General features: G+C 38.0%; 5 protein-coding genes across 6 annotated transcripts in view; 4 read left to right on the top strand and 1 right to left on the bottom strand.

Moving 5' to 3' along the window:
• Window positions 1-6,389, top strand: part of capn15 (calpain 15) — a 30,153-nt gene extending 23,764 nt beyond the window's left edge. For both annotated transcript variants that reach the window (XM_056263680.1, XM_056263679.1), the window contains exons 7-12: window positions 306-458; window positions 1,416-1,577; window positions 1,670-1,896; window positions 3,798-3,961; window positions 4,865-5,043; window positions 6,156-6,389. In XM_056263680.1, the coding sequence (XP_056119655.1) occupies window positions 306-458; window positions 1,416-1,577; window positions 1,670-1,896; window positions 3,798-3,961; window positions 4,865-5,043; window positions 6,156-6,333 (1,063 nt within the window). In that variant the 3' untranslated portion in view covers window positions 6,334-6,389. The remainder of the gene's footprint in view (window positions 1-305; window positions 459-1,415; window positions 1,578-1,669; window positions 1,897-3,797; window positions 3,962-4,864; window positions 5,044-6,155) is intronic.
• Window positions 6,390-27,645: 21,256 nt separating this feature from the next.
• LOC130096987 (putative protein MSS51 homolog, mitochondrial) lies at window positions 27,646-39,602 on the top strand. The gene is made up of 6 exons (XM_056263684.1): window positions 27,646-27,815; window positions 28,556-28,702; window positions 31,555-31,679; window positions 31,765-32,328; window positions 37,554-37,647; window positions 38,690-39,602. Exons 1-6 carry the CDS (start codon window positions 27,658-27,660, stop codon window positions 38,880-38,882), a joined length of 1,281 nt encoding a protein of 426 aa, XP_056119659.1. The 5' UTR covers window positions 27,646-27,657; the 3' UTR covers window positions 38,883-39,602.
• A 246-nt stretch (window positions 39,603-39,848) lies between these two features.
• mss51 (MSS51 mitochondrial translational activator) lies at window positions 39,849-44,230 on the top strand. Its single transcript, XM_056263685.1, has 6 exons — window positions 39,849-39,960; window positions 41,292-41,435; window positions 41,525-41,649; window positions 41,716-42,279; window positions 42,753-42,843; window positions 43,805-44,230. Exons 1-6 carry the CDS (start codon window positions 39,944-39,946, stop codon window positions 44,001-44,003), a joined length of 1,140 nt encoding a protein of 379 aa, XP_056119660.1. The 5' UTR covers window positions 39,849-39,943; the 3' UTR covers window positions 44,004-44,230.
• A 3,423-nt stretch (window positions 44,231-47,653) lies between these two features.
• Window positions 47,654-48,982, bottom strand: LOC130096990 (myeloid-associated differentiation marker-like protein 2). Its single transcript, XM_056263686.1, has one exon. It carries the CDS (start codon window positions 48,904-48,906, stop codon window positions 48,040-48,042), a length of 867 nt encoding a protein of 288 aa, XP_056119661.1. The 5' UTR covers window positions 48,907-48,982; the 3' UTR covers window positions 47,654-48,039.
• A 2,372-nt stretch (window positions 48,983-51,354) lies between these two features.
• tbc1d24 (TBC1 domain family, member 24) lies at window positions 51,355-66,024 on the top strand. The gene is made up of 7 exons (XM_056263683.1): window positions 51,355-51,481; window positions 54,401-55,453; window positions 57,123-57,281; window positions 58,448-58,511; window positions 58,904-58,999; window positions 61,054-61,294; window positions 65,849-66,024. Exons 2-7 carry the CDS (start codon window positions 54,477-54,479, stop codon window positions 66,001-66,003), a joined length of 1,692 nt encoding a protein of 563 aa, XP_056119658.1. The 5' UTR covers window positions 51,355-51,481; window positions 54,401-54,476; the 3' UTR covers window positions 66,004-66,024.
• Window positions 66,025-72,089: the final 6,065 nt, after the last annotated feature.

Here is a 72,089-nt window from a genome sequence, read left to right as displayed (position 1 = left end):
TGAGGAACAAAAGAAACACGCATCAAGGTAAGAGAACATGCATAATATATGAGATATCAAAATATGAATAAAATCACAAACTGTTTCTTTGCATTTATTTGAGATATATTGTCAGTATTGGTTTGCAGATCATATTGGGCACTTTTTATTGCGGGTGTGTCAGCCTCCACCAAAGAGCATTTTTGACCCTGGAAAAACCCTGTATTGTGATGGAATAATAAAGCCATCGCTCGTCGTCGTGTTAGCAAAGCTGTTGTGAATCCAGTGAGTGGTTGTGATAAAGGCCTGCGGGTGTCGTGTTTCAGACTGCTGCGTTTGAGGAACCCCTGGGGCCGGTTCTCCTGGAACGGCTCCTGGTCGGACGAGTGGGCCGACTGGCCTCAGCATCTGCGTCACGAGCTCATGGCTCACGGCAGCAGTGAAGGCGTGTTCTGGATGGAGTACGGAGACTTCATTAAGTGAGTCATTAGCGGCTTCATCTGTGCTAAATTGACCTTTAATCTGAGATGATCTTCATCAGAGCTTTCCATAAATAAAGAGGATCTCATTAGTGGTCAGAAGAGATAGAAATGTCCTGGAGGCTCATGGCCTGTAGATTATGTGTATGTTAGATTATATATTAATGAGATCTACATGCATTTTTTTAAAAATGATCGTATCAAAGCAATGTTTTCTGAAAATCCTAATTAAAGAATTATATTAAACTTTTAATTAATTTTATATTATGTACCGGTACATATTATTTAATGATGACTAATGGAATCTACTTTATTTTACATAATTATTTTAAAAAGTATTGTATGATGATCTACATACATTTGAAAGCAAAAATAAAATACTTCATTACACCATTTTTATTGAAAATATTTCAAATTTAATTTTATATTTAATACATTGTTAATGATCACAAATGAGATCTGCATAAATTTGAAAAAAAACTTGTTTTAAACTATATTAATTAGAAATATTATATTAAAATATAACAGATTATATATATATATATATATTACACCAAATAATTATTGTTTTAATAAAATTATTAAATTTAAAATGATTAATTTAGTATTTTATACATGTTGTTTAATAATAAAATAAGGAAAAAAATAAGTTATTTAAAAATAATAATAATAATAGTATTACTTTAAAATTCACTCAAATTTGAACCATCAATCAACAAATCCAGATTTTGGAACTGATTCCAAGACATTTCTGTTTATCAGGTTTAATTATCAACTGATGCTCAAAATGGCCAAAATATAATATTTTCAAGTTTCAAGTTTGTATTTATTTATATAGCACATTTAAAAACAGCAAACAGGGCTGACCAAAGTGCTGAACAATTTTCCGCCCATGTATCAGTCTATCAGTAGATGTAGTTAAATAACCAGAACATGGTTGGTGAATGTTGTGTGTAGGTACTTTGACTCGGTGGATATCTGCAAGATTCATGCTGACTGGCAGGAGGTGCGTCTGCAGGGCTGCTTCCCGTGCCGGGCGAGTAAACCGGTGACCGTGACCGCGCTCACGGTCCTGGAGAGAACCGCGCTGGAGTTCGCCCTCTTCCAGGAGGGCAGCAGGTAAATCACATCAAAATGAATAAAGACATAAAATATTAATCATACAAACAACAACAACAACAACAAAAATAAAACCGCTCTCAATCCACCAGGCGCTCAGACACGGCTGACAGTCACCTGTTGGATCTGTGCATTATGGTCTTCCGGGCCTCGTTCGGTAACGGGAATAAGCTGGTACTGGGGCGTCTGTTAGCACACAGCAAGCGCGCGGTGAAGAAGTTTGTAGGATGTGATGTGATGCTGGAGCCGGGAGAGTATGCGGTGGTTTGCTGTGCCTTCAACCACTGGCAGATGGACCTGACCGGGACGTCAACACCAGGTACACAGACGGAGAGACGGCGCTGGAGTACAAACCAGAAACACTGGACAAGATTAAACAGGCCATGTTATGCCCATTTACAAAGTCTTGATTTGGTTTTTGGGCTCTAATAGAACAGGTTTTCATATGTTCAAACATTATTTTTCCCATATTTGCAGCTCCTCTCTTCCCAGTCTGTCAGTAACGCTCTGTTTAGTTCGAGTCATATCCGGTTCGCGAACGAATCGGTTCTTTTTAGTGAACTGGCTGAATCAGTTCACCAAATCGGACTGAACCGTCTGAAACCGTTCGATGCTCAAGTCAGCACAGATCTACAAGTTACTCAATCTAACTCACTTTCAGACGTGTCTGACAGTCACTCCATCTCCAAATGAGCCAATATCCTGGAGTATTTGATCCTATGATGTGGGTTATTTCGCTAACTCGTTCAGCGCTCCGGTTAGTCCAACAGTACACTGAACTGAGAACAGTCTTTCCGGCATGTCTGACATGTGTGCCGAGGGTTTCGTAATGGGGCAAAATGTGTGTTTCTGAGTCTGTTAATGGTCACAACAGTTCCGACTCGGACATGTCCGCAAAAAAACGAGCAGCTGACTTGAATGAGGGGTGAAATTAAAGGTTATTTTTAAATGGTTTCTCATGGTTTATTGTAAAAAGGTGAGTTGATTAAGACTAGTTTATTCACTATATGCTTTAGACATGCAAAACATCTGCATTTCACATCATTATTGGGTGCTTTTATAGTACAATTGCGTAAATGCGACATCGTTGTTTATGTAAACGAACTGGTGAATCGTTTTTTTGAACCGGTTCATTGAAACGAACTGTCCGAAATAACCAGTTCGCAGAAAAGAATTGGACTGTGTCTTAAATCGCCCCCTATATCCTTGAATAGAGCACAATTTAAAGGGAAAGCCACCAACCATAGATATCCATAATAAAGGCTAGATGTCTTACGGCGGAGTCTCTATCGTCATCACCGGCGGCCATCTTGTCACAGGCAAGCTTTCTGGCGGGCTCTGTGGTGCCTGATGTAAGATGAGTGATCAGCACGAACACAAATACTCTTATCTCGTTGAAATCTCGACGGATTTACAAACGGTTTGGTTTCTTACAAACGTTACTAACGTGGCTATAATTCTGGATGATTATTTATTGATGCACTTATTATTCATAAGTATGCAGTGTCATAACTACATCTCTGACGTTTATAACAAACCAAACCGTTTGAAAATCGGTAAAAAATTGAGCAAGTTATCGTTATTTAAAAAGTACATGCACCATTAAAACACAATGTTACGAGTGAGCGAGCTGCCTGTGACAAGATGGCCGCCAGGTGCCGACGTTGACCTTCATTGGCCAGCAGCGCGGACGAGACATCTAGCCTTTATTATGGATATCTATGCGCGCAACGGCTATAAAATACCCATAATGCATGATGAGAGTCGTGTGCTGAATGAATTCCCGCGTCTGACCAGAAGATGGCGCCGCAGCTGAATCATCCATCCATCCATTTTCCAAACCGCTGGTCTAATGTGGCTACAGCCAGAATATCATACAGTATAAATTCCTTTTAATTGATTATTACATTGTTTAATTAAGGTTTATACATAGTTTTCATGCCCCACCCCCTTACCATATCCGCCAGCTTCAACACACTACTAACTAACTCATCCAGGCCCCGCCCCTTTATTCTGCGTATGAATTATTTAAATGAGGAATATTGTGAAGTGTTGGTTCCTGGAAGAACAAAAACTGAAGACTACACTGGAGGCGTTTCAGGGAGTTCAGAAACACTGGCACTGATACAGAGAAACAGCAACATTACACACTAAAGAAAGATGAATATTGGGAAAAGGGCATAATAGGTCCTCTTCATCATGTTGTGCGTGTTTTGACAGTGTCCAGTCCCACTAACGCCCGGAGACCCAGTCAGGATTACCCAGGGTACATCTTGGCCATCTACAGCTCCAGACAGGTGATGGTGGAGCAGGTGGAGGCCCCGTCCACAACACTCGCTGATGCCATCATCCTGATGACGGAGAACAAGGGGGAGAGACATGAGGTACAGGAACACACACACACACACACACTGTGTGGAGAACTTGCTATACCATCGTATATCAAATGTGATGACTTTTATCATATTTTAAACCTAAGAGGAGCACAGACAAATATATAAATATGTATGTGTGTATATATATATATATATATTCAATTTATTTGTTAACACTGTGACTCCAGTCAGTTCCATCAGCTCTGAATGTTATGATCAGTTTTTAGAAATCATACTGAGCATATATGAGTTATAATAGGAAAAAAATGGTTAACTTAAAATATGTATATTATTTCATGTAATTTAATGTCATTGCAAACTTTAATTATTAATAGGATTTTAATAATTTACATTATATATAGTATTATTTCTTTATTTGATATATGTTTGTTACATAATTTATACATTATATAATATTTATTATATGTATTTTATCATATATATATATATATATATATATATGTGGTATTATTTATTATTATATACTTTATTGATTTATATACATTATATAAAATGTATATATATTTAGTGATTATATACATTATATAAAAATATTTATTTATTTTATTATATATATATACATTTTATTATATATAAAGTAAATAAATGTTATTGTATGTTTTTAATTAATATAATCATAAATTATAGTATTAATCATAATTATGAATATATATATATAATATAAAATATACAATAATAAAAAATACATATAATAAATAATTTTAATATTTTAATAAATAATAATTTATTATTTTTTTATATTATTAGATGTTTATAATAAATGTATAGTATGTGTGTGTATTATATACTGCGTGTGTATATATGTATATATCATTATTTTATTAATTATACTTTATAGCAAACGACAAGGATGACAGTTTTATGATGTGATTTCTTGATCTCATGTCTAAGGGTCGTGAAGGGATGACATGTTACTACCTGACTCACGGGTGGGCGGGGCTTATCGTCGTCGTGGAGAACCGTCACCCAAAGTACTACCTCCATGTGTCATGTGACTGTACTGACAGCTTCAATGTGGTGTCGACCCGAGGCAGCCTGAAGACCATCGACAGCGTGCCGCCCTTGCACAGGTACACACACACATTGTGCACTGAAAGTGATTCACTTCTCCTTTCTGAAGTTTGCGGAAACATCAATTCTTTTTTTATTCGTTTAGTTAACAGGGGCATTGCACATTAATAAAACATTTCTGTAAATGCACCAGAATTAGCCAAAGGCTATTTTTCATCTGCGGTCCCTGGACAGGATCTTGCTCGAGGCTTCCTTTTATTTGACAGCAACAGGAACAGGAACGAGAACGGGCCGTTGTTCCTCCAGCTCCAGATGAAAACATTGTGAATGTTAGTCCTGTTAGTTCCTGAAGTGTTTTTATTTAAGGTTTGTTCACAGCGAGAGCCACATGACAGAGTGGATTTTCACCTCTGAAGTATTCATAGCCGAATCTCCCTCCGGTCATTCACATGCTTTAAATACAGCCCTCGTCGTTCTGCCGTTTCAGTCAACACACACATATTCATTTCACTTAAATAAAGTCATGAGTAAAGATCAGTCATAATAATACTTTTGAGCTTCAGTTTAGCAGAGTGAAAAAAACAACAATTAAAGATGTGTAAGTTACATTAATATAAAAATGATAATATAACCTAATAATATAAATAACTTGTTTTAATGATTATAAATATCTTATGTATATGCTTCTACCTTAAATTAAAAAAAGGAAAATTAATTCTGTTTTTAGGACCACTATTTTATTATTATCATCACACTTAGATTAGATTATTTTCATTACAATTAAGTACATTTTCCCTTAGACTCACAATTCAGTTGACTTCGGTGTTAGCAGATTATTATCATCTGTATTTACTCTATAGCCTACTCGTCTGCATTGAGTGAAAGTGGAATATATTAATAATGTGAATTTCTCTCAAGTCATCCACCATGTCGGATTCATCCAGTGACCGCATTGCAATGCATCTTCTCTGTGAAGTAAACATGTGATGCTGCCTTAAAACTAGGCAAAGAAAGTATCTTTATATGCATTATAATGTTGCTGCTTACCTTTTAGAAAAGCCCTCATGCTTGTGATGCCTAAAAGTGCTTTCTGTGCATGTGTTTTTACTAACCGAGCAGCAGTGTCGTGTTTTCTCAGACTAACCCGTGTGTTTTCTGCCGTGTGTTTCAGGCAGGTACTGGTGGTCCTGTCCCAGTTGGAGGGGAACGCTGGATTCTCCATCACACACAGATTGGCCCATAGGAAAGCAGCGCAGGCGTCTCTGGGCGACTGGACGTCGAGTAAAGCCACACACTCGCCCCAACTTACCCCGGACACTGACGGACTGCACAGACCGCGGCCGCTTTGACACACGCTTAAACACACACACACACACACAGACAGACATGAAACTACATAGACCAATGCAGACCCGTGCTGATGAACGCACACGCAGGCACTGAGACGGTCTGGGTGGAACTACTGAGCCAATCACATGTCTGCTCGCTGAGCCAAGACCCGCCCACTGCACACACACACACACACACACGTGTCATGATGAACTGTCATTCAGATCCGCTCCTGGAGTCTCGCCTGCGTCTCCTGTCAGCTGACTTCACTTTTTAGTTTCTTTTATGTGCGCTCAGTCAGAGAGTGAATCTCACGAAAATATTTCATGTGGCTCATTTCACCCGAAAGAAAATCAATTCATCAAAAAGAAAAATATGATATTTTAAAAAAAGCTAAATGGGAGCCTGTTTCTGGGATCATTATATATATATTAATATATATTAATATATTAGGAGAAAAAAACAGCACATTTTCTCCTAAAATTCACATTACTTTAAGACTTCTTAATTTTTATTATTATTAGAGTTTCAATTATATTTAGATTATTTTCATGACAATTAACCACAGTTTCCCAGAAATTCACACTTTTGGACAATTAATTTTTATTATTTAGAATTATTTTAACTAGATTCTTATTACTTGAATGCAGTATTTTTGCTGGATTGTAAATCATAAAGTATGATTTTTTTTTTTTGCTGGATTGTAAATCATAAAAGTTAAAAATAATTTTAAAACCACATTAAAGGCAGAACAACAAATATCTATAATAATATATCAGGGTTTTTTTCCACATTTCAGTAATGAGAATTTTTTTTTGGCATTATTTTCACCTGAATTTGGGGCAAAATGCCACAAATTGCCATGAAAACATTGTCGTCACAATGCAGGATATCTTAACAGCCCAAAATAAAGGTTTAATTCCCTTAAATAAAATAAATCTTTATTCTTCCTTCAATCTTAGGGTGAAGTGTGCCAATCTCATGACATATTTTGTGAGATTTAGGTTTCTCGCCGTTCTGACAGCCAATCAGCAAACTGTTCTGGGGTCACATGATCTGCATAATGGTGATACTTGATTTTAGGGGTTTATGTGGGCGCGTTACATGCGTAAACCATCTTTTAATTTATGCGTTTTAGTAAAGCGGAACCTTTCTGAGAGAAGCACAAGTTAAGCTGCGAGCTGATCTGTCATCAGTTTGGTCCCGTGAGCATGATGATGTCATAGCTGTACGACCTGTGCTGGATCTGATTGGTCGAGGGCCGGCGGGTTTGACTTTCTCTGTGCACTGATCTTTAGTCCAGCGTCTCTGCATCTTGAGTACTGTGTGTATTTTTCCTCTGGATGTGTGTTGCTCATTGTCTCCCTCTGTTGGTGGCTCTGGTGTGACATCACACACATTCTCTGTCTGTCTTTTGTGACGTCACACTCATTCTCTGTCTTTCTTTTTGTAAATTGTACAGCGCTGTTCCCCTCTGCACAATCCAATCTAAAGTACTCGCTGTAATTATACAGATCTCTGTCGGGCGGGAGTATAATATGTAGAATATTTTATTGATTCTTGGACAAAAAAATGTATAAAAGTCTAAAAATCTGTACGGTTCATTTGCAATCTCAGGTTCTGTTGGACCAAATGACAAATAAAGTTGTTTTTTGTTTCTTTATTTTTTAATCAAGAAACATGTGAGTTACTGATTTTTTTTATTTTGTTTCCTGACGTTTGTTCGGATGTGTCGGGTTTTTTCCATTGTGAATATAGAGACAGCTGGAAGATGTTCATTAGATCATGTTGTTGCTGATTTCATGTTGTTATTTATTGACCTACAGTATGTTTATTATGATCATCATCTCAAATAGGTTTATACAGGCCGATGATGGAGTCCATGAATCAGACGTTTATATGGGTCACTCTCAGGAAACGGTGCATTTCACAAATTTTTTTTTTCTTACAATTTTAATTAATTTCTGCATTTTCTCTGAACTAGATGAAAGTGTTTTAATCTCAATTACTGCAAAATTTAGGTTACTTTTTTATCCTATATAATTCTTTCAAATATAGTAGTGACATAGGATGTGTAAATTGAATTATATTCTATTAAAAAAACAATTACATTTCAATTTTATTTATTCTACAAGTTGTTTTGCTTTACACTGACTGAACACAGTAGCCTATCCTTCACGGTTAATTATATAAATGTCAATTATTTCAAATTTATTTGTTTTTATATGTAAAAGTTATTTGTATAACAGCCTTTATAACAATTTTACCAGTGTGCTTTACAACAATAACAACTATTAAAATATAGCTGCGAGCAGCGATTACGGGCCCAAGCCGGTGGCACCGCAACCCCGGTGCCTTTAGTTACCTAAAGGCACCGGAGTGGCGGTGCCGCCGGCTTTGGCCCTTCATCGCTGCTCGCAGCTATATTTATATATATATATATATATATATATATATATATATATATATATAAACAAGCCGGTGGCACCGCCACCCCGGTGCCTTTAGGGTTACTGTGCATGACGGGCAATATCGTAACTCCGCTTTGACCTTTGAGAAGATGTGTGCTGTAGAGCTTGCATTGGTGTGGGCTCTGCAAAAGTGTGCATTGAGGGCACATATCAACCACAAAGTATGCGTGAGCAACCTTCTGAAACCTAAAATGAAAAATGAGACACCCTACGGTCTCATGGACTTAATGCACACATGAAATAAGTACACAAGTTTGAAAGTTATATGAAGTGTGCCAAGACAGAATATTACTTGCCTGATCTGATTAGAAAAATAGTTGGTGTGTGTGTGTGTGTGTGTGTGTGTGTGTGTGTGTGTGTGTGTGTGTGTGTGTGTGTGTGTGTGAGGCGTGATTGAACAATGTAGACATAAAAACATACCCCGTCCTTTTGTTCATACAGGACATTATTCAAACTGCAAAGTGTTTACTTATATTTGTGTACAATCACAATAAAACACAACATTGTGCTTTTGTCAAACTGTAAACTACAACTGTCACCCAACCGAAATCTCTTACACACACACACACACACACACACACACACACACACACACACACACACATAGTTTAAAAGCAAAAAAAATCTTTTGGACATTCATCATATTGCATTGGTTTTCATTTATTGTCCTCGATCAGAGCCCTAATCTGTTTATTTTTTCAGTTACACATTCTACATTGATTAAAAAAGAAAAATCAAATGTGTTTTTATTTTATACATAAATAAATAATCTATCATTCAGATGAGAATAAAGTTAGTGTTAGTTCAAATTTTAAGGAAAACAAATATATGATCTGAAATATAGCACATTCATTTATAATTCATTCAGGTTCAATTACCAAACATACAATCTTAATGTAATTTAAAGCAAACAATACATTTAAAATACATGGGTTGTATGCTATTTTTTTTTATATAAAAAGATATATATCCAAAAAGACAAGGCCTAAACTTTAACAAGGGTTAAACAATCACTGTAACAGACACAATCTCACACACACACACACACACACACACACACACACACACACACACACACACACACACACACACACACACACACACGTCAAATCACTTACATTTTAGATGCAATATTGACTTTTTTTTCTGTTTCAGCAGCGAAAATAGTTAAACAAAGATCACAGCAGAACCATCGAGCATCTCACAGCAACGCGTTCTCATTACTGATTCAGCATTTTGAACGAATCGGTTGACTCAAAGATTCAACGACCAATCCATAATCTGTCTCATTCATGAATGACTCAGCCGTTCGAACGAATCGTTTGAACGAATGAATCAATGACTCGCTCATTAAGACGGTCGCCTAGCGACACCTAATGACGGTTTAGTGATATTAAAAGTATCATTCTTTCCAACGATTGTTAATTAACTCATATTTGAAACATAAGCTATATATATATATATATATATATATATATATATATATATATACACACATATATATACACAAAAATAAAATAAAAACACATTTGAAGCGTGTTTGCTTACTAAATTGTGAGCGGAACGAAAGTTGCAGCAAATATCAGCAACAGGAGTCAAATTTCATTAATCACGAGAGTGAAGAGCTGACTGAAAAGATGATGACGGAATAGGCTATTTTATGTAAAAGCCCCTATTTAAGCGAATCTATCATTGTACTCTTTTGTTGTTGTGTTTTCCGTGAAAAATAATTGACTATTGAACTCACAATTCAAGCAATCGGCCCCGTTATTGCACTAATTTTAAAGTGACACTAAAAAGTATGCGGCTGCACTGGCATTCATAATGGTGCGCGTCCATGGCGACGAGCGAGCAGAACAGAGCGAACGTTTTTTAGTTCATTCCTACTTCCATAGGAATTCCCTCAAGCGCTCTGCAAGCGCAACCCTTATCAATGTCCGTGTGGACGTCCGTATTTAAAAGCTCTCGGTCCTCAGTCACATGCTTGCCAAATATATGTATAAATATCATTTTGGACACAAGAGGGCAGTATGGCCCTATGTATAATTTTGTACAATAACTATCAATCGAAGAGCCCCTCCCCACACAGACACACACACACACACAGTTCGCCCGCGCCTCTCTCTCACACGCACACACACACACACACACACTCCAGCATTGCAATCTTGAGATCGCAGCTTGTTCATTATGCTGCGTTCACACCAAACTTTTATACTCTTTTGTTGTTGTGGTTTCCATGAAGAATAATAGGCTATTGAACTCACAATTCAAGCAATCGGCCCCAGAAAAGGCGCTAATTTTAAAATGAAACTAACGGCTGCACGGGCATTCATAACGGTGCGCGTCCACGGCGATGAGCGAGCAGAACTTCCATAGGAATTCCCTCGAGCGCTCTGCACGTGGCCATTATCAATGTCCCGTATTTAAAAGCTCTCGGCCCTCAGTCACATACCAAATATATGTATAATGTATATATAAATATAATTTTGGACACAAGAGGGCAGTATGGCCCTATGTATAATTTTGTGTTTAAACTAAAAGAGCCCCTCCCCCCCCTCCCCACACAGACACACACGAATGGCAGGGTGCATTCTCTCTGTCAGAGGGAGAGGGAGAGAAAATTCTCAGAAACATCCACATTCAAACCAAAATATCTGACTTCCTCTTGGTCTGAGCTAATGACAGTTAATTAGAAAGTTGTCCGGCTTGATCTGAACCATATGCATACCTGTGTCTGTCGAGTTTCATGCAATTTCAAGCATGCTAAGAGTCTCAAAAGCATCAAACAAGAATATTAAAGTTTGATGTGTTGCCACGGCAACAGTATCTAAGATATCAATATGGCGCTGCACGGCTGCGACCCGGGCTCTGGCTACATGTGTCTATGTTTTAATGTTTTGTTTGATTGCTTTCTTTTATCTATTTTAGTTATTTATTATCTTATCAGTTAGAGCGCGCTAACGAGTTACTCAATGGCAACAATCGCACACATTCTAGTCTGGATATTTATTACGTGGGAGCTCTTATCACTATGGCTTTTAACAACCACTATGTGTGGAGAGACTCGAACTCTTATATCATATACAAGAGAAGCTCTGTTTTTGCTCTCACCTCGATTAGTGGATTTAAATACGTTGGTGGACATACCGGAGGAGCTGAAACGGAATCCAGATCAACGCTGGAGATCTCGCAAAAGGGGCAGACGAGGTGGAGTTTTACAGCGTCTTAGACGGAGGTCAAACAGGCCGCCTCTCCCTTCCATTATTCTCGGGAATGTACGATCACTCAGAACCAAGATGGAGGAACTCCGTATCAACGCCAGATCGTGCTTCGAATACCGGGACTCAAGTGTAATGGCGTTCACAGAAACTTGGCTTCATAAGGACATCCCCAGCTCGCTTGTGGAGATTGAAGGCTTCTCTTTAATTCGAGCGGATAGAGGGGAGTCCTCGGGAAAAGTCAGAGGTGGAGGAGTTTGTGTGTACGTGAGTAATGAATGGTGCACACAATATACTGTGAAGGAAACCGGCTGCACTACTGACGCCGAATACCTCTGTCTCAGTCTAAGACCTTTTTATCTCCCGAGGGAATTTGGCAATGTAATACTGTGTGTAGTGTATATTCCTCCTAGTGGTAACGCATCCAGAGCTGCCTTAAGTATATCTGACTGTATTCAAAAACAGCTACAGCGAACCCCTGGAGCTCCAGTCGTTGTCTTAGGCGATTTTAATCATTGCAAACTTGAGCCATATCTACCAGGATTTTTCCAATATGTTAAATCTGCGACCAGGAAGAATAATGTTCTGGATAAATGTTATGGCAACATCAAGGATGCCTATAAGGCAAAAACTAAACCTCCTTTATCCACGTCTGACCACAACATAGTTCATTTAATACCGACATATAGAACTGTTTTAAAAAGAAACAAACCTTTGGTCAAGACAGTAACTATGTGGGATGAAGGAGATGTAGAGACACTAAAAGGGTGTTTTTTAAGTACGGACTGGTCAGTATTTCATGATATCGATTTGAATACAGCTACTGAGACGACTACGGACTATATTCGCTTCTGTGTGGATACAATAATCCCAAAAAAGGAGATAATGGTGTTTCCTAATAATAAGCCTCACATAACTAAAGAAGTGAAAGCTTGTATCAATAGGAAAAAAGCAGCTTTTCGGAATAAGGACCGGATGGAGATAAAAGTCGTCCAAAAGGAACTGAATAAATTATTATGGGAAGCTAGGAAGCGTAAAAAGGACTACATTGAACAAAACTTCTCATCTATGAACAATAAAAAACTGTGGAACTCACTAAGAACTATTTCGAACATGGATTCCAAAAAACAACGTTTCATTACTACTGATGATTTTAAGAAAGCAAATGAGTTGAATTACTTTTTTGCAAGGTTTGATAATAATGATCCTGTTAAGGAATGTGAAGAGTTTTTGCTAAATGTTGATTGTGCAATGGGTTTAAGAATAATTGTGGATCCTCAAGAAGTTACTGCTCTGTTTCGTAAAACTTGCACTAAGAAATCAACTGGGCCAGACGGTATCTCAGCTTATCTCTTGCGGGAATGTGCAGAAGAACTAACCCCAGCTTGGTGTCCAATTTTCCAGCAATCGCTAGACAATCATACGGTTCCGTCGTTATGGAAAAAGACTATCATTACGCCAGTTCCTAAAAAAACAGGTGCTGTTGATAATAATGATTTTAGACCAATTGCTATAACTTCTGTAATTATGAAATGTTTGGAGAAGTTTGTGATATCAAAACTGAGATGTAGTGTAAATTCATTATTAGATCCATTTCAATTTGCCTATACAGTGGGAAGAGGGACTATCGATGCTGTTAATACTATCACTCATTTGACTCTTCAACATCTAGAAACCTCCAATGCCTATGCACGATTGCTCTTTGTAGATTTTAGCTCCGCTTTTAATACGCTTCAGCCGCAGTTACTTCTGAGTAAGCTTGGAAAGAGTGATGTTAACCCTTTTATTATTAAGTGGCTCTTCTCTTTCTTAACCAAACGTACTCAAATTGTAAAAGTAAATAATACACTCTCTGATCTCATACCTATTAGTATTGGTGCGCCTCAAGGTTGCGTATGTTCTCCTTTTCTGTTTACTTTATATACAAATGACTGTCTTAGTATAAATAAGAATAATTATATAATCAAATATTCTGATGACACAGTAATATTGAGTCTTTTGGCGAAAGATCATGATATATCAGTGTATCAGTCTGAAATTGAGAATTTTGTGCGGTGGTGTAATGTAAATCATCTCATCATAAATGCAACAAAAACTAAAGAAATTATAATAGATCCAAAAAAACTAGGTGATTACAGCCCAGTCATCATCTATGATAATTTTATTGAGCAGGTGGATACCTATAAGTATCTAGGTGTGGTTATTGATTGTTCATTTACTTGGAAAGCCCACATTGATTACATTGCCTCAAAATTCCAACAACGCTTGTATTTTTTAAGAAAACTTCGGCTGTTTGGTGAAAATCAGAGAATTATGCAATTATTTTATTATGCCGTTTTAGGTAGCCTTTTAAATTATGGCATGCAAACTTGGTATGGCAATCTTTCGGTTCAATTAAAATCACAGCTTGCACGTCTTGTGAGAATTGCAATGAAAGTTATGGGTATAAGAGAGTACTCATCACTACAATCAATTTATGAATCGTTGGTTTTAAAGAATGCACAGACAATAGTAGGTGATACCAGCCATGTTTTATTTCCAATGTATGAGTTGCTGCCATCAGGGAGACGGTATAGAGTCCCATTGTGTAAGAGTAACCGTTATAAAAAATCCTTTATTCCTCTATCAATTAATATGTTAAATAGCAAGATGTAGTAATGTAGGTCTATAGTTTGTGTGTGTATTTGTTGGATGTATGTTATGTATTAATGCAGCCTTGAGTCCAAGACAAATTTCCTGGAAAAGGACAATAAAGTATACAAACAAACAAACAAACAAACAATAATCCTTTCACAGGTCTACATCTGCCGTGTGTTTACATTATACACATAAAGTTTGAAGCAAATCGGGTAAAAATAAGAGGGTGATTTCAAAGCATTTAGGAAGTGACACACTTCCTGCTGCCAGTTGGTGGCGCTATAACTTTGACTCACAATAGTCACATCCATGTGATCGGGCTCTTACAACGAACACACTGCTGAAGTTTCATCAAGATTAGTTAATGTATGCAGTAGTTATAACACACTTCCTGTTTCACGTTTCTCGCCATAATTTTGTTTCCTCGCCACGGCCAAACCGTTCGAGATATCAAAAATCCCCTCGCAAACTTTCATCCTCAATGTCTTGACTTCATGCTGACCGAGTTTCGTGCCGTTTGTTTGAATTCTCTAGGAGGAGTATTTCACATTCCATTGCGTGTGTTTTACCAACAACCCTAAATAGCCGACTTCCTGTTGGGCTGGGGTAAAAAGTAAGAGTGTGAAGTATATATGAAACGAGGAGATCTACATGTGTACCGAGTTTCATATTATTACATGCAAGCGTGTTTGATTTATGGACCATGTTTTCGGACCCCGTTCCAGGGGGCGCTGTTGAGCCCCCCTGCCACGCCCGGGTACCATCTTCAGCCCGGCCCTGATGGCCGCGGGTTCTGACATGTGTGCAAAGTTTCAGGAGTTTTTGAGCATGTTAAGGCCTCCAAAAGTGTCCAAAAGGTAGCAGAAAAATAATAAGAAGAATAAATATAGCTGCGAGCAGCGATTACGGGCCCAAGCCGGTGGCACCGCAACCCTGGTGCCTTTAGTTACCTAAAGGCACCGGGGTGGCGGTGCCGCCGGCTTTGGCCCTTCATCGCTGCTCGCAGCTATATATATATATATATATATATATATATATATATATAAAAAAGCCGGTGGCACCGCCACCCTGGTGCCTTTAGGGTTATTGTGCACGACGTGACACAAAATATCTGCTCGCTATCTGCCGAACGGCTCTGGTAGTTCCGCTTCAGCACTGATGATGTTGTAGAAATAGTGCGCTCTGGTTGGTCTGGATTATTCGGGATTTTGTATTTTATACAGAAATAAGTTATTTATAATTCAGATGAGAATAAAGTTAGTGTTGATTAAAATGAAGGAAAACAAATATATTTATCTGAAATATAGCACATTAGTTTTAAATTTATTTAGGTTCAATTACCAAACATACAATCTTAATTTAATTTAAAGCAAACTATATATTAAAAATATATGGCTTGTATGCACTTTTTTTTTATAAAAAAAAAAGATATATATCCAAAAAGACAAGGTCTTAAAGGGTTAAACTCTTGTCACTGTAACAGACACAATCTCTCTCTCTCACACACACACACACACACACACACACACACACACACACGTCAAGTCACTTACATTTTAGATGCAATATTGAATAAGCAGAAAAATCGGATTTTCTGCTCTGAAAATATAAATAAGCTTAAAAATTGAATAAGCACTTTGAATATTCTAAACAGAATGAGCACTAGTCGCTAATGTATAAGTACTAGTACTTAAAGGACAACTCCGGCGCAAAATGAACCTCGGGTGTAATAACACATTGGTACAGAAAATCGTTCCCTGAGATTTGTTTTCATGATAATCGAATATAAAGAGTTTTATCTCTAAAAACAATTTAGCTTATAACGCTAGTATATTGGGCATCGAGTAAGCAAAAAGAGATCGCTAGTTAATACCATTAACAAGGCTCAAATTAGCCCCACACTAACACGGCAGCATAATGAGTGTCCTTGCATGCAAACCGAAGCATTGAGAACTTTGTAAGTGTATAGACAGTTTAATAAGAAGATACTTTACACAGACAGTACAGTTAGCGCATACAGACAGCAGCCATCTTGGAAAACAGTCTCGATCAATCGAACCACGAAGGTGAGCGAACAGTACGTGTAGATATTGAAGATAAGATGAATTATATTTATTTTTTTATTTTCTCTGTTGCGTTCAGTGCTTCTCTTATGCGCTCAGTGCTTTCTTCCGGAAACAACGGACCATATGAGATTCCAAGTCACAGTTCAGCTCACGTATCACCGTGTTCGTGGTTTGACTGATCGAGGCTGTTTTCCAAGATGGGTCCTGTCTGTATGCGCTAGCTGTACTGTCTGTGTAAAGTATCTTCTTATTAAACTGTCTATACACTTACAAAGTTCTCAATGCTTCGATTTGAATGTAAGGACACTCATTATGCTGCCGTGTTAGTGTGGGGCTAATTTGAGCCTTGTTGATGGTATTAACTAGCGATCTCTTTTTGCTTACTCGATGCCCAATATACTAGCGTTATAAGCTAAACTGTTTTTAGAGATAAAACTCTTTACATTCGATTATCATGAAAACAAATCTCAGGGAACGATTTAGTCTGTACCAATGTGTTATTACACCCGAGGTTCATTTTGCACCGGAGTTGTCCTTTAATGGAATAGATACTAGTATCTAAAAAATAAGTACTAGTAGCATGAAAATAGAGACTAGTAGGTTAAAATGATTAAATGTTAAAACGGCTTGCCATATTGGCTCAGAGAGAGAGAGAGAGAGAGAGAGAGAGAGAGAGAGAGAGAGAAAATTACCTTTTAGATACTAGTACCTATTAATAGATACTAGTATTTAGGCTCTAGATCCACTCCGAAAGTCACTTCGTGATCATTTAACCGCTTCATTTGAGAAAAACTATCATTATGACATAAACAAACAAACTCAAAAGGTCTTCACGGCAACCCGTCAAAATAAAAGTTCAGTTTAACTTGACAGAAACATATTACCGTTGTACAGTAGAATTTAGATATGTCCCAATGTAATAATACTAACACTAATCCAAATAAATTATCATCAAAACTGAATTTAAGGAATAATCCATGTTTTAATTTTAACAGTAAAGCTCATTGTGCAGCACGTTATTTGACAAAAAGTTTATTTAATTTCATATGATTAAAATTGATGATAAATGATAAAATTTGTGTTTTATGTCTTCATTTTATTACCAGAAAAAACACAACACAGAATTAGTGTGACATTTTTTTTCATATTTTTTTTAAATGTTGTATACGTTTAATGATTCATAATACACTATTTCAATTAATTAGACATGCTTTTTGATTGCTAAAAAATTTACACCACGTATTCGTAATACACCCGCTCCGCAACACTAGCAGTTCCCCCAATCCCCCACCCCCCCCCCCCCGAAAAAAAATCCTAGGGGAAACACTGGGCATTCATAACGGTGCGCGTCCATGGCGACGAGCGAGCAGAGCTGAGTGAACGTTTAGTTAATTTATTCATTCGAGCGCTCTGCAAGCGCCACCATTATCAATGTGGACGTCCGTATTTAAAAGCTCTCGATCCTCAGTCACATACCAAATATGTATATAATTTTGAACACAAGAGGGCAGTATGGCCCTATGTATGAGTTGGTGTTTAAACTAACCTATCACTCAAAGAGCCCCCCCCCCCCCCCCCCCCCCTCCCCCTCCCCACACAGACACACACACACACACACACACAAACAGAATGGCAGGGGGACAAGAAATCCATTCAAACTACAATATCTGACTTTCTGTTGCTCTGAGCTAATGACTTTAAATTAGAAAGTCGATTGGCTTGATGAGAACAATATGCGTGGCAAGTTTTGTAACTGTAGGTAAAACGAGCAAAGTTATAACACACTTTATGTGTCCTTTTTTAGTCATAAAATTAATTTCCTCGCCACGGCCAAACCGTTCGAGATATCAAAAATCCCTCCGGAATTTAGCATCATCAATGTCTTGACGTCACGCTAACCGAGTTTGCTTGAAATCCGATCAATTCCCAAGGAGAATTAAATAGAATTTCAGGGGTATGCGTTTCCAAACAAACCATGATAGCCGGCTTCCTGTTGGGATGTCGTAAAACTTAGAGCACGAAAGTTGTTCAACCCAATGAGATCTATAAGTGTACCGAGTTTCATATTATTACATGCAAGTGTCTTTGATTTATGGACAAGTGTTCGAATCCCAGTCCAGGGGGCGCTGTCGGTCCGCCCTGCCACGCCCGGGTACCAGCTTCAGTCCGGCCCTGATGGCCACGGGTTCTGACCCGTGTGCAAAGTTTCAAGAGTTTTAGAGGATGTTAAGGGCCCCAAAAGCCCCCAAAACCTTGATCAACAATAATTAAAAGCTTTGTCACTCAAACAGACACATCCCCCTCCCCCCACAGACACAGAGGTATGCAGAGAGAGGGAGAGAGGGACAGAGATTACTCCAAAACATCCCATTCAAACCAAAATATCTGACTTCCTGTTGTTCGGAACCAAAATCTGTAAATTAGAAAGTTGTCCGGCTTGATCTGAACAATATGCCTACCGAGTTTTAAGATTGCAGGTAAAACTATGAAACTAACCCTCTCACTTTTGTCAAAAGGTGGCGCTACTGAGTCCCTGCACCACGCCCGTTCCTGAAACTTTGCACATGTCTACTGGCTAATATATGTGACATGTCTGTCGAGTTTCATGCAATTTCAAGCATGCTAAGAGTCTCAAAAGCATCAAAAAAGAATTTTAAAGTTTGATGTGTTGCCACGGCAACAGTATCAAAGATATCAAGAATCCATTCACAGGTCTACATCTGGCGTATGTTTACATTATACAGATGAAGTTTGAAGCAAATCAGGTAAAAATAAGAGGGTGATTTCAAAGCATTTTGAAAGTGACACACTTCCTGCTGCCAGTTGGTGGCGCTATAACTTTGACTCACAATAGTCACATCCATGTGATCGGTCTCTTACAGCGAACACACTGCTGAAGTTTCATCAAGATCAGTTAATGTATGCAGAAGTTATAACACACTTCCTGTTTCACGTTTCTCGCCATAATTTCGTTTCCTCGCCACGGCCAAACCGTTCGAGATATCAAAAATCCCCTCGCAATTTTTCATCCTCAATGTCTTGACTTCATGCTGACCGAGTTTCGTGGCATTTCTTTGAATTCTCTAGGAGAAGTACTTTAAATTCCATTGCATGCGTTTTACAAACAACCCTAAATAGCCGACTTCCTGTTGGGCTGGGGTAAAAAGTAAGAGCATGAAGTATATATGAACCGATGAGATCTATATGTGTACCGAGTTTCATATTCTTACATACAAGCGTGTTTGATTTATGGACCAAGTTTTCGGACCCCGTTCCAGGGGGCGCTGTCGAGCCCCCCTGCCACGCCCGGGTACCATCTTCACCCCGACCCTGATGGCCGCGGGTTCTGACCCGCGTGCAAAGTTTCAAGAGTTTTCGTGCACGTTAAGAGCCCCAAAAGTGCCCGAATAGTCGTAAGAAAAATAAAAGAGGAGAAAAAAAAAAAAAAAAAAATATAGCTGCGAGCAGCGATTACGGGCCCAAGCCGGTGGCACCGCAACCCCGGTGCCTTTAGTTACCTAAAGGCACCGGGGTGGCGGTACCACCGGCTTTGGCCCTTCATCGCTGCTCGCAGCTATATTTATTTATATATATATATATATATATATATATAAAGCCGGTGGCACCGCCACCCTGGTGCCTTTAGGGTTATTGTGCACGACGTGCAAAAACGTAACCCTGCTTTGACTGTCGAAAAGAAGTGTGCTGTAGAGCTTGTATCAGTGTGGGCTCTGCAAAAGTGTGCATTGAGGGCACATGTCAACCACAAAGTATGCGAGAGCAACCTTCTGAAAGGTCAGGTCTACATCCAGGTCTACATCTGCCGTGTGTTTACATCATAGTAGTGAAGTTTGAAGCAATCAGGTGATTTCAAAGCTTTTTGAAAGTGACAGACTTCCTGCTGCCAGTTGGTGGCGCTATAACCGGGGTGGCGGTGCCGCCGGCTTTGGCCCTTTCATCGCTGCTCGCAGCTATATTTATATATATATATACACACACACACATATATATATATATATATATACATAAATATATATATATTGTTTTTTTAAGAGACAAGACAGAATATTACTTGCCTGATCTGATTAGAAAAATAGTGTTTGTGTGTGTGTGTGTGTGTGTGTGTGTGTGGCGTAATTGAACAATGTAGACATAAAGACATACTCCGTCCTTTTGTTCATACAGGACATTATTCAAACTGCAAAGTGTTTACTTATATTTGTGTACACTCGCAATAAAACACAACATTGTGCTTTTGTCAAACTATAAACTCTTGTCAAACTGTAAACTACAACTGTCACCCAACCAAAATCTCTTACACACACACACACACACACACACACACACACACACACACACACACACACACACACACACACACACACACACACACACACACACACACACAGTTTAAAAGCAAAAAATATCAAACAATCCTATTTAAAAACAGTCTGTGGGAGCCATCTTTTGGACATTCATCATATCGCATTGGTTTTCATTTCTTGTCATCAAACATAGCCCTAATCTGTTTATTTTTTCAGTTACACATTCTACATTGATTAAAAAAGAAAAATCAAAGGTGTTTTTATTTTATACAGAAATAAATAATCTATCATTCAGATGAGAATAAAGTTAGTGTTAGTTCAAATTTTAAGGAAAACAAATATATGATCTGAAATATAGCACATTCATGTAAAATTCATTTAGGTTCGATTACCAAACATACAATCTTAATGTAATTTAAAGCAAACAATACATTTAAAATATATGGGTTGTATGACTATTTTTTAATATAAAAAGATATATATCCAAAAAGACAAGGTCTAAAGTTTAACAAGGGTTAAACTCTTGTCACTGTAACAGACACAATCTCTCTCACACACACGTCAAATCACTTACATTTTATATGCAATATTGACTTTTTTCTGTTTCAGCAGTGAAACTAGTTAAACAAAGATCACAGCAGAACCATTGCGCATCTCACAGCAACGTGTTTTCTCATTACTGAATGATTCAGCATTTTGAACGAATCGGTTGACTGAAAGATTCAATGACCAATCCATAATCTGTCTCATTCATGAATGACTCAGCCGTTCGAACGAATCGTTCGAACAAATTAATCAATGACTCGCTCATTAAGACGGTCGCCTGGCGACACCTAATGACGGTTTAGTGATATGTTTAAAAGTATCATTCTTTCAAACGATTGTTAATTAACTCATATTTGAAACATAAGCTATATATATATATATATATATATATATATATATATAGGGCCTATATATATATATATTATACACACACATATATATACGCAAAAATAAAATAAAAACACATTTGAAACGTGTTTGCTTACTAAATTGTGAGCTGAACGAAAGTTGCAGCAAATATCAGCAACAGGAGTCAAATTTCATTAATCACGAGAGTGAAGAGCTGACTGAAAAGATGATGACGGAATAGGCTATTTTATGTAAAAGCGCCTATTTAAGCGAATCTGTCATTGTACTCTTTTGTTGTTGTGTTTTCCGTGAAAAATAATAGACTATTGAACTCACAATTCAAGCAATCGGCCTCCAATATTGCACTAATTTTAAAGTGACACTAAAAAGTATGCGGCTGCACTGGCATTCATAACGGTGCACGTCCATGGCGACGAGCGAGCAGAGCTGAGCGAACGTTTAGTTAATTTATTCATTCGACCGCTCTGCAAGCGCCACCATTATCAATGTGGACGTCCGTATTTAAAAGCTCTCGATCCTCAGTCACATACTAAATATGTATATAATTTTGAACACAAGAGGGCAGTATAGCCCTATGTATGAGTTGGTGTTTAAACTAAACTATCACTCAAAGAGCCCCCCCCCCCCCCCCCCCCCCCTCCCCCCTCCCCACACAGACACACACAAACAGAATGGCAGGGGGACAAGAAATCTATTCAAACTACAATATCTGACTTTCTGTTGCTCTGAGCTAATGACTTTAAATTAGAAAGTCGATTGGCTTGATGAGAACAATATGCGTGGCAAGTTTTGTAACTGTAGGTAAAACGAGCAAAGTTATAACACACTTTATGTGTCCTTTTTTAGTCATAAAATTAATTTCCTCACCACGGCCAAACCGTTCGAGATATCAAAAATCCCTCCGGAATTTAGCATCATCAATGTCTTGACGTCATGCTGACCGAGTTTGCTTGAAATCCGATCAATTCCCAAGGAGAATTAAATAGAATTTCAGGGGTATGCGTTTCCAAACAAACCATGATAGCCGGCTTCCTGTTGGGATGTCGTAAAACTTAGAGCACGAAAGTTGTTCAACCCAATGAGATCTATAAGTGTACTGAGTTTCATATTATTACATGCAAGTGTCTTTGATTTATGGACAAGTGTTCGAATCCCAGTCCAGGGGGCGCTGTCGGTCCGCCCTGCCACGCCCGGGTACCAGCTTCAGTCCGGCCCTGATGGCCACGGGTTCTGACCCGTGTGCAAAGTTTCAAGAGTTTTAGAGGATGTTAAGGGCCCCAAAAGCCCCCGAAACCTTGATCAACAATAATTAAAAGCTTTGTCACTCAAACAGACACATCCCCCTCCCCCACAGACACAGAGGTATGCAGAGAGAGGGAGAGAGGGACAGAGATTACTCCAAAACATCCCATTCAAACCAAAATATCTGACTTCCTGTTGTTCGGAACCAAAATCTGTAAATTAGAAAGTTGTCCGGCTTGATCTGAACAATATGCCTACCGAGTTTTAAGATTGCAGGTAAAACTATGAAACTAACCCTCTCACTTTTGTCAAAAGGTGGCGCTACTGAGTCCCTGCACCACGCCCGTTTCTGAAACTTTGCACATGTCTACTGGCTAATATATGTGACATGTCTGTCGAGTTTCATGCAATTTCAAGCATGCTAAGAGTCTCAAAAGCATCAAAAAAGAATTTTAAAGTTTGATGTGTTGCCACGGCAACAGAATCAAAGATATCAAGAATCCATTCACAGGTCTACATCTGGCGTATGTTTACATTATACAGATGAAGTTTGAAGCAAATTGGGTTAAAATAAGAGGGTGATTTCGAAGCATTTTGAAAGTGACACACTTCCTGCTGCCAGTTGGTGGCGCTATAACTTTGACTCACAATAGTCACATCCATGTGATCGGCCTCTTACAGCGAACACACTGTTGAAGTTTCATCAAGATCAGTTAATGTATGCTGAAGTTATAACACACTTCCTGTTTCACGTTTCTCGCCATAATTTCGTTTCCTCGCCACGGCCGAACCGTTCGAGATATCAAAAATCCCCTCGCAATTTTTCATCCTCAATGTCTTGACTTCATGCTGACCGAGTTTCGTGGCATTTCTTTGAATTCTCTAGGAGAAGTACTTTAAATTCCATTGCATGCGTTTTACAAACAACCCTAAATAGCCGACTTCCTGTTGGGCTGGGGTAAAAAGTAAGAGCATGAAGTATATATGAACCGATGAGATCTATATGTGTACCGAGTTTCATATTCTTACATACAAGCGTGTTTGATTTATGGACCAAGTTTTCGGACCCCGTTCCAGGGGGCGCTGTCGAGCCCCCCTGCCACGCCCGGGTACCATCTTCACCCCGACCCTGATGGCCGCGGGTTCTGACCCGCGTGCAAAGTTTCAAGAGTTTTCGTGCACGTTAAGAGCCCCAAAAGTGCCCGAATAGTCGTAAGAAAAATAAAAGAGGAGAAAAAAAAAAAAAATAATCCTAAGGAAAACAATAGGGCCTTCGCCTTTTCAAGGCTTGGGCCCTAAAAAAATAATCCTAAGGAAAACAATAGGGCCTTCGCCTTTTCAAGGCTTGGGCCCTAATAAATAATCCTAAGGAAAACAATAGGGCCTTCGCCCTTTGGGCTTGGGCCCTAATAAAAAGGAAAAATAAATAATTAAATTTAAAAATCATATATAATTGACAAATATAAATTTTTATAATATATATAGCCTATATGAATATGATTATATCTGATATAATAATACATGTGATTTATGTAATAATATATGATGAATCATAAATAATGGGGAAAAAGTATTTAGTCATAATAATTGAATATGTAAATGTATAAAAATGATTTTATTTATTTTATATATATGTAGCCTATATCATTTTATTTATTTTTCATTATTTCATCATATGATTAAACAAAGAAATAATTAAATAAATAAAATATAATTATATGATGAAATAGTGAAAATAAATAAAACAATTAAATAGTCATAATTATGACAAAGTATTAGTTTTCCTTAGGCCTATATATATATATATAATTATATATTATATAAAAATGTATAATTAAATAATTACAAAAAAATCATATAGAATTATATCGGTTACTGTTTCCTGAGAATGACCCAGAACTTTCATATAGCCTATACTTTGATCATAAAAATGCATTTAACGTTTAAAGGGACACTATGCAGCTTTTTTAGCTTAACTGAACAGCTTCAGAGTTATTGAAATGGTTATATAACTTCTTTCGGGTTGAATGGTGGGCGTCTCGACCCCCCCTGGTGCCTGTGAGCGCAAAAATCTCACTTGCAACTTCGGTGCGGCGGGCCGCGTCAGGAAGTATCGCGTGATATCAGCTCTCGCGATGTAACAAATTCCTTTACGGCAACTCACACATACACACAGGAACAAGGTATAGATGGATGGAGTTTGTCACACTATCGTCATGGCTGAGCCGGCATATAAGATGCAGAAAGCTAGGAAAGCATTGTCGGAGGAACAGAGAAAGAGGAAACGGCAGACTGACCGAGCGAGGAGTCGGACACGAGCATAGGCATAATTTGCGGGTGTGTTATGTCCCCATTGAAACTTCTCGCGGCACGGATGTACCATTACAAACAAATAAAACATCTCCAGGTAACTCTAGTAGAGCATTCATTCATTTCGTTCGTTTGTTAAATAAGAGGCGATCTGAAATGTGTTATTTTTGAAATCAAGTGACCAAAGTGCTCGTTGCCTCTGCGATCAGTGGTGCAGATAAGTTACAGTGTTCTGTTGTGACGCGCGCCTGAATCCGTTGCGGGGACTGAGAGACTCTCTATATTTTGTTATGGTGAAATCACAAAATCTAATGCACAAAAAACATATCCCTGCTTGAAATACAACCACTAATAAACAATCGGTTTTGATGAGGAAAATAAACTATACTACTAGTACCGATTAGAACCCAGAACCTCTGACACACTTGGCAAAAGTTCTGCCTCTGGACCATTAAAATTGTCGGATCTATGTATTTAATCACGTGAAAATTCTCACCACTAACAACATATATTATATCTCATTAAACGACAAATTAAACACAATGTACTATTGTATACTGTGAGTGGTATTTACGACAGTAACGTTAAATTCAAGTACTCCACAGTAACTCTAGGGGTCGCTGTTTGACAAAAACGGGATTTCTGCATAATGCCCCTTTAATTGCAAATTCCGGCAGACATCTATTGACTTTAAAATCCCACCAGTTCCTTCCCGAGGATCAGGGCGTGATGTCGGGCATGAAGACAGGGCGAGTGAACGGGGACTGGGGCGATAACAGCTCGGGGGACAGGAGCTCTTCGGGAAACTCTAGAGCCTCGAGTCTGGGGAAGGGGATTCTGGGTAATTTGAACACGTTCCCTCAACCTGGACGAGCGTCCGTCTCTCCCCTCATCCCAAAAAAGGAGAGAGGGATGAGTGTGTGAAAGAGAGGTGCAGTTACTGTGAAGAACAAGCAGACATCGCCAGTCTTCTCATCAACTGCAGGACTCGTGCTAGTCTCAGATCAGCGTCTCTGACGTGAGTATTGATTTTATCATATTTCTAGTTATTTTTCTGCAGTGGTAGTTTCTCTTATAGGTTATATTATGCAGGTATAAACTAATTTCACGTGATAAAACTTCTCTTTCACTCTCCGTCTGTCTCTTGCGTGGTTTGAAAGATTGATGGCTTTGTTTGTGAGTTTCTGATGTGAAATATTGGCGTTTATCATTATCATGTTTGTTCATGTGTCTCTATAAGCGTTCGCTTTGATCCTTTAACGTCAAGGAAATTGTTTAATGCATTAATCAGATGTGAAAGTTATGATAATGTTGTGAGCAATTCACAAAGAAATGTCTCCTAAAAACAAACATGAATGGAAAAAGTTAATCATTTTATTCAGAAAGGACTAAATTGATCAAACGTGACAGTAAAGACATTCACATTGTTACCAAAAAAAAAAAAATGTTTCAAATAAATGCTGTTCTTTCAACATACAAAATAAATAAATAAATGTTTATCACAGTTTCCAGTAAAATATGAAGCAGCACAACTGTTTTAAACATTGATAATCATCAGAAATGAGCAGCAAATCAGAATGATTTCTGAAGGATCATGTGACACTGAAGACTGGAGTAATGATGCTGAAAATACAGCTTTGATCACAGGAATAAATTACATTTCAAAATATATTACAATAGAAAACAGTTTTTCTAAATAGTAATAATATTTCACATTTTTACTGTGTTTTAAATCAGATAAAAGCAGTGAGCAGAAGAGACTTATTTTAAAACCATTAAAAAATCTTACAATCCCAAACTTTATAGGCTCAACAACAAATAATTAACAAATAATAAATTAATTAAATTAACAACATATATCATTTTATAGATCAATTATTTAATATTTACTTATTTGTATTACTGTAATAAGATTTTTACAGTTGACTCCTGATATTTTTAAATGTCATAAAAAAAATCATGTAGAGGGTATTTTCATTTCAAATTATTTTCTTTTCATTTTGAATTGAAATATGACAGAATGAGTGAATGAGTGTATAGCCACAGTCTGCAGTATTACTCATTAATAATGTCTGAGATGTGAATATTTCAGAATAAGCCTGTGAATGAGAAGACTGAACAGAAAGCTCTTGTGTGCAGGTGAAGACCTCGTCCACGATGGCCGGTCCGGATCCAGCGCTCCCAGACTCTTTCACTCCGAGTTCAAGCAGCGTTTACTCGGATCAGTTCGGCTTTTACTCTCTGGACTGTAACGTCCCTGGACTTTCTAAGGTCATCTTAGACAAACTCAACATGAAAGACTACAAAGATTACAGGTGAGAAACACACATAGTGTGAAATGAGTTTGTAGCCTTCAGATGCTCTCTCTCTCTCTCTCTCTCTCTCTCTCTCTCTCTCTCTCTCTCTCTCTCTCTCTCTCTCTCTCTCTCTCTCTCTCTCTCTCTCTCTCTCTCTCTCTCTCTCTCTCTCTCTCTCTCTCTCTCTCTCACTCTCTGGTCTGGATTGGAAACTTTGTTTTCTTCTGTCAATGAAAGGTATACAATGTCGGTGTTTATTTTTGGTTTTGAATATTGTAAAAAAAAGAAGAGGAAAGGACGGTTGCTAAACTTCATTTTAGGACAAGCAAAAATGGCTACATACGTTAGTAGAAGATATAAGATTCTTTATGATTCAAATTGTGTAGTTGAATTGTGTTTCAAAAGGCTTATAAAAGCAAGAGTAAGGCATGATTTTATGTTTTATTTATCTATGAAGACTGTGGAAAAGTTTGAGGACATTTGGAGTGTAGAAAAATTGCTGTTTTGGTTTGATAATGATGTGTTGTCTTTTGCCGAGATTATGGGATAATTTAATGAAGGGTTTTGTTATGTTTTTTTTTAGAATTTTGTATTTAATAAAGGTGTTATAAAATTCAACCAAAAAAATTCTCTCACTCTCTCTCAATCTCTCTCTCAATCTCTCTCTCTCTCTCTCTCTCTCTCTCTCTCTCTCTCTCTCTCTCTCTCTCTCTCTCTCTCTCTCTCACTCTCTCTCTCTCTCACTCTCTCTCTTTCAGGGCAGCATTGGAGGGAAAAGGAAAGGTGGGCTTTCGCTCTTACAAAGAAATGTTTCAAAATCTAGAAGACACGTTTAAATTCTGTGCCTGCTGCTCCAAACTACCGTCCAACCTTCCAGATCCTCGAGCGCTCAAACGCTGCATCAAGTGAGTGTACAGCAGATGACAAGAAGGGGAACAGGTTTATGAGATGGAAACCAGGGACTAGTTCACTTTATTAACACGATTGCTCTGGTAACTAAGCCCAAATTCACCTGACCAAATTTAGACTGAATGATTTTCGGTGTATGAATGAGTGTGTGAATGGGTGAATGTGAGGCAAATATGTAAAGCGCTTTGGTGGCCATTGGGTCTGTGAAAGCGCTATATAAATGCAGTCCATTTACCATTTACCATTTACATGAGAAAAAACGGTAACGCTTCCTTTTACAGTACAGTACTTACGTGTACTTACAATGTACTTACCTAGAAAGTACTGGCTAATATAAAGTAACATGGGTTAGGGGTAGGTTCAGGGTTAGTACCTAGTTATTACCCAGTAATTTTAATTACTATAATAAGTACATAGTATGTACATGGGTAAGAGGACTGTAAAAGGAAGCGTTACCGAAAAAAACATCAAGCTTTTGTAAATCATTATTATGACATAACAAGTTGAAATTATGACAAGTCAAAATTATGACATAAAAAGCTAATCATTACAAAAATAATGATTAGCTTTTTACAACTAATTAGCTAATTACAACATTGAAAAGTTAATATTATGACAAAAAGTTAAAATATTCTGGCTTGAAAAGTCATGACAAGAAGAGGAAATTATGACTTTAAAAATCATAATAATTACTTTAAAAAGTCAAAATCATTACACAAAAAGTCATGATTTTGACATAAGAAGTTGAAAAGACAAAATTATGACTTTTAAAATCATAATTATTACTTTAAAAAGTCAAAATTATGACAAAAGTCAACATTCAAAGTTTCGAAATTTTGAAATAAAAAGTCAAAATCACAGTCATAATTATGGCAAAAAGTCGAAATTGACCAAAACCATCATAATTATGACAGAAAAAGGCTAAATTGACATATAAAGACAAAATTATGCCATGAAAAAAATGATTATGCCATAAAAAAGTGAAATTATGTTGATCTCATATTTATAATTTTTATTTCATAATTAATATTTACTAAAGCATGATTTTTTTCTTATGTGGTGCGTGGAACTGGGCTTCCACAGGTAACCAGCAGGTCACGTTGGTCAGGCTTTTGCAGTGTTTTTGTGGAGTGTTTTGAACATGCGGTAAAGCAGGGACATAAAACAGGGACAAAACAGCAAAAACAGGGACGTCTGGTCACTCTAGTCTCAGTCTGTCAATAATCCCTCTATCCCACACAGCTGTTGCTGTCTCTGCTGTAGCGGATCACTTTCCTCCTGCAAGACATTATCACCCGCTTATTAACATACATAAAAATCTAATGCCAGATGTTAACACCTCTATATAAACACCAGAGATAATGCTATGTGCTAACACGCTAACCCAACCCTCATGCTAACACCTCAGCACTACTAATGATGAACTATTAAACAATTCATCAAGTGGTACAACCTGTTCAAAACCAGTAATCATAGTTTAACTATGGTATTTGTAGTAAAACCATAATCACAGTATAATCACAAAAAATAACTATGGTTTTACTACAGGAACCATAATTTAACTATGATACTTGTAGTAAAACCATAGTGACTGCAGCACTTATGAAAATAAATCATTGTTTTACTACATTAACAATGGTTCAGCTGCGATTTTTTTAGTAAAATCATAGCAACCACAAAATTACTAAGCAAGTAAGCTCAGTTTAATTGTTGTAAAATCCTAGTATAAAAAAATATCGTAGCCATTGCAACCCTGTTTTTGCTACTTTTTTTTATTAGTTTACACACTAAAAATGTAGTTTTATTTTATTTACACACTGTTCTGGCTCAGAAGAATAAGACACCGCATTGATACGACCACAGACATTCAGCTAAAAATAGCAGACTGTTCATTGAACATAACCCCAGCGTCAGCTCACACACACACACACACACACACACGAGATCTCACATTCCTCCAATAATGATCCAGCCATAAACCTTACTAAAGAAATTATTGAGAGTTCAGTGATGGTTTACATAAAATATCAAAAATAAAATTATTTATGTGTGCATGTCTGCGTGTGTGTGTGTGTATATATAATATATATACATACATACATACATACACTTATACACACACACACACTGTCTGGGCCAAAACAAGTTTCTGTTTGGATTTAAATAAGCAAATGCTTAAGAGTCTATGATTGGATGATTATTGCAGTGATTATTATGTTTCTAGCACGTTATATGTGTGGCAACAGTTCTTCTAACTCTAACTGATGGAGTGTGTAGCTTTTCATTTCTGAAACAACCATGTAGGAAGAACATGTTCATATTCCAGGATGACAATGTCCAGATTCTTTAGGCTCAGATTGTGAAAATGGTTGTGAAAAGCTTGAAGAATCATTTTCTCACATGAATCCACATAATAATCACTGCAATAATGATCCAGTTTTGTTTAGCCGGGCAGTGTGTACATAGTCAGACTACTAAGAGTTAAGTTTTGGTTATATAAAATATACAACATATTATATTATTTTAATATACAGTATATTATAAGATATATCATCTTAACATATGTCTCCTTTTGTCTCTGCCGGCTGTTCTCTTAAAACCCGATCCGATTTTTTTAGCCTTTGTGCAGAGGGGAAATGTTTATGACAAGGTCACACACACACACACAAACCACATGATGCGCCACCACAATAAAAACTTAAAGTACTGAAATGATGAGGGCAGCTTCTAAAAACAGCACAGACCTTTTAATCCGTCTGTTGAAACCCTGACTCGTAATGACATTATGTAATATGTTCAGTCCTAGAACTGTTTAACGTCTGTGTTTGTGTGTGCTTCGTCGTGTCAGGTGTCTAAATGTGTATTACTGCAGTAAAGACTGTCAGAAGAAAGACTGGTCTTTGCATAAGAAGTTCTGCAAAACGCTGCACAAGGTGTCCATCGACAGGCTGGTGGAGTGGCTCGTTCACACGGGTGAGAGAGAACAGCGGATGGGGTTGCTAGGGAGTCGTGAGTGGTTGCTAAGTAGTATTCTGTCAATCACCCTGTGGTCCAATAGGAGATCTTCCTTTCCCAACGGAGGCGTGGTCTCGTCCCGCTAAAGACGTCAGGTGTTGGGATGATTGGGTCTCAATGCAAGGAGATCTGACACCCCGTCTGGAGCCAATCCTGTCCGGTAAAAACATGACAGATCTCTGGACCAATGGCTGCAGGCCGAGGCCCGAGGAGGCGGAGCTTCGTAAGTCTGTGTGGCGGATGTGCAGCGAGTTCTTCTCTCGGCCCCTGACGGTGGGACTCGGGATTCAAATGTCCCGTCTGGACCCGTATTCCCGGCCTCTGACCGTACATCTGGCCGGAGCCGGTCACAACGAGACGCTGGGAGCCAGAGTCTCCGACATGGACGAGCTCAGCCGCATGTTCCCGGGGCACCAGGGGCTGGAGGTGGTGATGGTGGGGCCCGAGGTCGTCCAGGGGCCCATCATGAGGCCTCCGCTGAGGGCGTTCGGACCCCGGGGAAGAGTTTACATCAGCGCTTACAAGGGCCTTTACCACCAGTTCTGGGAGGAAGTTGTGGAGAAAGGAGAAGCAGCCAAACCAGATCTAGTGGTTGGATTTCACCCAGGTACAAACTAACCTCCGCAAAACACATGCATATTCCGGAAACCTACACTATCATTTCTGGTCATTTAAATAAAGCTGAAATAAATTAAAATATAAATATTACATTACATTACTTTTTTTTTTTTTTTTTTTTTTGCTGAAATAAATTAAAATATAAATATTACATTACTTTTTTTTTTTCTGAAATAAATAAGCTTAAGTTGAAGTACTAAAATGACTAAAACTGAAATAGAAATTAAATAAAGCAAAATATTATTAAATGCTATAAATGCTAGCCAGCATGCATATCACCCTGTAGCCCAAGACTGGTTGCCCACTGAAGCTAAGCAGGGCTGAGCCTGGTGAGTACCTGGATGGGAGACCTCCTGAGAAAACCAGGTTGCTGCTGGAAGAGGTGTTAGTGAGGCCAGCAGGGGGCGCTCACCCTGTGGTCTGTGTGGGTCCTAACGCCCCAGTATAGTGACGGGGACACTATACTGTCAAAGAGCACCGTCCTTCGGATGATACGTTAAACCGAGGTCCTGACTCTCTGTGGTCATTAAAAATCCCAGGATGTCTTTCGAAAGAGTAGGGGTGTAACCCCGGCATCCTGGCCAAATTTGCCCAGTGGCCTCTCTCCATCATGACCTCCTAATAATCCCCATATATATACACTCACCGGCCACTTTATTAGGTACACCTGTCCAACTGCTCGTTAACACTTAATTTCTAAGCAGCCAATCACATGGCGGCAACTCAGTGCATTTAGGCATGTAGACATGGTCAAGACAATCTCCTGCAGTTCAAACCGAGCATCAGTATGGGGAAGAAAGTTGATTTGAGTGACTTTGAACGTGGCATGATTGTTGGTGCCAGAAGGGCTGGTCTGAGTATTTCAGAAACTGCTAATCTACTGGGATTTTCACGCACAACCATCTCTAGGGTTTACAGAGAATGGTCCGAAAAAGAAAAAACATCCAGTGAGCGGCAGTTCTGTGGGCGGAAATGCCTTGTTGATGCCAGAGGTCAGAGGAGAATGGCCAGACTGGTTCGAGCTGATAGAAGGGCAACAGTGACTGAAATAACCACTCGTTACAACCGAGGTATGCAGCAAAGCATTTGTGAAGCCACAACACGCACAACCTTGAGGCGGATGGGCTACAACAGCAGAAGACTCCACCGGGTACCACTCATCTCCACTACAAATAGGAAAAAGAGGCTACAATTTGCAAGAGCTCACCAAAATTGAACAGTTGAAGACTGGAAAAATGTTGCCTGGTCTGATGAGTCTCGATTTCTGTTGAGACATTCAGATGTTAGAGTCAGAATTTGGCGTAAACAGAATGAGAACATGGAACCATCATGCCTTGTTACCACTGTGCAGGCTGGTGGTGGTGGTGTAATGGTGTGGGGGATGTTTTCCTGGCACACTTTAGGCCCCTTAGTGCCAATTGGGCATCGTTTAAATGCCACGGCCTACCTGAGCATTGTTTCTGACCATGTCCATCCCTTTATGGCCACCATGTACCCATCCTCTGATGGCTACTTCCACCATGTCACAAAGCTCTAATCATTTCAAATTGGTTTCTTGAACATGACAATGAGTTCACTGTACTAAAATGGCCTCCACAGTCACCAGATCTCAACCCAATAGAGCATCTTTGGGATGTGGTGGAACGGGAGATTCGCATCATGGATGTGCAGCCGACAAATCTGCGGCAACTGTGTGATGCCATCATGTCAATGTGGACCAAACTCCCTGAGGAATGCTTCCAGCACCTTGTTGAATCTATGCCACGAAGAATTGAGGCAGTTCTGAAGGCAAAAGGGGGTCCAACCCGTTACTAGCATGGGGTACCTAATAAAGTGGCCGGTGAATGTATATATACACTGATTGGCTTCATCAATCTGTCTCCTCTCCACCAGTAAGCTGGTGTGTGGTGGGCGTTCTGGCGCAATATGGCTGCCGTCGCATCATCCAAGTGGATGCTGCACATTGGTGGTGGTTGAGGAGATTCCCCCTTCCATGTGAAGCGCTTTGAGTGCCTAGAAAAGCGCTATATAAATGTAATGAATTATTATTATTATTAGACAAAAAATTTGTACTATAAAATGAGTCGTTAACCATTTTAAATACATCTTCTAAAATCTGTTACGCTTGTTTTTTTGTACAACTTTTAGATGTGCATTAGCATATTAATGACTTCAATAATGTTATTTTAGTATTATTAATATATTATTATAGTATTTATTAATCATTTTAATCTTTTATTTTCAGCTTCAGGTTGCATTTTAGTTTTAGTTATATGTGCTTTTGTCATTTTTATTCTCTTAATTCATATTTATTTTAGGAATAATAATTGTATTACTTCAACTTTCAACTTATTTTATTTCAGTTAGTTGCCAATGCAGCATTTCTCATTTTTTTATTTAAGTTTTTTTCAGTTTAGGTTTTTCAGTATTTCATCTAAATATATATTTTATTTTATTTGCACTTTATTTCAATGAATGAAAGCTAGTTCTTAATAGTTTTAATTAAAAATACCAACACTGGTCCTCAGTGCAAACAGATAAAGACTTGAGGCCCGCTCATACCAAGAACTATAAAGATAACTACTGTATATTAGCATCCACACCAGGGCACGATATGTGTCTGTTTATTCTAAGCACGCTTGTATAGATGGAATTTGTCAATTGGCTGTCAAAGTTTTTATCGCTCATCAGCTGGAGAAAAAGCACACTTATATAAATAATTGAAAATAATTCGCATCAATTAACTAAATATTTCACTACCAAAAAAAAAGCAAAAACTCAATTTAATTAGTCTTTTTTTTTTACCAGTTCATTGAAATTAATATGGAATATTTGGTTTGTGTGAGTCTGAGGTGTTGAGAGAGATTTGACTTTCACTGGTCGTGTTGTCTTCGTGTTCAGACGTTTGACCCTTTGAGCTCCAGTGGGGGGTTTAGTTTCCATCTATAGCATCAGACGGGCGTTTCTTTCAGGGAGATTCGCTCTGTAGACAGGTGTCACTTCACCAGCTCTCTGTCGGACTTTTACAAGCAGTGATTTATATACAAGCAGAGATTCCTGAGCAGTTTACCAGAATAATGACCGACCAGTCACATACACACGGACGTGTTAGAAGAGACTGGACAACTTCATTGAACAATATTTTAGCAGTAACATCAGCGTTTTCACTAAAAGGTGTAAGGTAGTGGTTAAAGTCCAGGCTGCTCACCAGAGGGTTGCTGGTTCTAATCCTGCGAGATCAGATGTAAGATGAGCTCTAACTGAGGATTATCTCTGTAATAAGTGAACTGTGAGTCACTTTGAATCGAAGCATCTGTTAAATGACCTGTTACTTATTTACTTAGCGGTAAAATTAACACTCGCAGAGTGACACTGTGACAGACGCTTGTGTCCTTACAATTTTGTATTTCCTCCTTAAATGTCGAAACCATAGGTCGAAACTCAAGAATGCTCAGTGTTCAATCACTAAAATATAGTTGTAACCATAGACAGTAAAAGAAATGGACAGAGCGATCTCATTGGAACTCAGTTGAGACAGTTGAAGCCCACTTTTAGCGATTTTTGAGCACTTCCGTTCCTGACGCGCAGACTCAAACCGACTCAAACTAAGCTTGATGACGTGAGCAACCTGTCTGACAGACGTTAATCTTCTAGTAGCTGTGCGTGAAAACTGCCAACGTTAATCTGGCAGAGACGGGGAACTTGAGCAAAGAGTTCTTTGGCGTGAGTGAGCAGGAGTAAGTATCCCGTTGCTTTTATGAACTCATTATCTATGGGCTTCTCCCTTGACGGGACGTCCCCCCGATTGCCTGCGAGCTTCTCCTCCTGTCTGTACGGTAATTTCTGTACAGCGCGACAGAGAGTCGAGTGGTTATGACGCAATCGTTAGCCTATTTTTACTAAATCTGTTTCTACGGGGCCATAATGTAACATAGAAGGTAATGGAGCCCTTTATACATTGTCGTCTTTCTTTAGAAATAAATAATGGACAAATGGAGTCTTTAAACGCCTCAGATGTAAAGTTATTCGCTGTCAAAGTGACGCCAAAATGAATGGGAGTCAATGGAAATGCTAACGCAAGTGAAGTTCTGATACAACATGGCGGCACCCGGCCGGCTTCAACTTCCGGTCGATGGATTACCCCCTTGGTTGTAACTGAGTTATGATCTGGCAAAGCGTCATAGACAAATCATTTCCAGAGGGGCGTCACCAACGGACGTCGCGGATAGACCTAAACCCAATCAGAGCGATGAAGGAGATGACGTATGCAGAGCGGCGGAGAAACATCTCCGAGTGTTGTTCTTTGCTCGGTTTTTAACAAAAAGGAAACGTTCAAATCGCTTAAAACAGACGCGATAGCTGATTCGAACGAGTGATGTTCGACGGCGGCATCCATCTTTGTAATGTAGGCTACAAAATCTGCTTCAAAATCCCAGCGCTGTCGTCATCGTGTAAAGCCCGCCCCAACGTTTCTGATTGGTGCCGGGATTTCGGCGGATTGGAAATGGGCTTGCATGAGCTCTTCGCCAGACTAACTTTCAGAGCAAATCTAAATTTGCCGGAAGTTGTCTGGGTTTTCCCAGGCTAACTAAAATATACACTTAAAATAAAATAAACACTCACTGAAATAAAATAAAAACTTACAGCTAGTATCTAAATATTTCAGCTAGTTGAAATATTTACTAAAATAACTAAAAATAAAAGTAAAGTTTAAAACTAAAATTGATAAAAAGCACACAACAGAATGACTAAATGTTTAACTAAAATTAAAATGAACAATATGAAAATAAAAACAGTGTCTCAGTGATACTAAAATAACACTGCTTCTAAGCTGGTCATTTGTCTCAACTCACTTTCCTTTGTGACAAAACATTTATTTTGGACTGACATCATCATCATGCTGAAAACCAAGTAAAATTCATGCATGAGTGACAAACACACACCGCTCCATCATTCTCAGCACTTTATAGCACCGCTGCTCTTAGGTCTCTGACAGCGCTTGTCAACTTTAAATCTGCTCATATCCAAACACACACGACGACACATCTAATCTGAGAAGAGAGGATATACTTACTCGCTATCAATCATAAAGTAGTAGAGACAAACAAAGACAGAGATTATCCAGCTAAACTCTGTGTGTGTGTGATTTGATGGATCTCTGAGCGCCTGTCCTCTTGTTTCTCGCTGTGTTTTGATGCCTGTGATCTCATGCAGGGTTTCACGCGTCTCAGGGGTTAGGAGAGGGCTGGCTGCCCACCTTACTGCTGCTCAGAGACTACAACATCCCATCCGTGTTCACTATGTACAAGTAGGTGACGCACAGACATACTCGAATTATGTGTTTACATGCATGCATATTCCAGGGTTTTGAAATAAGATTTTTTTTTTCTTTTCAAACCCAAGGTCATGGGTTTGATTCCAGGGAGTGCATGAAAATAATATATGCATTGAAATGCAATGCAAGTCTCTTGTATAAAATTACACCAATCAGAGAGTCGAAAAAAAGCCAATAGCTCTTCAGCTATAACAGTGGGCGGAGCCTACGTGTCAGAAAGTGGCAGTTGGATGCTTGTTTTCACAACGTATTGCAAAAAAATAAATAAAAAGGACAAGTTTATATCTCCCAATTCTAACTTTTTCCTTGCAATTCTGAGTTTAGATCTCACAATCAGACTTACAAGATACAAACTCGCATTTCTGATTTTTATTCTCAGAATTGTGAGATATAAACTCAGAATTGCGAGGAAATTAAGTCAGAATTGTGATATAAAAATATTATTTCATGTAGTAACTGTAGGGCTAATACATATAGCTCTGAACAGCATATGAATATTACACTGCCTGGCCAAGGAAAACAACTCGCTGTTTGGATTTAAATGCTTAAGAGTCTATGATTGGATGATTATTGCAGTGATTATTATGTTTCTAACTTTGGCAACAGTTCTTCTAACTCTAACTGAAGCAGTGTGTAGCTTTTCATTTCTTAAACAAGCATGTAGGAAGAACATCATGTTCATATTCCAGGATGACAATATCAGGAAATAAATCAATTTCATTGATGTAAATAAATGATCTGGTGTTATTTTCATCAAGATCTTGTGTTGTCAATGCAAGAGTCCAGCACTCTGTAAAGTCTCCTCCAGCACATCCCAAAGACTTCAATGAATTTAAGCTCTGGATTCATGTGTGGAAATGATTCTTCAAGCTCCTCACAACCATTCTTTCACAATCTGAGCCTGATGAATCTGGATATTATCATCCTGGAATATGAACATGATGTTCCTACATGGTTGTTTCAGATACTGTCCATAACTGTCAGTCATCTTCTCTGCTGTGTCTCTGTGTTGCAGTGATGCAGAGCTGCAATATTCCTTGCAGATTCTCAAAGAACTTGAGATGGACGTTAAAGACACCGGACCGAATCCCTTTAGCTCCCAGAAACCCGAGCAGGTCCAGACCAGCCCAAACAAACCCCCCAGTTACTGCAACGCTTTTTATATTTACTTTCAGGGTCTGCTGGAGACACAACTGGAGGAAGAGTAGATTTACAGAGACCTTTGCTTTCTGAATGCATTTCTCACAAAAGTCACCACATGTCTTTACTCTTTGGACATCAGTCACATCTTTAAAAAGTCGCAAATAATACCCTGTTAGAGCCATCTTAATTTCCTTTGAGTTGTCTATTGGAATTAGAGTAGAATATTTGTCTATATAATCAGAGGGTGAAATTTCTATTTACCTTTTTGTCATTTCTTTGAGCTGAAAACCTCTCCCTAGTGTTGCAAACCGGTCACTGCACCTAGATAACACCTGTAGGGTCCTGCTTAAAGGGATTTAGTAGTCAGCCCAAGATGCCTGTCAGTAAAACACAAACATTTTTCCACCACATGGCGGTAGGTTGTCAGTTTTATTTTTATTTTCTCTTTGGATAAAATCTTGAATGGAAATAAATGGATTATACTTAGGCTGCCTCAAGCGTGTTGACTGGAAACTGGCTGGCGCAGGCTCATACACTAAAAGGAAAATATTACAGTTTATTATGCGATTACAGTATTTAATTTAAGAAATGTTTCAAGAAACAAATGTTTAATCTAAAACTGCTGTTATTTGCTTGCAGCACAATTTATTAAACTTTAGCGCCCTCTAGTGCTTAAATCTGCCATGACATTTTCTTTATTCGCTCATATTATATTATATTATTTTAATTATGAGCTTTTAATTTTAAAACAAAAGGTCTGTTTTGATTCCCGAGTCAGAACTTGTGTCAGATTGTGTATTATCATTGTTTTAATTTAGATTATTTATTTGATATGAAAGTAGTATTCTGAAGCTAATAAATGTATAAGCAAATAAAGAAACGTGTCTGTCTGTCATTGAAAGCGCAACAGGGCTTATATATATATTATTTATTTATTTATTTTAGTTTTTTAATAACACTGTCGGAGAGATTGATGAGAATGTACGTAGACACCCCGAGAATCATCTTCTCCCAGAAGCCTCCAGAAAAACACTCGCACAGGCGCGCGCGGGTATAAAACACCGACAGACCCGCTAACTAACATCGTCTCAGCTTCACTTCATCTGTCAACGTGTGACCGTAAACAATGAACGACTCCAGCAGGTAAGACACACGTTTTAAAACCATGCTCTGACTGTAAAATTACTGTGAATAAAGTGTGTAGTACTTCACTGTAAGACAGGCGAGGTCACGTGATCCATTCCAGTCTGGATTCATTACGTTTACCTTATGCACTGACAAACGTGCACTTTTTAACGTTTTTAATCGCTAAGCAGACGTGGATCATGTAAAGGATTATTATTAGTTATTTATTGAAATAGTTCAAGAGTTTATAATTTAGTTATTTCTTTATGTGTTTGTTGATTGCATACATATGCTCATATTCGTGTATTAAAGAAGCTGTGTGTCTTATAACGTTTGTCTCAGCTGTCTCTCACTGCATGCTGGATGATATTTTGAGATGTGATATAAATATCCCAGCAGCTGTCTGTGCTTCTCTTCATTCACTCCGGCCTCACGAATGCTCTCAACTATTGTTTAGTAGCCTAATTAAATAAAATACAGGACAATCTGCTGTTTATACATTAATAATATTACTGCTTCATTTGTTTTTATTAAAAGAGCAGGGGTTTGCAAAACAAGAATATAGGCTAATAGCACTACACAATCACTGAATCTCTCTGGTGTTCACATTCACTCCGAATTATATGGTCTTTATTAGAAATCAATCTTACTCTTGCAATAACACTAGTTGTTGTATATGTTGGATATGCTGTCGTTTCCAATGCCAAAGTTTATAGTGAACTTTATCAATATTAACATGACCTGCATAGGCCCAAACATATACACAATTGAGTGTTTAGTTTCTAAATGTCACTTAATAATTCACAGCACAAAACATACCATGTTTATAATCTTACAGCAAGTGAACCTGTATTTAATGTTGTGTATGTCATGTTTAATTTGACATATACAATATGTATAGTTTTGCGTCTTGTTTTTGAGCTTCATCTGTCTAATTTGACTTGCTTTGACACATAATATATTAATTTGTGCAAAAAAAAACATACTGTAGAGTTTGGACATAAATACACTACTGTTGAAAAGTTTGAGGTCGGTAAGATTTTTGTATGTTTTTGAAGAAGTCTCTTATGCTATTTGATCCAAAATAAAGTAAAAACAGTAATAATGCGAAATATATTTAAAATAACTGTTTTCTATTTGAATATATTCTCACATGTAATTCAATTTATTCCTGTGATGTAAAGCTGAATTTTCAGCTTTCATTTGCATTTATTTCCCCCCATTATCAGAATAGATCTGATTTACATCTCTCTCTCTCTCTCTCTCTCTCTCTCTCTCTCTCTCTCTCTCTCTCTCTCTCTCTCTCTCTCTCTCTCTCTCTCTCTCTCTCTCTCTCTCTCTCTCTCCAGTGTTTCACACAGCAAGGCCAATAAGCCTCTTACGTTCCGCTCAACGAAGGAGATGTTTGAGAAAATGGAGGAATCATTCAAAATATGTGCGCGGTGTGAGAGAGTCCCATCACAGGTCCCGGGTCCGCTAAAGCGATGCACACGGTACAATGACGTGATGATTATGAAGAGGCGAGGCTGCATGTAATATCTCACATCTTCTATAATCACATCTATATCTCTGTCTTGTGCAGCTGTCTGAATGTGTATTACTGCAGTAAAGAGTGTCAGAAGAAAGACTGGCCTCAACATAAACTCTACTGCAACAAACTGTGCATGGCGGCGGTGGACAGACACGTCGAGTGGATCCTTTTTAAAGGTGAGGATGATAAAGTCTTTTTAGCACAACCCATGTTTATTTCAAATCATTCCTAATATCCAATAGGAGATCTTCCTTTCCATACGGAGGTGTGGTCTCGTCCTGCTAACAAAGTAAGTTGTTGGAAGGACTGGTTGTCTATGCAAGGAGATCTGACACCCCGTCTGGAGCCAATCCTGTCCGGGAAAAACATGACAGATCTCTGGACCAATGGCTGCAGGCCGAGGCCCGAGGAGGCGGAGCTTCGTGAGTCTGTGTGGCGGGTGTGCAGCGAGTTCTTCTCTCGGCCCCTGACGGTTGGAATGGGACTGAGGATGTTTAACTTGGATCCGTACTCTCGGCCCCTCACCATCCACGTGGTCGGAGCCGGTCACAACGAGACGCTGGGAGCCAGAGTCTCCGACATGGACGAGCTCAGCCGCATGTTCCCGGGGCACCAGGGGCTGGAGGTGGTGATGGTGGGGCCCGAGGTCGTCCAGGGGCCCATCATGAGGCCTCCGCTGAGGGCGTTCGGACCCCGGGGAAGAGTTTACATCAGCGCTTACAAGGGCCTTTACCACCAGTTCTGGGAGGAAGTTGTGGAGAAAGGAGAAGCAGCCAAACCAGATCTAGTGGTTGGATTTCACCCAGGTACAAACAACACATGCATACACAAGTATAAAGTTTGGGGTTGGTAAGATTTAGACTTTAATGCTCATCAAGGCTGCATTTATGTAATCAAAAATACAGTAAAAACCAGTAATACTGTGAAATATTACCATTTAAAAGAAGTTTTCTATCTTCTATTGTCAGCATCATTACTCCAGTCTTCAGTGTCACATGATCTTCAGAAATCATTCTAATATGATGATTTGCTGCTCAAGAAACATTTCTGATTATTATCGATGTTGAAAACGGTTGTGCTGCTTCATATTATTGTGTTATTGTGGTTTTTCAGGATGAATGCATTCTTGCTGAATAAAAGTATTCATATTTATTTAAAACATCTTATTGACCAAGCTTTTGAACAGTTGTGTACTTACGATTCCCTCTTATATGTTATCATATCAGAATTAATACTACTGTTGTGATTGAGCTTCATTGATTATGAACTTTATTTGCAGGGTTTGACGGACAGGAAGTGAGTCAGGATTGGTTGGCGACGCTCCTGCTGCTACGAGATTACAATATCCCGACTTTATTCACCATGATCAAGTATGTTATGACTAATAAACGTTCACACGTGCTGGACAGAACTCCATATCTGAGAATAACTACTGTTTTACTAACGCTTTTATCTATCTATCTATCTATCTATCTATCTATCTATCTATCTATCTATCTATCTATCTATCTATCTATCTATCTGTCGTTCTATCTATCTTTCTGTCTCTCTATCTGTCGTTCTATCTGTCTGTCTATCTATCTATCTGTCATTCTATCTGTCTATCTATCTATCTATCTATCTGTCTGTCTCTCTCTATCTATCTGTCTCTCTCTATCTATCTGTCTGTCTCTCTCTATCTATCTGTATCTCTCTATCTATCTGTCTGTCTCTATCTATCTATCTCTGTCATTCTATCTATCTATCTATCTGTTGTTCTGTCTCTCTCTGTCTGTCTATCTATCTCTGTCTGTCTGTCTATCTATCTATCTATCTGTCGTTCTATCTATCTGTCGTTCTATCTATCTGTTGTTCTATCTATCTGTCGTTCTTTCTATCTGTCTCTGTCGTTCTATCTGTCTGTCCATCTGTCTCTATCTATCTGTCTGTCTATCTATCTGTCGTTCTTTCTATCTGTCTCTCTATCTATCTGTCGTTCTATCTATCTGTTGTTCTATCTATCTGTCGTTCTTTATATCTGTCTGTTTCTATCTATCTGTCTGTCTATCTGTCGTTCTATCTATCTGTCTCTGTCGTTCTATCTGTCTGTCCATCTGTCTCTATCTATCTGTCTGTCTATCTATCTATCTATCTCTGTCTCTCTCTCTCTCTCTCTCTCTCTCTGTCTGTCTGTCTATCTATCTGTCGTTCTATCTCTGTCTCTCTCTTTCTCTGTCTGTCTGTCTATCTATCTATCTATCTGTCTCTCTCTCTATCTGTCGTTCTATCTATCTGTCTCTATCTATCTATCTATCTATCTATCTATCTATCTATCAATCGATCTATCTTCAGTGAAGCAGAGCTACAGACTTCTCTTCAGATATTCTTGGAGTTGGAGATGCATGTTAAGGACTCCGGCTCAAACCCCTTCAGCTCTCTGAAACCTGAACAACTGCCAAAAAGCCCCAACAAAGCACCCGTTTACTGCAACGCTCACTACATTTCTTTCTGTGGACTGCTGGAGATGAAAGAGGAGGAAGAACAGAACTAAAACTGGATATTTTAACCGAAACTTAACCTCTATTTTATTTAAAAGATAATGCTAGTGACTGTAGAAGACAGACTTTAGTAGTTTATGTGTTGAATGAAAGTCTACAAGTAGTGTAATGTTTGTTATGTGATGTTTTTTTTCCATACAAGGCTTATAAGAATGAATTTTGTTTAGGATCAATGCATTTAATATAATATCAAAATATATAAATTTATACAGTACGTCCAGCTGCCTGCTAATGTGTCTTCATCTGCATTTTACTCCTCCGTGAGTGTGCTTTACGTCCTTCAATGATGAACATAGTGTACAAAATCATTTTAAGATAAACTCTGCTTAGAATAGAAATGGCAGTTTAAACATCACTATATTACGTTTACAAAAATTGTATAGCAGTTTGCAACTATCAGGAGCTGTTTTTATTTGATTATATTTTATTAGTCTTTTTCAGGAAATATGTATTTATTATTTATTGAATTGAATATATAATGCAGTGTATATATGGAGAGAAAGAAAGACAGAAATGATTGTGTGAGTTCAAATAAATTGTACCTCTTTTGACATTGACCATTTTGCTCAGACCATTTTATTTGATTTGATCCAACATTTTCTATCCCATATTGTGGTAAAAATCAATCACATTTCCCCTGCAAGACACTGTATTGTATGAAACACCAAGACTTTATCTTTGAATTATTGAAATAATAAAATATTCTCATGAAATAGAACATCTGACTACTACTTGTTTTTACAATACACAATCAATGTCAAAACGAGGTCTGCGATGTAAAGCCCCAAGTTCACATACGTCATGATTGTGACGAGGTTGAGATCATGAACGCGATTCTCGTGGGTTTTGGAGTCTCTTTTATAGTTTTTATACCCAAACACAGGCCAGATGATGGCCGCAGACACGTACAGAGCTACAGCCACTGCGTCAAACACCAGCTCCAACTTATTGAGATCACAGCATTTCAGAAGGTCCACACACTTCTGCAAGTGTGTAAGAATAACCACCACGGTGGGAAGAAAACACACCACGTAGACCAGAATGCACCAGATCAAACCACCAGGGACTCGGTTTTCCACCCCTTTAAAGTGTCCGTAGACCGCAGTGAAGAGGAGACAGGCCACTAACGCCTGCATGAAGCGCAGGATTCCTCGTACTCTGGACAGATAACCTTCAGGACACTTTAGTTTCAACTTCACCCCGTCCAACACGTACACGACACAAGCCAGAATGGAGGCGATGGCGCAAATCATATCCGCGATACATGTTGCGCACACAAACACAGTGCTATAGATGAGAGAGGCGGATAACAGCATGAGGGATGACAGAAGGGTCAGTCCGCAGGAGAGATCGTCCCATGTGTGCTTCAGCACAAAGGTCTCGATCAGTTTATCCACCAGGCATTTCTCGAGAACGAAGATCACCACAGCCACAATGAGTCCGAAGACCCACACGAACTCGCACCAGATCCCGTACGGACTGGCCATGGAGCCGCGGAACATCGGGATGATCAGGGCCAGCGCGCAGAACACCATCTCGAGGATCCGGAGACACTGATGCAGACTCAGTCCGCACAATGCCATTGTTCTTCATCTGATGCCCAAAACCACTTAAGTGTGACTGTGTGAGCTGTGCTCAAGTGGACAGTTACTCCTAACGGCATGATTTGCATTGATAAGGTTTACACGCACCATAAACGTACGTGTGTGTGTGTGTGACTTATCTTTCTTTTCTCGGTTCAAATAAGCCTATTTCAATTGTAAGCTCTCTGACAAGTTGGTTTAGTGAGTGAATGAAAACAAGAGACACTAGTAGGCTAAAAGTGAAGGATGCTGATGCCCTGTTTCACAACACTCAAAAAACTTTTACTACTCAGTGTTTTTGATGAAACAATTTTACACTTAAAAATAATATAGATACATTTTTAACGCGATGAAATCAATTACATATAGCCAATAAATGAACTGAGAAAATGTAAGTAAAAAAATTAAGTAGATCTGAGTAACTATTGGTAGGCTACATTGACAAATAAAGTTGAGTAGAAATAATTGAGGAAAACATAATAAATATATATATATAGCCTATATATGAGTAATATTAACTGTTTTTATTTATGAGTAACTTTTATATTAACTTTTAATTTCCTGTAAACCTTTGTAAAATACTCCACACAACCACAGGTAACGTTATAGCCTAGCCCTAGGCCTACATGACATCGGCCTTTATTGTCGACAGCAATACAGCATATTTTATACTATCAACCAGAATAAAACTAAGGTATTACAAACAATTTAATGTCAAGGGCCCCCAAATATGATGATGCTGTTATTCCTCTTATGTTCACCAAAGCAACAAAATACAGTAAAAACAGTAATATTGTGAAATGTTATCAAAATTTAAAATCCCTATTCTCTGTTTGAATATATTTTAAAATGTAATTTATTCCTGTGATGCAAAGCGGAATTTCCAGCATCATTACTCCAGTCTTCAGTGTCACATGATCCTTCAGAAATCATTCTTAATATGATGATTTGCAGCTCAAGACAAAATTATTATTATTAATGTTGTCATATTTTGTGGAAACCATGCATGATAAATTTTTTAAAAACATTATTTTTATACTTTTAAAACATTATTAAAGTCGTTACTGTCACTTTTGTAGTTTAATTTAACTGCAGATATTTAATTCTTGCAGTTAAAAAACTACTGCTAAAATTGTTAATAGTGTAATAAAAAAAGCTGAGACAATAGTAGCATGAATACCTTTTTTTTTTAAATGCATTTATATTTTTACATGTTTTAAGGTATTTTTTTGTACCAGGTTCATGAAATGTGACGCTGGTTCTTGCATGCATCATTGATGCAATGTTAACGTGTGTGTCTTTCTTTCTATTCCTCCTAAAACTGATGCATTTTAATACTCCAGCATGAACACATGCACAGCTTCTGATTCTAAGTCTGTTCTGGAGGTTCTAATGTGTTTAGATTTGTGCAATAGATTAAAATAGAAATAACACAGATGGTAAAAACAATCATTTATTTTGAACAATCAAGCATTTTATGACAGTAAAATACCGACTATATAGAAACATGAACAACAGCATGTTAAAATACACTCCTAAAGAACGGTTTAGCACCTGTGGTTCCATGAAGAATCTTTAACATCCTGTCTCCTCAAAGCTTTATAATGGCAGTGAATGGCTAGAGAAAATTTGAAGACCAAAAAAGTGCATCCATCCATTATATGCGCCGGGGGAAATAACGGCCTTCTGAAATGAAGCTCTGCATGTGTGTAGGAAAATACCTATATTTAAACCTTTATAAACTATAATCACTAGCTTCCGACAGACGGCCGTACGCATCGATTTAAGGTGGAAGAGTGACCTCTGACCCGACGCACAACGTAATGATAAACGCGGAAGCTCAGAGGAAAGAGCAAAACAAAACACTGGTCGCGAATTAGCCATTTTGAAGAGAAATGTCAGAGTATTTTTTTATATAATAGAAGAGGAGCTTCAGTTTGTTGCAGAGCCCTATTTGTTTAAACTGGGAGAGGCGTCTAAGCTTATGATACTCCTACATCCTACATCATACATGTGTCACGGGTTACTCTTGTGGCGCAAGTCGACTTGTGTATGCGTACGGTCGTTATTTTAGATTATAAAGTTATAAATATGGATATTTTTCTTACAAAAACCCATGGCTTCGCTTCAGAAGGCCTTTATTAATCCCCCGGCGCATATGGAGGACTTTTATCACGGATGGATGCACTTTTTTGGTCTTCAAATTTTCTCTAGCCATTCACTCCCATTATAAAGCTTGGAGGAGACAGGACATTTTTTAATATATCTCCGATTGTATTCGTCTGAAAGAAGAATGTCATATATACACCTATGGCTTCAGGGTGAGTAAATCATGGGCTAATTTTCATTTTTGGGTGAACTATCCCTTTAAGAACTCTTCCATGAATGGTTCTTTGGGGAACCCACAGAAAACTCTCTCTTTTTTAAAGAGTGCACAATAGTGATACTATGAAGAACGTTTAAATCCACAGATTCCGCAGCAAGTGAAGACAAGGTCAATGATGTACAGGCCGAGGTTAACATAGGTCATGAAGGTCACAACAAACTGGATGCCCCATACGCAGCTGTATCCTGGACAGTCTTTGGGCCGCGGGTTTCCTCTGAAGCTGTAGATGGGCCAGAGGATTGCAGCAGAGATGTACAACAGAACCGATATAATCAGGAAAAACATGCTGAAGCGATCAATGCTGAAGGGCAGACAGTTCTTTATCTTGGTCAAGATGTTGGTGATGATGATCAGGAGGGTTAGAGGCAAAGGAATGGCGTAGGCCACGATGCACCACAGCAGAGCCGGTTTACCCACATAACCGATGAGGGAAATGAGGATGATGCAGGCGACGAAGGCCTCGAGAATCTTAATGAAGCCAGGAAGCGCAGCCACATATGTTGCAGAGCGTGTCGCATCACATTTATCTTTGAACGTCTCCATGCAGTAAAGCGCGCAACACACCGCCGAGAGGATCGTCACCATCCAGCCCCAGATGCACTTCCGGCAGACGTAGAAGTTGGCGAACATCACCGTGCATGAGAACGTGCAGAGCGAGGACATCATGGCCATGCCGGTCGAGAAGTCGTCCCAGTCCATGCAAAACACCAACAGCTTGTGGATGAGGAACATCTCCAGTATGGTGATGACCAGTGTGATGACAGGACACAAACCCCAGATCACCATGCAGTAGATCCAGTAGGTGTGTGACGGGTAACCCCAGATGTAGCCCACCACAAACGTCACCACACACACCACGATCTGCGCCATGTGCAGGGCGCCGCGGGAACTCTTCAGGGAGGAAGGAGTGAACTTTGCCTTATCCATCGTGAAAGTGCGGTGGCTCTACAAGAGGTCTGACGGCGTTATAGAAACGAGCTGTTCTCAGGGGAAGATAAAAATGCAAAAGACACTACAACCGTCCCACGCCAACGCTCCTCCTCAGCCTAATGTATAGTGATTATCAGTGGGGGAGTTATGCAAAAGTCAAGTCACATTTATTCATATAGCGCCGATTGTTTCAGCGTAATAGGAAAATAAGTGTTGCAAAATGTATGACTTAAAATGAGTTCACCCAAAAATGAAAATCATCCCATATGTGTACTCACACTCAAGCCATGATCATATGACTTTATTTCTCCAAGCTTTATAATGGGAGTGAATGAGATTTTGAAGCCCAAAAAAGCACATACATCCATCATAAAAGAAACCCATGATACGACTCCACTCGACTCGCGTAAGGCCGTTAACGAAAACAAGTGATTATAGTTTATAAAGTTATAAATATGGATTTTTTTCATGCAAAACCGCATGGCTTTGCTTCAGAAGGCCTTTATTAACCCACTGGAGCAGTGTAGATTACTTTTATGATGGATGGATGTGCGTTTTATGGCTTCAAGATCTTCAAAAAAGGTTCCATTCACTCCCATTATAAAACTCGGAAGAGCCAGGATATTTTAACTCCGAGTTCGGCTGAAAGAAGGAACTCACATACACCTAGGATGGCTTGAGGGTGAGTAAATAATGGGATAATAACCCAGCTGTAAACCCAGCTAACAAAAGTATGTTCTAAGAGCATTTTGCTAACGTTCCTGTTATTTCTGAATGTTCAAAACGTCCATTTAAAAAAAATGTTTATTCTTGGTTGTGCAAACATTAAGGAAACATTCCATTTTATCATTCCTCATACATTATGGAAATGTTACCTTTGAATGTTTTCTGAACATTTAAAAAAAAAAAATGTTACATGAACTTCCAAAACATTATAGAAAAAACCCCTTGAACCAATGTATAAATAGATGGTTGCAGTGAATCAAAATTTTGATTATGTTATGTCACAGCTTCCGTAAATGTTAAGCACATGGACCCTGGTATAAGAATCCCCCCCCCCCCCCAATTACTTATATTCATAAATGGTTAATGGGAAAGTCACTGAATTCAACCAAGATATTAGTTCTGAACATCTTTACCGGGTCTGTTTCTTTCAGAAGCAAGGTTGTCCGGGTTAAAGTTGAAAGTTGTAAATGAGAATGAAATGGAGGAAAATAATAGTCAAATGTTCCACAGCCGTTGATTATATTTGACTATCTTTGTTTTTTATTTGACAGAATCAGATTGTGGTGTAGAATTGTAAGCTCAATCTATCCTTCAATAAATTACCTTCAGTTTACAACTTAGCACATTATCCTCAATGCTATTGAGTTTTAACTGGAAGAACATCTTTGAATAATTTTAAGAAACCGTTTATGTCTTTGACTTTATTTAAATGTGCCTGTGATAATCTAAAAGCATGAGATTGTTTATGCTAATGTAATGTAACAGTTGCTTTTGCTGCAGAGTAATCATGCATATGTTTATATTCATGTTCATGTGTTAATAATAATGCCTGAGAATCATACCGGTCCATCAGCTAATGTTTGTTGCAGCCTCAAATCTCTGAATGTGAATAACAGTGAATGTACCAACAACAGACGCTTTATTTGCAGACAAACAGGTAATTGAATTTGTGCAATATTAAATTATTTATCTGCTTTTGAAGGTTATTAGTAATCAGGTATTCAAGTGAGTCGCTTTCCTGTTGTCCTTGTTCCTCATTAGCCATGCATGATCATGCATAATCATTATATATTATGCTGGATTATATTACTAGGTTGAACTGCTGGTCAACCACATCCATAATCCCAGAACTATTTTAACATAATTTCTGTAAATACCATGAGATATTCTTAGATTATATGATGCTTTTAGTGAATTATTGTAGTTGTATACCTATTCCTTGTTAATTTAAAGGTGAACACTATGTTTTCAGAGTTGTGCGAGTCTATAAACTCTAGGAAGGCAAGAACTGTGTCCGTGCAGCACTGCAGTCTTGATTGAGTTATCTTAATGACTGTCATGTGTCTGCGGATGTTGAGTACAAGGCCAGCCGTTGTCTCATTACCAGAACGACTCGACCTTTTAGCCAGTGAGATGCTCATAAAGCTGTAAACAGGTCAGCTGATAGGACGGCCTTTCACTGGGATTTTCCTTTTTCTAGTAATGGAGAATGCAAAAGAGTATCCATGCATTTCTGGGTAAGATAGATAAGTATATTAATAGAGTAATCATAGAAAACTAAATAGCAATGTCCATCGATTTGACTGGTTGTGTATAACCATATACACAAATTACTCTATTATTATATCTTTATATCATTAAAATGTGATAGATAGACAGATAGAGATAGATAGATAGATAAAATATATAGATAGATCTCTTTCTCTATTTAATATATAACTAGCCTATATATCTCTGTAAAAGCCTCTTCTTCACCCAGCGTGCACTGTGATGGCAGTACTCACTGCGCATGCGCACACAATCACAAAAATGCCCGCTGCCTGACAGACAGTCGAAAGCAAATCAGGTAAGACGTTTCATTCAAAGTATTATTCCAGTTTTGACATTTTCTTAATTCCACTCATCTATTTGCGATTCATGTACTTGAAGTGCTGCAGTACAGACTTTTAAATGGCTTCGGCATGTAGTTCAGTTTACACTGCCTGCACATTAGCTGCACGAGCTATTCACATTAGCTTAATCTGAAGCGTCGCCGTTTCATTTGCACATCTTCATGAATTAAAGACATGTTTAATAAAAACGACTACGCCATAGAGCTGTCAGTCTGCTGAATGTGTTTAGATAACGTACTTGTGTGTGAGTATCTATAACGTCATCTGTCTGTCAAGTATACATCAGGCAGATTTGAACGAGGCTGTGCGTGTCAAACTGTTTATGTCTGTCACTGAAAGTTGACGTGAAATATAGGCAGTGTTTGTGGACATTAGAAGCATTAGAAGAGCAGCAAAGCGCGTGCCAGGTGGGCTTGACGGCGCGCGCGTGAGGCGTTTCTCTCGCTCGCTGATTGGCTGCTGACGTGCATCGTCATCATACTTACTATTATTCACTATAGATATTTAATACCGTAAAACTATTACGTTTTGACAGAATGTTTCTGGAAGCTTCTTACATTGTTTAAATAGATAAAATATTTATTTATTATGATTTTACAATGCCTACAATTAAGTGTTGTACAGTTAACTTAATATACAGGGGTTTTCAATCTTTTAGATGCCACGGACACCCAAATATGAGTGGCCCCTAAAATGTAAAAGGCAACTATATATTTTCACGCTTAAAGACCCAAATAATACTGTGAAAATGTAATACTATAAATATGTGTAAAATATAAATTCTAAAATATCTAGTTTCTGTTACATTACATCATTGCATTTCTTTCTACCTACTATGGTATTTAATTGTACTGTTAGATTATTTTATATCCAGTTAATTTATTTGTTTGTATATTTTAATTTGCATGTTTTGTTTATTTAGTTAATTATTAAATCAAATTTGATTTATTTTAATCAATTTATTATTTTAATAAAATAAAGTAAGTTTAATTGTTTTTTTGCTTCTCTCTAAACTTTTCCAAGCACTCATTTAGTACAGTGTAATTTACATGGTTTCTCTGAGATAAGGTTGGACGGGGTGACCAAAAACTACCATGATAAGAGTAGATATACTTTTTATGGATTACTATAGAAAAATGTTCCTCTAAAGTCAGTGTTTTACTATGAAATCATGTCATTTTCATAAAATGGTATAATATGCTATTATAATAGGTTATGTGATTCTGACACTGTAAGATACTACAGCAGCAGGTCGTCCACCTGTCCTGGTGTAAATGGATTATAGCCACTTGACCCCTGAGCCTTGACCCTTGACGCACTGATGCTATTATGCTACATAAGCAAATCCAATAGAGTATTTTTGCTTAGTTTGTCCTGAATCTGCTAGTTTCATGTTGTTGACGTTCTATGAGCTCCGACGTCACAGCAACTCTAAAGTACAAGAGTTTAGTGTCTGCACACGCTTATAAATCCCTTAAAATAGAGAGAGAAGGAGAAAACAGAGTAATTCGCCTTTGGCTAAGCCCCGCCCCCCTTAGTTACTGTTGCTACGTCCGACAAACAAACTTCATCTGGGCTCTGGTATCAACATGGCTTATGCTGTGACAGCTCTTCCTGCTGAAATTTGATAAAACTTTTATAAAGCAGCAAATCAAGTGTCCAATAGAAGTAGGCAAAAGGGGCTGCAATATACGTTCGAAGGCTATATTCACGACATACAGGTGAAACGCAAGGAACAACAAGGCATCCAAATAGAGGCAAAAGCATACCGGTCACAGTCAACAAATGACCCACCGCATATCCTACTAATCGAGACAGAGGCTGGGACTAACAATATCAAGGAGCAACACTGTTCATGCAAAGCTGGGTCTCTATTCACTTCTATAATCGTTATTACAAAGCAAACGGACTACGCGAGTATAACGTTGTTTATTAGCAGCGTGTGCTAGACGACACTTGTCAGGATTTGACTTCGGTTTGGGAAGGGGAAAAAACAGACACCCCCTCCAACCTCTCTGGGAAACACGTATCTGTGTTACAAATGCCCCAGGCACAACGTTTAACCATATTTTTGATAAAACTACGAGACCAAAAATATGAGACACCTGTGTTAAAGTCAATGGAGCGCTGTGAAAGAGTGTCGGACCTCTGTGGGAGCTCGTTCTTGGCTGCGCTGTGATTGGTCAATCTACATACTAGGGTGTGGCTTAGCCAAAGGCGAATTGGGAAATTCTGATAAACTGAGTCAGAAAGGCACAAATACACAGACGGACTTGCAGGAGGCTTGAAAGTCAATGGATGTGATTTTTAGGGCATTATTTTTATGTCCCAGGGGCATAAAAAAAACTAAAAAACGAATATATTTCAACTTTACACTACCACCATTTAATAGTTTGGGGTCAGTACGAATTTTTAATGTTTTTGAAAGAAGTCTCTTCTGCTCATTTATTTGATCAAATAATACAGTAAAACAGTAATATTGTGAATATGAAATACAATTAAAAAGAACAGGTTTCTATTGGAATATTATATTGTAAATGGCAATTTATTCCTGTGTTCAAAGCTGGATTTTCAGCATCATTACTCCAGTCTTCAGTGTCACATGATCCAAATCATTCTGATATGTTGATTTGTTGCTCAAGGAACATTTATTATATTATCAATTTTGAAAATAGTTTCATATTTGCTATTATTTATTTATATTTATGCATTTGGCAGACTCTTTTAACCGAAGCACTTACATCGGATGCATTTTCTAAAGTTTAATGCATTATTGGATATTATCATCACCATTTTGGGCATCCTTAATTACTGTTATGTTCATTCTTTGTCATTAATGAAGGAGATAATGACAATATTTCCTCTCTTAACAGCTGAAGCAATATGGCCAGCTAGTTTCTCTCTCTTTCTCTCTTTCTTTGTGCCGGTTGACGTGTGAGGTCAGAGGTCATGGCTGTGGATTGTGGTGTGTTCGTGGACTGGTCTCAGATGGACGATGTGTCTCGCGACGCGGCTCCCGGTAAGACCGAATATAAAGACATAAAGGAGTTAAAACAGCACGCACGCTCGGGCCAGTGGGGCAAAAACCACAGCCAGCGCTCAGCCGTTTACCAGCACCTGCTCAAAGCCCTCCCGTGCCGTACCGTCACCCCGGATGCCGAGGTCTACCGGGACATCATGGGGAATTCAAACAGCAAGCGCAACCCATCCGCGTACCTGTTGCCGGAGTTCGTGGACGGGATGGCAGTGCCGCGTTACTGTCTGAAGGCCGAATCCGTGGGATCGGTGCATGCTGTGATCTCCTGCGTGGCAGGGCAGTTCCCGGATATATCGTACTGCCCGTGTTTGCCGGCGGTGACGGCGCTGTTGCTGCACTGGAGCGCGGATGAAGCTCAATGCTTCGAGAGCGTCAGCCGCATGTTAGCTTGCAACGAACCCGGGCGGCGTTTGTTAGATCAGACTTTCCTCGCATATCAATCGGCCTGCATGACCTTCGGTGACCTCGTGCATAAGTACTGCCCTGCTGCGCATAAGCTGATGGTTGCCACTGCGACGGACGTGCTGGAGGTGTACTCTGATTGGCAGAGGTGGGTTCTGGGCGACCTTCCCTTCAGCTTCGCTGCGCGCGTGATGGACGTGTTTTTGGTGGAGGGGTACAAGGTTCTTTACCGCGTCGCACTGGCGATATTGAAGTTTTATCGCAAGCAGTGTGTGGCTTCCGGCTCGGCCTTAACCAAGAAGGAGTCGGCGGCGGTCAGGAGTGAAATTCAGACCTTCGTGCAGAACATCGGGAAAAGCGTGACGCCGGAAAAGCTGCTGGAAAAGGCTTTCTCCATCCGCCTGTTCAGCCGCAAAGAGATCACGCTGCTTCAGCTGGCCAATGAGAAATCACTCCAGCAGAAAGGCATCACCGTCAAACAGAAAAGGTAGACATGACAGTTTTTTATCATCAATATTCGCAAGCAAAAATCTACAGTCAAACCAAAAATTATTCAGACTCCTTGCTATCCTCACTTACATGAGTTAATAACTATAGTGTCCTGCACCCACTAGTAAAAAAAAAAAAATCAAAATCAAATTTATATCTGGTGTCTGATTAATTTTTGGTTTGACTGTATATAAGGGCCAGTGACAAATAAGGTTTTCAACTGATTTAAAATTCAAATAGGTTAAAACTGCACATCAAAGTACTGTAGTTATTATCTTTATGGGGATGTTTTTTACTTATTACTAAAATCTCAATTTTAAAATCTTTAAATCTAGAGATTTTATCTAAAATATCTAAAATTGATCTAAAATCTCTTATTTTAAGCGGTTTAACTGAGAATCATGTGACTACACCAGTCAAAATGTCATACGGGATAACGTTAATGCATTATCTAAATATTATAATCTCTAATAATTCTTACAATTTGTAATACCCTCAAAATATGTTCATATAATTTGATAAACAGAGATCAATAGATTCAATAAATGTGCTTTTTATTAAACATTTCCTTATTTTGACTTCATAAAGGGGTTTGGACATCAAAATTGCACGTCACGTCATTGGGCCATAAACCTGTAAATATTCCTGGAATGTCCTAGAAATAACACCTTAAAAAAATCTGTTTTTGTATATATACATTTTTCTAGTTGCTCAAATCTGAGCTATTACTCTATATCTAGTAAATTCTCTATAAAGTTGTTTATAAAAGTATTAAATCACTGTCTAGGTAACGTAAATGGAATTTCTTGGTCAAAAGTTGTCATGAAACAGAGGTGAACTGTTATTTAGTAAGACTTGAAAAGTTAAAAGGGTTTTACATGAAATCGGATTAAAAATGCTAAATATAACTGCTTATGTCTGAGACGCAAATTTGATGCCACTAGCTGAACTAAACTTACACTAACCTTCAAATGTTTGGTGTCTGTAAGATTTTGTTTTTGAAAGGAATTAATGTTTATTCAGGAAGGACACATTGAATTAATCAAAAGTGACATTTATAATGTTACAAAAGATTTAAATAATATTTCAAATAAATGCTGTTCTTCTTAACTTTCTATTCATTAAAGAATCCTGAAAAAAATGTATCACAGTTTCCATAAAATAATATATTAAACAGCACAACTTTTTTCAACATTGATATTAATCAGAAATGTTTCTTGTGCAGCAAATCATCATATTAGATTGATTTCAAAAATAAAAATTGTGAATAGATTAAATATAATGAGAAGATCAACTTATTGTCAACATTTTTGAGTTATTTAGGGCTGTGTCTGTTCATATTAAAATGTATGTTTGTTTATTAAGTATGTCTGTTTATATCTTTTGTGTTTGGCATCTTTCCTCAGATTACATGTTTGATTTTTTTATTTTCCCTAATTTTATTTTATTTTCTCACATTATTTCATTGTTTTTTCGTTTCTCCTGCTCTCCACAATCTCTGTGCTGTCCTTTAGTTCTATCAGAAGGTGGGTATCTTCATCTCTCATCATCCTCCTCCTCACACATTTCTATTTATGTTTTTATCTTGTTAGTTTACTGATGCACAGTGAAAAATGGATGATTTAAAAAATAACAAGTTTGAATTCTCTCTATTTATCTCTCTCTAGGCAAAATGTCCATTTAGCCGTGAACGCAGATAATTTCAGCTCCGAGATCGTCGGCGCTAAAGAGATCCGAGATGTCTGGTCGTGGATCCCGGAGCGTTTCGCTTTGTGTCAGCCGCAGCTTCTCTTCACCACGTCCACGCACGGCTGCAGCCTGAACCGGTACAAGTGCACTCGGACACTCAAGCCACACTTAAAGCTGCCGTCGGCAACATTTTTTTGATCATATTCAGTGAAATCGACACTATAATCCGACAGAACAACATAAATAAAGTGGTTTTAGAAAAAAACCCGAGCTTCTAACTCCACCTGGAGCGTGTTATTTGTTTTGCAAAAATCCACAGCTCCCGGATCATCGGGTCCAATCAGCGCAGGGGGGTGTGAGATCTGACTGTCAATCACAGATCGGGCACACGCCACCCCTCGCGCACGTTACAATCACATGCACACGCCTGAAGTTCGCGCAGTAACGAAGAGTGATTGCGAATGTATCTCGCTTTCAAAGCACTAACAAATCAAGTAAGCTCATTTAGAGTATAAATGACGTTAGCAATTGCAATCTATCGGTAGATAAGCCAGGACAGCATACCTCCAAATACTCCATGGTGTTGATGGATGCTGATGAGACGGGCGCGTTCACAGATAACCTGGTGCACACGCACTGACGAGCACGAACTCGGTGGGAGGGTATCCGTTGATAGTGGTGGAGGGGCATGAGAGTTGTAAACATTCAAAATTTTGCCTAAGTCCACTCAATCTGCCAGACTTGCCGACTGCAGCTTTAAAAATGCATGAATGCATATCTAATTTCATTAGATAACAAAATATCAAAGCAAGTAACCTTACTTTAAATCAAAATGGACAATTCCGGGATATTTTATATTTCCGGAGTATTTATTATAAATCCAAATTTGTTTCACGTGCCTCATAATCTTTCATTAAAAATGATCCCCTCCCTCTTGCAGCAACATCTCTTCTCTTCTCTGATGATGTTTATTAGCAAGAAAGGGACAAATCTGTCAATCACATGAGATCCACCAATAGCAAACCACAACGATTCAATCAATTCCTCATCAAAATCAAGCCCCGCCTTACATTTTTTCTGATTCCAGACTTGTTTCACTCGTTAGAGAAGAAAAGACTATCGCAGCTTTCATTTCATGCCAAATTTAAAGAAAGATATTCTTTACGCTCAAGAATATTATTCAAGAAGTCATCATGAGTAATAACTGCTGCCTCTGAGTAATAGTTATTACTCAGTTAAACAGTTTAAGAGCTGAATGACCTTTTGAAAGTTTTTGAAATATTGTCTGTGATGTTTTATTTAGGTTTTATTCACATTGTGAGGGATACGAGCCGACACTAATGCTCATCAGAACTACAGATGGAGAGGTACCAAAACTGTCTCTTTCTCTTTATTCTGTCATTGTATTTATTAATTTAGCACAACTTCAGTTGAGTTATGCTTTAGTTTCTGTGAAGGTAATCTATGTTAGACATTACATTATGTACATTTAAAGTGAAAATTTAAATAAGTGCATGAAGAACTCATTCCGTTTGTAACCAGAAACCCCAAATTACGTCAGCTATAATAGAGCCGTCCAGGCCAAAAGTCATCCTTTGTTCATTTACTATGGTGGTTTTAGTTTTTTGAGTGAAGGTCTGTGGTTATTCTTGCATATTATGTAGGATTGATAGTAAGCGAACTAGGATGCAGGGAGGTTGTTCAGGATGAGAAGCTGCTAGTCTGTGATTGACACACCTCTCATCCAATCATATTTCAGGTGTGCGGGGCCTTCCTGTCCACTGATTGGGAGGAGCGGAAGAGAGGCGGGAACAAGCTCAGCTTCTTTGGCACTGGAGAGTGTTTCGTCTTCACAGTATGTCACATTGTGATACTCATTGGTTTATGCACATATATAAACAATCAAATTAATTTGATTATCAGTAAATAATAATATAGAATATAAATAAATAAAAAATTAAGGTATTAGTTGTTACTGAATATCTAGAAATGATTGTTTATATTTCACTAGGTGGCGCTATTTTCTTAAGTATTAGACTAGAGTGCAGTGCATTTATGTATCAAGTTCCTTTCATCCATCATCGTTTCATCCTGTTTCACTCTCAGGGGACTATTTTATAGCTCTTTGGTAATTTAATGGAGTTCTTGGTTATGTTTCTATTAAATATGAACTTTGTCTCATGTTGGTTCTCCTTTGTAGGAATAAAAAGGACATAAATGAATCATAGTTACAATATAGTAAAATTAAAAGGCTATACATTTATTGTGGATCAGATGATCTTGAAAGGAAAGGCAAAATTATTTCTATAAATTTAAAGTCCTTTGAATTAAAAAAGAAATTAAAATGTTGCCATACACAGTAAAAGTGATTAAAAATTAAATGTACATATAAATATAAATAAATAAACAGCATAAATAATTATTTATAAACAAATGAAAAATGATTTTAAATTGTATTAAATAAGAATCAGATTAGAGCCCTGCACGGGCCTCAAATCTAGGCCCTAGCCCGGCCCTGGCCCGAGACGCTCAGGCCCTAGCCCGGCCCGTGTCCGACAGCTCATTAGAATGATCAGCCCGAGTCCGACCCGAGCCCGTAAAAAAAAAAAAAAAAAAAATTCACAGCCTGCCCTAAGTTGCAGTCAGTAAAACTGATATTTTTTTCTTCTCAATGGCAAAGTATTTACCAGTAAGTTTATTTTCATTTCTTTATAAAGTTAATTTAGAAAAATGTTTTTTTTTTTTTTATGACGACCAAGCAGCCGACAGTGAGTTAAACATGTTTGATCCATTTATAGCCTCTCAAATCAACACTTTACTTGGCTACAATACAATCCATATATATAAAACAACTTAAGCATATCACACAGACAGTTAACGTTTGTTTAAACGTTTATTGTCATTTTTGAAAAGCTGAGGCAAACTGCTCTGCTGCTCAGTCGCAACAGCGCTCGCAAACTAAATGAGTTTACAATACAATACAGAGAATGCAATCTAAACAAATCAAATAAATTACATTAAAAACAAACATGCAGGTTATCTTACCTCAAAAATCAAGTCTTCACTACAGAACATGGCCATTCTTATTTCCAATAGTTTTCAACAGACTCATGAAAATAAAGTCCAATCAAACAAAAAACAACCTCCTAACATGGCTAAGAACAGTCTCAGAGCATCGTGAAGAAAAAGCACAGCATCCACAGTGGAAGGTTTTAATCCAGTCGTACTTTTTCCAGCTGCGCTGAAGTCACGCTCGCCACCGGGACACTAAACACAGAACGAGCCGGTCGCACGAATCTCAGATCGCGCCGCCGGGAAACCTGTGCGTGTGCGTGAGCAGACTGTCATGTGTCAGTCATGTCAGTGTGATAGGTTATAAAACGTCTTTCTATGTTTGCTTTTCAATCGTCATCTTCTCATATTTTATTTTAATTAATGTCTAAAATAGGCTATAAAAAAAGATAAGCCTAAAACAGGCCCGAGGCCCGGCCCGCGTGTGAACTATGACGTGAAAATTGGCCCGAAGCCCGGCCCTAGAAGCGTAAATAAGTCGGGGCCCGTCGGGCTCGGGCTGAAATGCAGGCCTCTAAATCAGATCAAACCTTAGCAAATTGTAGCACAACTGAGACGTTATTGAGATCTTTGAAACCCTGAAAGGTAGTAAAATGGTAAATTGCCGTGTTCTTATACTATATGATTAATTTTCATTTAGCAGATCTAAAGAAGCTTACATGGACAATATAAGGGTCCAGACCTTAAACCACAATGTAACACCCCAGCATGTATTCAGATTTCACTTCCTGACCACAAGAGCACTGACTGGCACGGTCTGCTCATTGCTGTTGTGTGTTTTCAGAAGTGACGTGACACAAATATATGTGTGTAACATGTTGTACATGTTTGTTTCAGATGAAGCCAGAGATGGAGCGTTATGAGTGGGTCATCATCAAACACCCAGAGCTGGCGAGTGCGGCCCAGCCCGCAGGCGATGAACACACCGGTGGCGAAGACAACGGTGGACCTCTATCTCTAGAGAAACCAGCCACAGACCCGTCTCAGCTGTCCCCGTTCCTGTCTGCTCGACACTTCAACCTGAACTCGAGGAACACCTCCATGTTCATGGCAGGAAACGTCGACTCCATCATTATCGGTCAGTTAGATACTCATTTCTCTCTAATCAGATTTGTGTTATTATTATTTTTCTCTTCACTTGAAATATTCTTACAGTAATATTCTTGCACAGATAGTGAATATTCACCTTTAATACTGATATATGAAAGACTTAATATGAATGATACAAAATTAACAAACATTCTAAATAACATCGATCAAATTATGTGCCTTATATTTGACTATTAATCTTTCTAAACATTTAAATTTGGCATTTGTTCATTTGGCAGATGCTTTTATCCATAGTAAACCTGAAGTGTCAGTAGCTTTTCATAGGAGAGTGTTAAGATGGAGATATCATATATTTAATTTATATGTCTTTTATGACATGATATATGATTTAATATCATGTTTGATTTAAACCTCATTAGCAAAAACGATCGATTCTGAACAGATTCAAATCTTTTGAACTGCAAGTATAAATGATTTGGTTCACAACTCAAGGATTAGTTCAATGTTTAGAGGTAATTTATATTAGGTAATATATATTTTTTTATATAGATAGTGTTTAATTAGTGTAAAATATATACAATTTATATATATATATTAGGGCTGTCAAAATAACGCGTTAATTTCGATTAATTAATCTGAGAAGAAATAACGCGTTAAAAAAAATAACGCAGATTAATCCATTGATCCGTTTTGACCTTTGCGGAGCCGTTCTAGCCGTAGCCACCATTCGTGTAAAAAGAATGAGGGAGACAAGAACGCGCTGCTTGGATCATTGTTTGGAACATTTACTTATAACAAACGGAGTTCGTCAACTCTAAAGTACCACATCAATGCAAAGCATCCAGGAGTGTGTGCGTGAGTCGGTGAGTGTGTCTGAGAGAAAGCGCGCTTGTGTGTGTGTGTGTTGTAACTTTTCACGCGCTCTCCCGTCACCAAGGCCAGATTAACCATTAGGGCAACTGGGCACTTGCCCAGGGGCCCACGACATCTAAGGGGCCCTGGGCAGCAGGGGCGGAGTGGCAATCGGGAGAGTCGGGAGTTTCCCCGGTGGGCCGGTAGTGTTTCGAGGCCGCGAGGGCCGGTCTGATAAAATGTATTCATTCCAAGTTCGCCATGCGCACTTGTGGCCCAAGCGAGGGGAAGAAAAAATATATTTTAGATAAAGGAGCGTATATTTGCACTAAGTGCCTGTCTTTAGAATAAAGACGCCCGTCACGGAATAGCTACAGTGGCGTAGGTCGTAGCGCTTGAAGTGCTTGAAAGCTGCTTTTTGATGCACTCGACCCGAGTTCGAATCCGCCTTTTGCCGAACTCTCTCTTCCCAACACATATGAGATTTAAAATGTATAACATAAAGGTCTCTAGCGTTATATTTGGCCAACGAACTAAAATCGAAACCATGATATGGCTTTGTGCCTTTATAAAACAGCACAAGACTTTAAGAATAGGCATCCTGTGTGTGCTGCGTGATTTAAAGAAAAGTGCGCTCTTTGCTCACGCGATCAGCATGGTTATCTGGTGTTTTCTCCTAAATAAAAGCTCAAGGGTTTATTTTTTGCAAGTGAAGAAATTAGGACAAAGGTATTTTAATTTCCCTGTATTATAGTGTAATGTAGACTAAAATATACTTTTGAAATATTCATTTTCATTTATATAGTACTACATTTATAGGCTATATATGGATTTTACGTCATAGGAATAATTATATAAATCATTATTACATTATTATAATAATTGTTTGGCATCCTAAAACACCATTGATAATGTAATGTAGACTGAGACTCTCATAACTAAAAAGATGTTTGAGCCCTCTTTAATGTCCAGGTACAAATCAATGCTTTTTCTTTGTTCAACGAGCAGGTCATGGGTTGAAGCTCTTAATTTTGATCTCTCAAAGAGCACCAGATTGATGCATTTAACCTTAAAATGTACAAAATTTTCTTGCGGGGGAGCATGCCCCCGAACCCCCCTAGAGGCACAGAGGTCCACCCAACATAGTTTTACAAAATCCTATGGGAAAAAACGACCCTTTATGAACTTTACTCCAGCATAGTACAACAAAGTTCCTTTTAACCTGTTAACTGTCACCCCCCTTTTTTTTAATTGACATGAAAATGCACATTTCGAACATAAATGGTTGTAATTCAAGAATGCTTTGGAATATAGACGTAAGATTGGTCTTGTTTTAAAGAAGACATTTGGCAGATTTATGTAGAAGTGAAATAAATTAAGAAAGTGAAACAGAAAAAAAGTTATAGAAGTTTGAGTTTATGGAAATGTACAATGTAAAAAAATTAATTATTCATATTTTATATAAAATATATATTTTCAAAACCTGGGCTACTCTAAAACTGCAGAAAAATCAAAGCCAAAAATCTGAACAAGTTGTGTTTCAAATTTTAGGTTGATATCTCAAAAAATGAGCTTTCAGTAAGATTTTGTTTGGGCGCAGTACCAAACTTTTTCACTAGGTCACAACCAGACTCCATTACTGCCCATATAAGGGCGCCTCCATTTCCAAATGTGTTTTGAGTGATATGAACCATTATTTCCACAATTTTCATACAATTTATGAAGTAGAGATCCTATTCAGAAGTAGTATGGGAAAGTTTGGCAGATTTTGATATGAATTCAACCTCTAATAAACACATACAAAGAACACGCATGTGCGTCATAGCTCGCTGCCACATCACAAATGGTGAATTTATAATTTTTTTCTTTATATTTAAAACATTTTCAGACCTTTTTTTCTAAAATAATTGAATGGATGCCATCTTTTGAACTCTTGGCATGAAAACAAACTAGGTTTCTACTATTTTTTTATGATTTTTCATGTTCATTGCTATTTCAAAATAAAGGTCTGAACACGCCTAGGAGTATGAAAATATTATTGTTGCAAATTGATAAATTACGGCTCCTCTGTAATTTATTTTGAAAATCAATCACCAAATATGGAAACTAGAGATTGTAAGCTTTCAAATGATATATAGTTTGTCAATATTACTTAAGGTTTTAACTAAGATATTATTGTTTTAAAAATATAATGGCAAACGTCCCACCTGTGGGACGGTGACAGTTAAGGGGTTAAGTCAGTAAAACTGTAAATGCCGTTTTAAAATGTCCTTGGACAAAATATACATTTGGCCCTAAGGGGGGGCCTACAAGACATTGTGCCCAGGGGCCTCTGAACTCTTAATCCGGCCCTGACGTCACACAACCATTTTCTCACGCACAGAAAAATCACGCACCAAAGAGAGGACACGGAAACAGACAAGACAGAGCACGTTACTTATGATATTTAAAAAATCTCAGCTCTCAGATTCTGTCAATTTTATTACGAAAATCAAACAATAAATACCGTTTTGGCGCTTGTAAATGTGACATGAGTCATGACAGATCCCATAGCGGCACGTGAACCGATCATCTCTAGCTAATAGTAAATAAACACGAATGACCAATGTTGAAAGATAAAGTAGGGCAGCCTAAAACTTACCGAAATGTATATTCCTCGATCAATCAGTGTTTTTCGACCGCGAAAAGAGGTCAATAAAACAGCTGGAGAACAATTATGTCACATAACATTTAGCCTAAGTTACCTCAGGAAAGCCATTTCATGACCATATAGCACGTTATAGTTGGCTATAAAAACAGAGCTATAGAGAGTATTTTTCTAAATGTATGTAGCCTACTACTATATTACATATGTATTATATTTTTACTTATATCGAAGTTGGTATTTGTAATAAACACGCATTATATTTCATTTGAGTTATTTTTAACCTTAAATACTTCCAGCTGATATGGCTCTCTGTATTTTTACAGCATTGGGTGAGATTTTTTTTTTCTTGAGAAAAATGAATGCCTATCTTGTGTACCTATTTATCCAAATGAGTCAATATTGCATCAAATCACAAGAATTAAATTATATTGAAATCGTGAAATTTGTGTCAAGCAATAAAAAAAAAAAAGTAGCTTACCAGAAATTGTACCATGTAAACATTGTAAGATTGTGTATGCGATTAATTTAGATTAATTAATTACAGAGTATGTAATTAATTAGATAAAAAAATTTAATAGATTGACAGCCCTAATATATATACATTGTAAAAAAAAATTTTTTTGAAGTTGCAGATAAAACAGATGATTGGAGTATGTTTTACAAGAAAATACTATTACAGGTTTTATATTTCAAAATATCACATTTAATTCAGTGGGTTACTTGTTTTGTTTGTGAAATTTACTAGCAATATCTGAGTGAAAATTGTTTCTACACCAAATTTGTTTGTATAGATAGATAGATAGATAGATACAATTTAACTTTTACATTTAAATGTTTTACTTTTGTTTCTTGCATGAAATATTTTGATTGTACTTGAATGTCCAAATGATGCTTCCTCTGATTTTTGAAACCATTTCAGCGCAAAAAAACATAAATGTATGAATGTATGAAAGGACATTTATTGCCCAGTCTTAGTTTTTCTTAAATCCAGTGTTATTTGAGTGGTATAGTATATAGAAAGGAAGATAGCCAATCTTGGATACTGGATTCTCTATAATTGGATGCATTTTGTTGTTTGTGAAGGAGGAGGGGATGGTAACGCTCTGTACATCGACTCCGAGCTGAACCACGGCCGGACCGAACGCTGCCTGACCTTCGACAACCCTCCGCTGTGTGCCGAGAGCTTTCAGATCGCCCTGCTGGAGGTGTGGGGCTTCAGAGACGCCATGGCATCATAAGAGCGGCTCTCCACGTCTGCAGGAGACACTGATGGAGGCTGTGGCTGGAAGATCCTTTGTGTTGTGATAGACGTAATGAAGATGTGATGCTCCTCTAGTGCACTAAAAGATCCGCCCTGAGCTCCAGTCAAGATCTAATGCTTACTGTGTAAATTTATCAATGCAAAACATATGTCAAGGTTTTTTTTTGGTTAAATTTCATATCAGCAGAAGATCTGTGTTGATCTAGACCAGTCAAGAATCGAGTTAAAGGGATACTCCACTTTTTTTGGAAATAGGCTTATTTTACAACTCCCCCAGAGTTAAACTGTTGAGTTTTACCGTTTTTGAATCCATTCAGCCGATCTCCGGTTCTGGCGGTACCACTTTTAGCATAGCTTAGCATACATCATTGAAGTGGACAAGACCATTAGCATTTCTCAAAAAAAAAAATGACCAAAGAGTTTGGATATTTTTCCTATTTAAAACTTGACTCTTCTGTAGTTACATCGTGCACTAAGACCGACGGAAAATGTAAAGTTGCGATTTTCTAGGCTGATATGGCTAGGAACTATACTCTCATTCCTGCGTAATAATCAAGAAACTTCACTGCCGTACCATGAGTGCAGCAGGCGCAGGCACTTAGTCCCGGTCACGTTGGAAGTTACCGAGCTGGGGACTATTTTCAGGCGCTGCGTCATATCATTACGCCTGCTGCACTCATGGTACGGCAGTAAAGTTTCTTGATTATTACGCAGGAATGAGAGTATAGTTCCTAGCCATATCAGCCTAGAAAATTGCAACTTTACATTTTCCGTCGGTCTTAGTGCACGATTTAACTACAGAAGAGTCAAGTTTTAAATAGGAAAAATATCCAAACTCTTTGGTCATTTTTTTTTGTTGAGAAATGCTAATGGTCTTGTCCACTTCAATGATGTATGCTAAGCTATGCTAAAAGTGGTACCGCCAGAACCGGAGATCGGCTGAATGGATTCAAAAACGGTAAAACTCAACAGTTTAACTCTGGGGGAGTTGTAAAATAAGCCTATTTCCAAAAAAAGTGGAGTATCCCTTTAAGTTTAGTGTAGTACCATTTTCATTAATGCTGCATTTAGCATTTTATGCAGTTTGTAATGATCAATATCTACAAGAAATGAGGACCAGAACACTGGAGACTTTCCTGTTAAAGCAAAACCAAGTCTTGGATGTGATTCCAGGCAGTTGTCAGATATTTGTTGCTGTATTTTCTTGTGCGAAACGGACCAATATATCAATGTTTTCTCATTATAGGATTATATGATATATATATATATATATATATATATATTATTTTGAGAGAGTGATCAAAGTTTATCCGTCCCACATCCCTTTTGTTCTTCCATACATTTGAGTGCCAATTGGGAAAAACCTGATTTCTATGTTCTCAGCATAAGAAGATCGTAAAACATGAGCTTTTCATGAATCTTTAGTCAATACAGAATTACTTCTGGGCATTCAGCGTGCTTAAATGGCATTCCAATGTTCTTTTAAACCAGAAATTAATCATTCTGTCATCATTTACTCATTGTCCTCATGTCCTTCTAAACCTGTATCACTTACTTTCTTCCATTGCATGGAAGTGAATCTGATCAGGGCTGTCAAATTCATAAAAGGACAAAAAAAAAGCACTATTAAATTTAAATAATAATGAGACAAACACTATTTTTCATGTCTTTTGGAGCAATACTTTTGTAGCTTACGTTCAGAACAGACGCCGTGGATCTCAGATCTCATTTGCACATTCGCATATTCACGATTATAAACCAGATGCAGCTAGTTTGAATATGCGCTTGAGATTTGAGATCTGCAACGGGACTTTCTGTTCCTCGCACCACACTTGCTTTTGAAGACTGGAAATATAGTGCACAAACTGCTTGCTTTATAGAGCTTGACAGCTTTCATTGCACAGAAAAGAAGTGACCGTTTCTTTTTGTGCTCCACATAGGAAGGAAAGTCATGCTGGTTTGGAACAATATAAAGGTGAATGCTGTAAATGATGACAATCTTTATTTGTTTGTTTGTTAATTTCATTCATGATTTTCAGTAATGCACCATATCACTCCGTCCGTATATTAAAGAACCATGAATAAAACTAATGTGGCCAGGTTGAATTGCAATGTAAAGTGTAGTAGAGATTCAGTGTTTGTTTTGTTAATCATTTAATAGTTTTTGCTTGAATTATATGTATGATGGCATAATCAGCACTATTTTATGTGGAAGTATTACATTTTATGATTTATCTTTTTCTTTGCACTTATTGAACCTATTTTAAGTTGCCGAATGTTAGTCAATCATCTATGAATTCATATCAGTAATATATTGTTTGATGTCAGATTCTATGTGTATCAGTGAGGATATTTGAAGCTCATATCTTTGAATCAGAACTTGTTGAGGAGTGTGTACATTGTGATGTGTTACCATATCAAGTGATGTGTTTGTATGTTATGTGTCTCATTCGGGTGGAGCAGGTGTGTTTATGTGTTTAAAAAGTCTTAAACATGCTAAACTAAATTATAGTGTCAAACATGTAGTGATCTTGGATCTGCTCATAGAAGTCGTGAAGGACTGTTTCGGCACATTGGAATGAACCATCCATCCTGATTATGAATAAAAACTGTGCAAGATGTCAATTCTGTTGTTGTCCTCAGTTCTTCATGCATGTAACTGTCTAGTCCGTGTCCATTATCCAACAAAGTTCCCACAGTTGTGGAAAACCAGGGAATGTCACAGAATGTATAAAAATTTGATTTCCAGGCCTGGAAAAGTCGTGAAAATGTCTATGCATTTATTTAGTTAAAAAGGTTTTTTTTTTTTGTCTCTATAGAATGATTTTTTTATAAATCTGTATTCAGAAAATACCAACAATTGGAGAAAACTTTCCCTGTAAATCTCTCTGATATTAGCATTTTAACAATGCTATAGCTGTAGTATTTTGAATGATCTGCTTGTATCTGTCACTATTTTAATTATAATGTACGTACAGTACGTTTACTACACAAATAGTCAGAGTTTGGCACAGTTAGCAGTTTTTTTTTTTTTTTTTTTTATCTCTAACACAATACTATTAACTAAAATCATCGAGATCTTCTTAAGCCTTTTCTCTTCTGGTCTCATGATATGTGTGAGTTTGACCTTATAATGCAGATTCTCCCCTTGGCTAAATGAGACCAGACTAATTGATCTTCCCTCATGTTTCCTGAACAACATGTGTCCACCAGGCACTGACGCTCGGAATAAATATGGTTAATTACTATTACAATAGTACATTTTAGATATGCAATGTATTATTATATATATATATATATTTTTAAATATTAAACAATATATTAAATATATTTTAGTATTAAATACATGTTAATATATGTTTAATACCATGTATTAAATATTTAATTAAATTATTTAAATGATTATTTATTATACAAATATTTGTTTTTTTTTATTATTAAATAAAATATATATAGCATTATAGTGTGGGAATAAAATGTACATTAAATAAACATTTGTTATCTACCCCACACTATATGTGCTCATGTTTATTAACATATTAATAGGCTATGTGTCTAGAGTACAGTCTCGTTAAAGGCCATGGTGCAGGTTTTTTTTTTTTTTTTTTTTGCCAGTTTTCTAGTTGGTAATAAACATTTAAACAGTTATCCTTTGTATTTTATGTTGTAGGGGATTACAAAAAAGAAATATAATACGGAAAAGTCGGTGATGTGTTAGCATTTACCACTAGCCTAGCGAGGATTCTAATTTCTCCCACAATGCATTGCATGACGTCACATGAGGTACTCGCTGTTGGACAACAGACGAAAGCCCCGCCGCGAGTAGTAACTTAGCTAACGGTAGCTAGTGAAAGAGTGACAGTGTCAGATAAGTAAATATATCGAGATAGATAGATAGATAGATAGATAGATATCATAAGCATAACATATATAGATAGTGAGAGATAGCATAGCATAACAGCTTAGAGATAGAGAAGAGTAAGCTAGATAATAAGTAGACAAAATGGTTTATTACTGTGTTTGTGGCGGGTGCAAAAACTTTATCAAAACTGGACATGGGGTCCATTGTTTCCCCAAGGACAAAGGGAGCTTCCGAAGCTGGGTGCAATTTGTCAAGATTAGGCGAGCAGATTTTTCAGCTAAATTAGCTCTGTCGCCGCCTACTCGAGAATATGCAGCGCGCATTTCAAAGAGGAGGATTAATTTACCACGCAGGGGATGCCAAGATGGTCTCACTTAGTTTAAAGAGTGAGAGGATGGCTAAGTTACTTCCTACCGCCGTGCCGTCTGTGAATGCAAACCTCTCTGCTTGCCCTGTCCCGAGGTCGAGAGACACCGTCTGCCGCAAGCGAGATATTGCCACGGTAAGTTCATTCTAACGTTAATGTTTACAAGCTGCGTGTTAGCTAGCTCTGTGTGTATTTTGTATAGCTACCGTGTTCCCTTTGACACAGCCTCCACTACAAGCACGATCACTCTGACATTAGAAGAGCATTTTTCGTGATTCACGAATTTGAGCCAAAACAAAATTGCCCTGAAGTAAATGTCCATATCGTCATGAAAGCTTCATGGCTAGTGTTTGGATCAGTGGTGATGATAATCAAGCGGCTTTCGCAATCGTGTGTTTGCTTTTTTTGTGTTAGACTGCTACGGTTCTCTTTCACATTTGACCGTGACCGTGTCGTCAGGGCTGTAGTGGAGGCTAAACGCAGTTTACCCACCGCTGAAATTATGTCAGAAACAGTTTATCCACTTCTCACTTCAGAGTTTAGCTACCTCTCAGTAAATTCACTACCTCGTAGAGTTTATGTAACTTTACCACATGTATTACCACTAGTATTGGTGTAAACATTTAATTGTAACATTCAAATAATCAAATATGTTCTGAATTTCTTTTATGTATTTTTAAAACATTTAGTAGCGCATATCAGGGTCCACTGTACTGTAATCTCCCTGGCAATCTCGTAACATTCTGTTTACTGTTTATGTTTGCTATAATTCATATGTAGGACAATTTCATGTGTTTCCATTAGTGTCAATGATCTTTATACAGTATTATTATTATGTCTGCAGGTTATGCAACATCATTAATGAAGGCCCTTCGGGAAAGCTACACCAATTCACCTGCAGCTCTTTGAGAGGTTAGCGCCAGTTTGTCCTGATGCACCCGCCCCCATCGCCACATCCTTCAAACAGGTTCCTGAGGAGGCCGTCAGCCTCTACCTAGCCCGGCAGTCACACTACAAGAACCTAATTTCACATTATTTTCTTTCCACAGACAAGTCCAATGATTTAGTTGTAAGTATTCATTTAGTGGTGGTTTCCTGCATTCTGCATGTTTTTTTTTTCTTTGTGTGCTGTTGCTTTGGTTTTACTTTGCACAAAATCATTACTTTTTTTCTTAGGCTATTGATTCCCGTGATCTTGCTTATAAATTCCGATTCAGCCATTAGCCTACCTTCGTGATCACGCAAAGAGGTCTGGAGAGGCGGTCTGTTCAGAATTACAACCAACATAAAATATAAGTGTGCATGTACAAATTTGCAGTAATGTTCGGTAAATATAAACTATATATATATATATATACACACACACACACACAATTCATTTACTTAAATGGGTTAGGGTTATGTGTGTATACATGCATAGGCGTACAAACATACATACATGCATATGCTATGCATATATATTATAAATAATATAATATATACTTCAGGTTACCAGAAGTTAGCGAACTTTAATGAAGAGTTGGTCATGTGAGCTATAGCTAGCTGCAAGTAACCCATTATCTTCCAATAAGCATTAACTAAAACTGGCTACATAAAATATACTGACTAGATTCACGAGAGGTCGGCTAATGTGTGTAAAAGTAAAAAAAATACAGTAATTTCATTATTTTACCAGCGAGCGTACTTCGGAAGCACTGAAAATGAATGGGGTTCAATGCTGGAACTATCAGTGTTTGGAACTATTGGCTGCTCCACGACACGCGTTACTTGCGCATTTTTAAGTTCCTATGGCGGTCTATGGGAGTGTCGCAACTCTCTCTCTCTATGGCTCTGG

Source organism: Rhinichthys klamathensis, unplaced genomic scaffold, assembly GCF_029890125.1.
Source record: "Rhinichthys klamathensis goyatoka isolate OS25496 unplaced genomic scaffold, OSU_Roscu_1.1 h1tg000209l_1, whole genome shotgun sequence".
Classification (NCBI taxonomy): domain Eukaryota; kingdom Metazoa; phylum Chordata; class Actinopteri; order Cypriniformes; family Leuciscidae; genus Rhinichthys; species Rhinichthys klamathensis.
This window is presented reverse-complemented; position numbering and strand designations above follow the sequence as displayed.

Bases quoted from the DNA above. Each gene is read 5' to 3' on its own strand.
- LOC130096987 (XM_056263684.1), top strand. From the start codon at position 27,658: ATGGCCGGTCCGGATCCAGCGCTCCCAGACTCTTTCACTCCGAGTTCA. The intron at 31,680-31,764 runs GTGAGAGAGAAC...GTGGTCCAATAG, and splicing joins GGAGTGGCTCGTTCACACGG to GAGATCTTCCTTTCCCAACG. The intron at 37,648-38,689 runs GTAGGTGACGCA...TCTGTGTTGCAG, and splicing joins TCCGTGTTCACTATGTACAA to TGATGCAGAGCTGCAATATT.
- mss51 (XM_056263685.1), top strand. The intron at 41,436-41,524 runs GTACAATGACGT...TGTCTTGTGCAG, and splicing joins CCGCTAAAGCGATGCACACG to CTGTCTGAATGTGTATTACT. The intron at 42,844-43,804 runs GTATGTTATGAC...ATCTATCTTCAG, and splicing joins ACTTTATTCACCATGATCAA to TGAAGCAGAGCTACAGACTT.
- LOC130096990 (XM_056263686.1), bottom strand. From the start codon at position 48,906: ATGGATAAGGCAAAGTTCACTCCTTCCTCCCTGAAGAGTTCCCGCGGC.
- tbc1d24 (XM_056263683.1), top strand. From the start codon at position 54,477: ATGGCTGTGGATTGTGGTGTGTTCGTGGACTGGTCTCAGATGGACGAT. The intron at 55,454-57,122 runs GTAGACATGACA...ATCTCTCTCTAG, and splicing joins ATCACCGTCAAACAGAAAAG to GCAAAATGTCCATTTAGCCG. The intron at 61,295-65,848 runs GTCAGTTAGATA...TTGTTTGTGAAG, and splicing joins CGTCGACTCCATCATTATCG to GAGGAGGGGATGGTAACGCT.